This window comes from Leucoraja erinacea, chromosome 3 (assembly GCF_028641065.1).
Source record: "Leucoraja erinacea ecotype New England chromosome 3, Leri_hhj_1, whole genome shotgun sequence".
Lineage (NCBI taxonomy): Eukaryota > Metazoa > Chordata > Chondrichthyes > Rajiformes > Rajidae > Leucoraja > Leucoraja erinaceus.
In genome coordinates this window covers 24,407,945-24,480,033 of record NC_073379.1, presented here as the reverse complement: position 1 = coordinate 24,480,033, position 72,089 = coordinate 24,407,945, and the positions used below count along the sequence as shown (strand labels likewise).

General features: G+C 44.6%; 1 protein-coding gene across 1 annotated transcript; it reads right to left on the bottom strand.

Moving 5' to 3' along the window:
• Positions 1-11,757: 11,757 nt before the first annotated feature.
• LOC129695395 (15-hydroxyprostaglandin dehydrogenase [NAD(+)]-like) lies at positions 11,758-50,165 on the bottom strand. Its single transcript, XM_055632304.1, has 7 exons — positions 49,826-50,165; positions 48,841-48,964; positions 46,367-46,473; positions 43,434-43,530; positions 19,171-19,247; positions 16,106-16,269; positions 11,758-13,326 (listed from the first exon to the last, which is right to left on the bottom strand). The coding sequence occupies exons 1-7, from the start codon at positions 49,916-49,918 to the stop codon at positions 13,188-13,190; spliced, it is 801 nt and encodes a 266-aa protein (XP_055488279.1). The 5' UTR covers positions 49,919-50,165; the 3' UTR covers positions 11,758-13,187.
• Between the last annotated feature and the right edge of the window lie 21,924 nt (positions 50,166-72,089).

The window sequence follows — 72,089 nt, the reverse complement described above, 5'->3', positions numbered from 1 at the left end:
GGATAAACAATTCTTTTAAGACTTTAAAACTTTAGAATTTAGAGATACAGTGCGGAAAAAGGCCGTTCGACCCATCAAGATTGTGCCGACCAGTTACAACCCCGTACACTAACTATCCTACACACACTGGGGTCACTTTACAATTTTACTGAAGGAAATTAACCTACAAACATGTATGTCTTTGGAGTGTGGGAGGGAACCAGACCACCCAAAGAAAACCCATCCGGCCACAGTGAGAACATGCAAACTCCATACAGACAGCACATGTTATCAGTCTCGAACCAAGGTCTCTGATGCTGTTAGGCAGCTACTCTACCACTGCACCAATTTGCCGCCCAACTTTTGTTGAAATAAAAGGCGTACTTTTGTTGAAATAAAAGGCGTAGAACAGTGCAGCACACGAACAGGCCCTTCGGCTCAATCTGTCAATGCTGAACATGATGCCAAGTTAAACTAATCTCCTCTGTCTGCACGTGATCCATCTCCCTTCATTCACTGCATCTCTATGTGCCAGTCTAAAAGCCTCTTTAACGCCACTATTGTACAGTGCCCGCCATAATATTTGGGACAAAGACCCATCATTTATTTTTTTGCCTTTGTACTCCACAATTTGAGATTTGTAATAGAAATAATCACATGTGGTTATCACATGTTAAAATCACGTTAAAAGTGCACATTGTCAGATTTTAATAAAGGACATTTTTATACATTTTAATTTCACCCAATTGAGCATGCCTTTTACATGCTGAAGAGAAAACTGAAGGGGACTTGCACCCAATACAAGCATAAGCTAACGATGGCTGCAATACAGCCCTGGCAGAGCATCACCAGAGAAGACACCCAGCAATTGATGATGGCCATGAGTTGCAGACTTAAAGCAGTCATTGCATGCAAAGGATATACAACAAAATACTAAACATAACTACTTTCATTTACATAACATTGCTGTGCCCCAAACATTATGGTTCCCTGAAATGGGGGGACTATGTATAAACACTGTTGTAATTTCTACATGGCGAAAACAAAATGTATAAAAATAGCCTTTATTAAAATCTGACAATGTGCACTTTGACCACATGTGATTTTTTTTCTATTACAAATCTCAAATTGTGGAGTACAGGTATTTAATAAATAAATTATGGATCTTGGTCCCAAACAGCATGGAGACCACCCATAGCAGTGGGTTCCAGACAGCCACCACTCTTTGCGTAAATGAACTTTTTACAACAAAACCTTTTACAACAAAATGTTGCCCTCTAGTCTTTGAATTTGCTTGGAAACGTGTGGAATATCTGATCACAAATTTTTCTAAGGTGATATTTCAATTTTGTACGAGGGTCCCGATCCAAAACGTCACCTTTGTTCTCCAGAGACGCTGCCTGACCCGATGAATTACTCCAGCATTTTGTGTCTATCTTTGATATTTCAAAGGCATGGATTTCATCAGTTATATCAAGAGGAGACACTAAGGTGCTGTGTCTTAATATCCTTGAGTAATTTTGGTGAATAACTGTGTTAAATGCTGGCACTCTTGGACGAGGTAATAACCAAACAGGGGTAGAAATGGTTTCACTTGTCAGGCTTGGCTTGGGTTGATGTGAAAGCAGGGTTGGGTTGTGTTGACCCAATGAAAGGCTTGGATAGCATGGATGTGGAGCAGATGTTTCTACTCATGGGAGAGTCCAGAACTAGAGGTCATAGCCTCAGAATTAAAGGATGTTCTTTTAGGAAGGAAATTAGGAGAAATGTCTTTATTCATAGGGTGGTGAATCTGTCGAATTCTTTGCCAGGCTGTGGTGGCCAAGTCAGTGAATATTTTTAAGGCAGAGATAGATAGATTTTTGATTGGTACAGGTGTCAGAGAATATGGGGAGAAGGCAGGAGGATGGGGTTAGGAGAAAGAGATAGCTCAGCTATGATTGAATGGCGGAATAGAATTGATTTGCCAAATAGCCTAATTCCACTCTAATCACTTATGACCTTATGACCAATACACTAGGAGCAATTTACAGAGGCTAATATAAATTCAAAAATTATAAGAGCAGAATTAGGCCATTCAGCCCATCATGGCTACTCTGCCATTCAATAATGGTTAATCTATCTCTCCCTCTCAACCACATTCTCCTGCTTTCTCCCTACAACCCGTACGAATCAAGAATCTGTCAATCTCCGTCTTAAAAATAACCATTGACTTGGCCTCCATATCCATCTGTGGCAATGAATTCCACAGGTTCACCACCCTGTGGCTAAATAAATTCCTCATCTTCTTTCCAAAGGTACAACCCTTTATTATGAGTCTATGGCCTCTAGTCCTAGACGCTCCGACTAGTGGAAACATCCTCTTACATCCACTTTATTCAGCCCTGTCATTGTATTATCTGAATGGTGGCCGATTAGGAAAAGGGGAGATGCAACGAGACCTGGGTGTCATGGTACACCAGTCATTAAAAGTAGGCATGCAGGTGCAGCAGGCAGTGAAAAAAGCGAATGGTATGTTAGCATTCATAACAAAAGGATTTGAGTATAAGAGCAGGGAGGTTCTACTACAGTTGTACAGGGTCTTGGTGAGACCACACCTGGAGTATTGCGTACAGTTTTGGTCTCCTAATCTGAGGAAAGACATTCTTGCCATAGAGGGAGTACAGAGAAGGTTCACCAGACTGATTCCTGGGATGGCAGGACTTTCATATGAAGAAGGACTGGATAGACTTGGCTTGTACTCGCTAGAATTTAGAAGATTGAGGGGGGATCTTATAGAAACTTACAAAACTCTTAAGGGGCTGGACAGGCTAGATGCAGGAAGATTATTCCCGATATTGGGGAAATCCAGAACAAGGGGTCACAGTTTAAGGATAAGAGGGAAGTCTTTTAGGACCGTGATGAGAAAATCATTTTTTACACAGAGAGTGGTGAATCTGGAATTCTCTGCCAGTTCTGAGGCCAGTTCATTTATTTAAGAGGGAGTTAGATGTGGCCTTTGTGGCTAAAGGGATCAGGGGGTATGGAGAGAAGGCAGGTATGGGATACTGAGTTGGATGATCAGCCAACATCATATTGAATGGTGGTGCAGGCTCGAAGGGCCGAATGGCCTACTCCTGCACCTATTTTCTATGTTTCTATGTTTCAATAAGTTTCAATGAGGCCCCCCTCATACTTCTAAATTTCAGACTAGATTTAGTGGTACAGCGCGGAAACAGGCCCTTCGGCCCACCGAGTATGGGCTGACCAGAGATCATCCCATACACTAACACTATCATACACATTAGGGACAATTTACAATTTACAGAAGCCAATTAACCTAAAATCTGCAAGTCTTTGGAGTGTGGGAGGAAACTAGAGCATCTGGAGAAAACTCGCGCGATCACGGTGAGACCATACAAACTCCGCAAAGACAGCACCTGTAGTCAGGATCGAACCCGGGCAGCAAGGCAGCAACTCTACTGTTGAGCCACTGTGCCGCCGACAACTGAAATTGATGCACTGGAGGATGTGAAGTAATCTTATAGAGGTGCATACGATATTGAAGGAAAGATATTGGGTAAATGCACAAAGTGTTTTATCCAGAGTAAGGAAATCGAGAACCAGAGGACATAGGTCCAAGGTAATGGTGGAAAGGAACCTGAGGGGCAACTTTTTTACACAAAAGGTGGTGGGTATATGGAACAAAAAGCAGGAAGAGGTCGTTGAGACAGGGACTATCACAACATTTAAGAAACATTTGGATAGGTACATGGATAGGATAGGTTTAGAGGGATATGGTCGAAACGCAGGCTGATGATGGGGTACGTTGGTCGGTGTTGGACAGGGCTTGTTTCCAGGCTCTATGACTATGACTATGACTATGACTATGACAGTGACATTACCCTGGGATGTCATTTTGGTGCGCTGGCCCTGCATGATTCCCAATGACCGTTGCCTGCAGAATCGCTGCATTGTTGCTGCATTGTTGCTGCTTGGGATTCCATGAATGGAGCCTGACACTTAATATCCACTCTTTATGGAATGCACTGCAACACTCCCAACAACCACAAAGTAGTGAATGGAATTAAGATGTAGACGTGGGGTTTGCTGCTTGCTTGATAGTGATTGAAAATCTCACATTTGTGAATCCATATATTTTGTATCTATTTTATCAATTAAGAAATATAGATGAAGACACAAATGCTGGATTAACTCAGCGAGTCAGGCAGCATCTCTGGAGAACAAGGATAAGGCATTGAAGCAGAATAAGGCCATTCGACCCATTGAGTCTGCTTTGCCCTTTGATTATAGATGATCTATTTTTCCATCTCAACCTGTCTCAGACTGAAGAATGGTCCCAATCCATAGACATATTCACATGAAATTTCCAGAAATACTGTCTGACCTGCTGAGTTACTCCTGCACTCTGTGTCTTTTTCTTCCAAGCCAGCATCTACAGTTCCTTGTGTCATCCTCAATAAAGAGTTGATAGTTAGGTACTATGATGACACCATTCGGGGCAGCACAGTGGCACTGCGGTATATAGAGCTATGGGTCAATCTGGACTATCGGTGTTGTCTCTACCTAGTTTGCACATTCTCCCTATGAGCACATAGGTTTTCTCCCGCTGCCCCGGTTTCCTCTCACACTTCAAATACGTGCAGGTTTATAGGTTAATTGGCTTCGGTATGTTGTAAAAAAACATTGCCCCTGGAGTGTAAGATGGTGCTAGTGTGCAGGGCGTTCATTGGTCGGCATGGACTCAGTGGGCCGAAGGGCCTGTTTCTACGCTGTATTTCTAAACCATTCTCAACTAAACTAAGCTTGCATTAAGTAGTAAGTAGTGGAGAGAAGATGACATGGAGATCCTTCCACATTAGGAAAGGTGCACCACATAAACAATGAGTGATAGGCCAGAGATATCGGTATCTAAACTAAACTAAACTAAACTAAACTAAACCATTTCATTCAGAGAAATTGATACTTTAGCTGAAGTGTATTGTGTTTGGTCCAATTCTGGAAATTTACATTGAAGTCATTGCCAATGCCCTTTCACTTTAGACTGTTGTGGTTTAATTGCATGAGAAAAAACCCTCATGTGGTCACAGGTTCTCTTGCCAACTCCCTTATCTCTGTGTACTGAACCATGTGCCAGCAGAAAAAAAAGTTTATTCTTATTTGCTCTCTTGAAACAGCTTCCAATTTTTGAACACCAGTGTAAACACTTAGCCTGCCCTGCTTCCCATGCTCGACTACGACTGAAGACTTTAATTCCTGGTCATACTCACGTAGATCTTTCCTGCTCCCACCTAGAATACAATGCTGCAGCTGGGATCAAACAAGCTGACGGCTTCCGTATCTTTGTTTTTAGACTTTAGACATACAACACGGAAACAGGCTTTTCGGCCCACTGTGTCTACACACACCAGCGATCACCCCGCACACTAACACAATCCTAAACATACTATGGACAAAAAACTAGGTAGAGACAGCACCAATAGTCCAGATTAGTCTATAGTCCATAACTCTATATACAATTTTTTCCCAAAGCCAATTAACCTACAAACCTGCATGTCTTTGGAACGTGGGAGGAAGCCGGAGCACCCGGAGAAATCCCACGCGGTCACGGAGAGAACGTACAGACTCCGTACAGGCAGCACCCGTAGTCGGGATCGGAGCCGGGTCTCTGGTGCTGTAATGCAGCAACTCTACCGCTGCACCACTGGGCAGCCAATTGTATCACATCTAATGTATCCTTTGTATGACAGAGGAAAAAATCTATCTAGAAAAACAAAACGTTTGCAGTCTGTAAATTATTAAAAAGGAAGTGCTCAGGAGCACAATCATTCCCATTGTGAGCAGGAACCTGGATCCGTGAAAAACAACTCTATTAATAGTTAACATGTGAATCATTCTTAAATTCACTGCCTTATCTCATATTTCATGTTAAATGAAACAAGGCCACTGAATAAATAGACTGGAGACTGGATACAAGCTCAATCAATTGAGATCGGCAGAAGTACCGCCAAGGGATATTAGTCCGTAAAATATTATTTAGAGATATTCAGAGCAAAAAATAAAAGGCTGGAGGACCTCAACGGGACAGGCAGCATCTCTGGAGAAAAAGGGAATGGACAAAAGACATTTTGGATTGGATCTTTTCTCCAGACTGATGGAGCAGGGGGGAGAATGCTGGAAAAGAGAGATGAGGAAGGGGAAAAGCCTGGTTGTGCATATAGGTGAGATTGGCAGAGGGGTGGAGTAAGTGACAAAGGCTAGAGGTGAAAATGAGACAAAATGGGTTTCAGTTAAGCAGAGGAGGAGTGAAATGTAAAGCCAGAGGGAGGGATATGGGTGGAAGAGGAAAGAGGAGAAAATAAAAAAAGTAATACGGCACTTAGTAATGGACGATGAGTGTACAGAGGAGGAGCAGCAGTGTGACAAGGATGATGTGAGGTGCTGGGAGAAATGTGTGTACATCCCAGGGTGGGGGAGGGTGTGGGGTGCAGAGGAAAGAAAAGGGAGGGTGGTGTGCGCATTACTTGCAATTGGAGAATTTAATTGTTGATGAAATAGCCATTTTTACCTCTCTTTCCATTCCTATACCTTTCTGTCCTTGGCCTCCTCCATTGCCAGACTGAGGTCAGGCTCAAACTTCAAGAACAGCACCTCATATTCCACTCAGATAGCTCACAATCACACATTGTGTGCGCATTGAGAAAAACAAGGAACTGCAGATGTTGGTTTATACCAAAGATAGACACAAAGTGCTGGAGTACCTCAACAGATCAGGCAGCATCTCTTGAGAAAAAAGGATGGGTCATGTTTCAGGTCGGGTTCTATAGAAGGGTCCCGAACTGAAACGTCACCTATTCCTTTTTCCTAAGAGATTCTGCCTGACCTGCTGAGTTACTCCAGCACTTTGTGTCTATCTTTGGTATGAACATTGAGTTCTCCAATTTCAAGTAATATCACGCTACCTCCCCTCTCTTTCTCCTAACCCCACCTCACCCCAGTATGGTCGTATTTCTCCCACCACCCCCACCCTCCGAGTCACACTGCTCCATTCCTCTCCTCATGCTCTCATCTCCCATCCCTGAGTTCTATATTTTCTTTTTTATCTCCAGATTCCAGCATCTGCAAACAAATGTTTCAATTTTTGTGGTAATCACCCTGCATTTAGAACATTATTTTGTCATGCCTTCTTAACATGAGAATATAAATTGATGCAAACTGTTGTTTGCCAGCTATTTTTAGTCACAGTCACTCTACAAAGGCTACTGGGAAGACTTTAAACTAGAACGGTTAGGGGGAGGGACCCAAATAGAGAAAGCTAGTAGACAGTGTGTGAAGCAGGAGGCAGAGAAGGGAAGCACTCAGACCCAACATGTAGGGGAGAAATTTAAAAAAAAGATAATAAACAGATTTCTTAAATGTGTGAGCGTAGAGACCGAAGGGTGTAAAATGAGGGTAGAAGCAATAGGTAGCTAGGTGAAAAGTAAAAGTGGCAGGCAGACACATCCAGGGCAAAAATCAAAAAGGGCCACTTTTCAACATAATTGTATAAGGGGTAAGAGTGTTGTAAAAACAAGCCTGAAGGCTTTATGTCTTAATGCAAGGAGCATTCGTAATAAGGTGGATGAGCTGAATGTGCAGATAGTTATTAATGAATATGATATAGTTGGGATCATGGAGACATGGCTCCAGGGTGACCAAGGCTGGGAGCTGAACATCCAGGGATATTCAATATTCAGGAGGGATAGATAGAAATGAAAAGGAGGTGGGGTAGCGTTGCTGGTTAGAGAGGAGATTAACGCAATAGAAAGGAAGGACATTAGCTTGGAGGATGTGGAATCGATATGGGTAGAGCTGCAAAACACTAAGGGGCAGAAAATGCTAGTGGGAGTTGTGTACAGGCCACCTAACAGTAGTAGTGGAGTTGGGGATGGCATCAAACAGGAAATTAGAAAAGCGTGCAACAAAGGTAAAACAGTTATAATGGGTGACTTCAATCTACATATAGATTGGGTGAATCAAATTGGCAGGGGTGCTGAGGAAGAGGATTTCCTGGAATGTATGTGGGATAGTTTTTTAAACCAACATGTAGTGGAACCAACGAGAGAGCAGGCTATTCTAGAGTGGGTATTGAGTAATGAGGAAGGGTTAGTTAGCAGTCTTGTTGTGCATGGCCCCTTGGGCAAGAGTGACCATAATATGGTTGAGTTCTTCATTAAGATGGAGAGTGACATAATGCATTCATTAACAAGGGTTCGGAACTTAAAGAAAGGTAACTTTGAGGGTATGAGACGGGAATTGGCCAAGATAGACTGGCAATTGATTCTTAAATGGTTGACGATGGATAGGCAATGGAAGGCATTTAAAGACTGCATGGATGAACTACAACAATTGTTCATCCCAGTTTGGCAAAAGAATAAATCAGGGAAGATAGTGCATCTGTGGATAACAAGGCAAATCAGGGATAGTATCAAAACAAAAGATGAAGCATACAAATTAGTCAGAAAAGGCAGCCTACCAGAGGATTGGGAGAAATTCAGAGTCCAGCAGAGGAGGACAAACTATTTAATTAGGAAAGGGAAAATAGATTATGAAAGAAAACTGGCAGGGAACATAAAAACTGACTGCAAACATTTTTATAGATATGTGAAGAGAAAAAGATTAGATAAAACAAATGTAGGCCCCTTGCAGCCAGAAACAGGTGAATTGATCATGGGGAACAAGGACATGGCAGACCAATTGAATAACTATTTTGGTTCTGTCTTCACTAAGGAAGACATAAATAATCTGCCGGAAATAGCAGGGGACCGGGGACCGGGGGTCAAATGAGATGGAGGAACTGAGTGAAATCCAGGTTAGCCGGGAAGTGCTGTTAGGTCAATTGAATGGATTAAAGGCCAATAAATCCCCAGGGCCAGATAGGCTGCATCCCAGAGCACTTAAGGAAGTAGCCCCAGAAATAATGGATGCATTAGTGATAATTTTTCAAAACTCTTTAGATTCTGGAGTAGTTCCTGAGGATTGGAGGGTAGCTAGTGTAACCCCACTTTTTAAAAAGGGAGGGAGAGAGAAAACGGGGAATTACAGACCAGTTAGTCTAACATCAGTAGTGGGGAAACTGCTAGAGTCAGTTATTAAAGATGGGATAGCAGCACATTTGGAAAGTGGTGAAATCATTGGACAAAGTCAGCATGGATTTATGAAAGGTAAATCATGTCTGATGAATCTGATATAATTTTTCGAGGATGTAACTAGTAGAGTGGATAAGGGAGAACCAGTGGATGTTTTATATCTGGACTTCCAGAAGGCTTTCGACAAGGTCCCACATAAGAGAGTAGTATGCAAACTTAAAGCACACGGTATTGGGGGTTCAGTGTTGATGTGGATAGAGAACTGGCTGGCAGACAGGAAGCAAAGAGTAGGAGTAAACAGGTCCTTTTCACAATGGCAGGCAGTGACTAGTGGGGTACCGCAAGGCTCAGTGCTGGGACCCCAGCTATTTACAATATATATTCATGATTTGGACGAGGGAATTGAATGCAACATCTCCAAGTTTGCGGATGACACAAAGCTGGGGGGCAGTGTTAGCTGTGAGGAGGATGCTAGGAGACTACAAGGTGACTTGGATAGGTTGGGTGAGTGGGCAAATGCATGGCAGATGCAGTATAATGTGGATAAATGTGAGGTTATTCACTTTGGTGGCAAAAACAGGAAAGTAGACTATTATCTGAATGGTGGCCGATTAGGAAAAGGGGAGATGCAACGATACCTGGGTGTCATGGTACACCAGTCATTGAAAGTAAGCATACAGGTGCAGCAGGCAGTGAAGAAAGCGAATGTCAGCATTCATAGCAAAAGGATTTGAGTATAGGAGCAGGGAGGTTCTACTGCAGTTGTACAGGGTATTGGTGAGACCACACCTGGAGTATTGTGTACAGTTTCGGTCTCCTAATCTGAGGAAAGACATTCTTGCCATAGAGGGAGTACAGAGAAGGTTCACCAGACTGATTCCTGGGATATCAGGACTTTCATATGAAGAAAGATTGGATAGACTTGGCTTGTACTCGCTAGAATTTAGAAGATTGAGGGGGGATCGTATGGAAACTTACAAACTTCTTAAGGGGTTTGACAGGCTAGATGCAGGAAGATTGTTCCCAATGTTGGGGAAGTCCAGAACAAGGCGTCACAGTTTAAGGATAAGGGGGAAATCTTTTAGGACCGAGATGAGAAAAACATTTTTCACACAGAGTGGTGAATCTCTAGAATTTTCTGCCACAGAAGGTAGTTGAGGTCAGTTTATTGGCTATATTTAAGAAGGAGTTAGATGTGGCCCTTGTGGCTAAGGGGATCAGGGGGTATGGAGAGAAGGCAGGTACGGGATACTGAGTTGGATGATCAGCCATGATCATATTGAATGGCGGTGCAGCTTACTCCTGCACCTATTTTCTATGTTTCTACACTGTCATAGTCATATAGTGGAAACAGGCTCTTCGGCCCAACTTGCCCACGCCGACCAAGATGCCCCATCTACACTCGTCCCACCAGCCTGCATTGGACCCCTACCCTCTCTAAACCTTTCCAACCCATGTTCCTGTCCAATGTTGTTATAGTACCTACATCAGCAACCTCCTCGGGCATCTCGTTCAATATACCCACCACTCTTTGTGCGAAAAAGTTATTCCTCACGTTCTTATTAATGTTTCCCTTCTCACCTTATAGCAATGTCCTCTTGTTCTTGATTCCCCTACTCTGGAGAAAGGACTCTGTGCATTCACCCTATCTATTCCCCTCATGATCTTACACACATGTATAAGATCAACCCTCATCCTCCAGCACTCCAAGGAATAAAGCCCTAACCTACCCAATCTCTCCCTATCGCTCAGACTCTCAAGTCCTGGACACATCCACCTAAATCTTCCCTGCTCTTTGTATTTCAAGGTCTTGGTCTACATGACCACCACTCTAATGCCTGTTTAAATGTGGTGGGTGAAAACTGTAATATGGACAACAGGCATTTGGTACACATCAAGGTTCCAGAGCAAGCAACAAGATAAGTGTTCAATGGTTCTGTTGGTGGGAGGCAACTGAACCATCCTATCATCAACTCATCAACTAGACATCAGTCCTGACCTACCATCAACCTCTTTGGAGACCCTCAGACTATTTTTGATCAGACTTTACTGGACTTTATGGTAGTAAATGGTATTCCCTTTATCCTGTATCTGTAAACTGTGGATGGCTCGATTGTAATCATGTATAGTCTTTCCGCTGACTGCACAGCGCGCAACAACAAATCTTTTCATCGTACCTCGATACACGTGACAATAATCTAAACTAAAGAGATCGTATCATTAACTCTGACGTTTGGCACAAATGCCATCATAGTCATTATAACAAGAAGTTTTAATATAATTCAGTTGATTGAATTCAAATTTACATTGGTTAAGACAGATAAGCATGATTTTATTGAAAAGAAACACAGAGGGGATTCTATTTTCTTTGAACAATTTTGGCACATTATTGGTTTAATGGGGGATTATTCTGCAGCGATAGATTATGATGGACGGGATGGAGATCCTACTCTCACAGGTTAAACATTTGGTGCATCAGAACTGTGTGACTTCTTGAAATCCACTCACCGTAGTCCGAGCAAGTTGTGTAAACATCAATTTAACACACACAGAAACTCTTGCGTGACCAAGGGGGGGGTTTCATGAATGAACTCCGTATTGTGATTTTCCATGACGTGCACCCACCCTTGACAAAAATTAACAAAATCCATTGTTTCTTTTTCATTTCTGTTTATTTCGTTATTTTTTTCGTGATATAAATTCAGTAAGAGCAATTTGTTAATTCTGTATCGTAATATTTTTGGTGGTGTTTTGTTGATTCCGTAAGACTGAATTTCCTCTGCTAGAGCTCCCCTAATTTGGGGCTACGCTGTACTTTATGTCCGTCACTTGCGGGCAGATATCCGTCATGTACGCCGTCACTTGCGGGCGGAGCACCAAGGCAAATTCCTTGCATGTGAATATTTGGCCAATAAGCTTATTCATAAACTTTATATATGTTGTCCATTCCTGGAGTTTTGCTGTGCATTTGTGGCCTGACCACCAGACCAGGAGGCTTGCTATGCTTCCTCTGAGGGCAGTTGACAATCAATCATAATGTGGAATCACCAACAGATCTCCTCCCCTATATATTATATAGTAAATCAGATAGGTGTTTTACAAAAATAGAGTAACTCAAATGCTGGAGTAACTCAACGGGTCAGGCAGCATCTCTGGAGAAAATGGATAGGTGACGTTTTGGGTCGGGACCCTCTTCAGATTGATTATAGGGGGGAGATAGGGGAGAAACTGGAAGCAAGAACAGACCAGGATAAATTTATTATATTAGATTATTAATAAGTCTGTCTGTGTTTTGGTCACCATTACTGACAGCCACTTTTTATTGCAGGTTTATTTAATTATGTGAATTTAAACTTCCCATCTCCTGCAGAGAGATTGAAAATCCACAACTCACGTCTCTGGATACAAGATCAGTAACCTAACTGTAATGTCACTGCACTCAACCTGAATATAATGGCAGAGGTTATGGTAACGTGAGCCATCTCTCATGAATGTGATGAGATGGAGATGTGTACAGGTCCTTCACTACACTCACTCGAGGAAGATACTGAATGGGACATAAAACTCACTTCTCCTTAAATTCCACCACTTTCTCATTTTGCACAGCGACACCCCGGCGACCATGTGCAGACAGCCTAGTCGCCTGTTGTCGCCTGTAGTCGCCTAAGTGAGACATGGGCATTATACGCTCCTATCCTGACAAACTCTGATTTTGATGCAGGCGAAATTGGACGATAGTTCAGTAATTTAGCTTGAGGTTCGTGCGTTTCTGGAGGTCTCCACAACGTATAAAGCGCGGGTCACCTTTCCAATAGAAAGAGCGTCCAAAATTTAAAGCTGCTCTTCATTAGATTAGATCACAATCAGTTGAAGGGATCCACAATGATTCAGCAATCTGGGATTTTATACACGCAATTAAGTTATAAATAATTTAAAACAAAGCTATGACGAGAAAAAAGGTGTTCAGGGACGAAGTGTGTACTATCAGTGGCACAGTCTTTCACGTCATGGTCTCCTCTGCTGTGATCACAGGCAGAGACAGTGCACTCGTGGCAAGGCCTGGCACTTCTTGGCAACCGGTTATTTCAGCTGCGGCTGAATCAGCGTGGACTCGTAGCTCTCAAAGTGGATTCCCTTTGTCTTGGTTATCCTCATCACCGCCCCGTTCATCTCTTCCTCTTGAATTATCTGCAACAGTCCCTGCACAATCAACGAAGGCCTGCAAATTGCAAATAAAATCCACTCACAACACAAATACTTTAATTTCATAAGTTCAAGGAGCAGAATTAGGCCATTTGGCCCATCAAGCCTACCCCACCATTCAATCATGGCTGATCTATCTTTCCCTCTCAACCCCATTCTCCTGCCTTCATCCCATAACCTGACACCCGTATTAATCAAGAATCTGTCTATCTCAGCCTTAAAAATACCCACTGACTTGGCCTCCACAGCCGTCTGTGGCAATGAATTCCATAGATTCACCACCCTCTGACTAAAGAAATTCATTCTCATCTCCTTTCTAAAGGCACGTCCTTTTATTCTGAGGCTATGGCCTAGATTTTCTCAGTAGTGAAAACATCGTCTCCACATTCACTCTCTCCAGGCCTTTCATTATTCGGTATGTTTTAATGAGGGTCCCCCTCATCCTTTAAAATCCCAGAGAGTACAGTTCCAGTGCCTTCAAACACTCATCATATGATAACCCAATAATTCCTGAGATCATTTGCGTAGATCCACCTCCCCTGGACCCACTCCAACGACAGCACATTCTTCTCAGATATTGGGCCCAAGATTGCTCAAAATACTCAAAATGTGGTCTGACCAGTGCCTTATAAAGTCTCAGCTTTACATCCCTTTGCATCTACATAGGCCAAGTCATTGGGTATTGAATAAGCAGAGATTGATTTAAAATTTCCGGTAGCCCTTGCTGTCTCCTTCCCTTCTCAGCTCTCCCTCAGCCCTCGGACTCCTCCTCTTCATTTTTCCTTTCTCCCCCCCCCACCCTACATCAGTCTGAAGAAGGGTTTCAGCCCGAAACGTTTTAATAAGCCTATTTCCTTCGCTCCATAGATGCTGCTGCACCCGCTGAGTTTCTCCAGCGCTTTTGTCTACCTACGATTGATTTTTTATCTTGACTTTAGACTTTAGAGATACAGCACAGAAACAGACCCTTCGGCCCACTATCAGTGATCACCCCGTTCGCTAACATTATCCTACACACTTGGGACCATTTTACCAAAGCCAATTCACCTATAAAACTGCATGTCCTTGGAGTGTGGGAAGAAACCCCAGCACTCGGAAAAACTTCGTACAGACAGCACCCGTAGTCAGGATGGAACCCCGGACTGTGGCACTGCAAGGCAGCAATTCTAGCACTGTGCTAGTAAGGGTGTTAATGGTTCAGGGGAGAAGACAGGAGAATAGAGTTGAGAGGGAAAGATAGAGCAGCCATTATTAAATTGTGGAGTACACTCGATGGGTTGAATGGCCTAATTCTGCTCCTATGTCTTATGGTCTTTATGGACATTTAGCCCCTATGTAGCTATTTAGCCTCTGAAGTCTTCCCTGTTATTCAATATTTCAGCTGATATATCTGCTATCTTCCCATCTCCTACCCTTTCCGCAGAGACCGCCCCCTCCAGAACTCCCTGGTCAATTCGTCCCTTCCCACCCGTCCCTCCTCCCCTTCTCAACTCTACGGCCACTTTCCCTTGCAACCGCATGAAATGCTACACTTGTCGCTTTACCTCCCACCTTGACTCCACTCAAGGACCCGAGCAGTCTTTCCAGGTGTGGTAGAGGTTCACCTGCACCTCCTACCTCATCTATTGCATCCGCTGCTCTAGATGTCAGCTGCTCTACATCGGTGAGACCAAGCGTAGGTTTGGCGATCGCTTCGCCGAACACCACCGCTCGGTTCGCAATAACCAACCTGATCTCCCGGTGGCTCAGCACTTCAACTCCCCCTCCCATTCCGACTCCAACCTTTCTGTCCTGGGCCTCCTCCATGGCCAGTGAGGACCACCGTAAATTGGAGGAGCAGCACCTCATGTTTCGCTTGGGCAGTTTGCACCCCAGCGGTATGAACATTGGCTTCTCTAATTTCAGGTAGTCCCTACTTTCTCCTCCCCTTCTCAGCTCTCCCTCAGCCCACTGGCTCCACCTCTTCCTTTCTTCTTTCCCGCCACCCCCATCCTCACATCAGTCTGGAGAAGGGTTTCGACCCGAAACGTTGCCTATTTCCTTCGCTCCATAGATGCTGTTTCACCCGCTGAGTTTCTCCAGCATTTTTGTCTATCTGCTATCTCTATTGCCTTGAAATTGGATACTACCTTTATGTCAAATGTGTCTTTGCTTATCTTTAATCAAGGGTTATTTGAAAAACAATGTGAAAGTAGGATTCCTTCTTTATTTTATTTTCTTGAACTGGATAACACACAAGCAAAAGCTTTTCTTTGTACCTTGCTATATGTGACAATAGTAAATTAAACTGAATCAAAGCTTTATCTCAAGCCATTTCTGTTTCTGATGGAAGGGAGGTTGACCTGAAACATTAACTCTGTTTCTCTCTCCAGTGTTCCTGTTTGGCCTGTCATGATTTCCCAAACTTTCTATTTTATCTCCTCTCAGAGACGTTTTTCCTGCATGACCTTCTCACAAAATGAGAAGTTAAAGGCGGCGGTGCAGCGGTAGAGTTGCTGCTTTGCAGTGCTTACAGCGCCAGAGACTCGGGTTCGATCCTGACTACAGGTGCTGTCGGCATGGAATTTGTACGTTTTCCTTGTGACCGCGTGGGTTTTCTCTGAGATCTTCGGTATCCTCCCACACTCCAAGGACATACAGGTTTATAGGTTAATAATTGGCTTGATATAAATGTAAAATTATCCTTAGTGTGTATCCCTGGATCGCTGGTCAGTGTGGACTCAGTGGGCCGAAGGGCCTGTTTCTGCACTGTATCTCTAGCCTAAACTAAACTAAAGGAAAAAATATATACTTACTCTAATATTCCGTAGTGGTCGATCAGCTTTTGGACGGTGTCCTTGAATATGTAATAGTTTCCCATGATTTCCTTGCTGTTGACGGAGTTCAGCAGGGGCGTGTTCACGAAGGCGGGACAAATGGTGTTTACACGGACTCCGTAGCCGGCCATCTTTGATGCTGCCTAAAAGCAAAGTCAACGGAGGTTTACCATCCACCACGCAAAGGGGACAAGCAGAGCACATACTAGCGCTCAAGCTGTTGCTTGGGCAACTTACAACCCTGTGGTATGAATATCGATTTCTCCAACTTCAATGAATCCCTGCATCCCCTCTCTCTCCATCCTTCCCCTCCCCCAACGTCGTCGTTGTACCAGTTTTACTGTCGTCCTGTTGAGTTCATCAGTCTATATACTCGTTATCACCTACCCACACATCTCCTTGATTATCGTTGCTGTTTACGTATCTTCCATTCATTTCTCCTAAGTACCGTCTCTATCTCTCGTTTCCATCTCCCCTGACTCTCAGTCTGAAGACGACCCTGAAATGTCACCTGTTGCTTCTCTCCAGAGATATTGCCTGTCCCGCTGATGTTACTCCAACATTTTTGTGTCTATCTTGGGTTTAAACCAGCATCCGCAGTTCCTCCCTGCACAAACTATTTGAGGTAGGTAATTAATAATGTCTTGGAACCGCTTGAAGCTCTATCAGAATTCTGCCGGCAGTTGTGTACATCTTCAGAATTTTTGCGATGCACCATTCAACTGGGAAATGCAGTCCACATAATAACTATGCAAATAATAATAATCCGAGAGATTGAAAATGTATCCTGGGAACCCTCTCCAAAGCAAACCCATTGTTCCTGTGAAGAGAAAATATTCCAAATGTAGCCTAACAAAATTCTATAAAGGTCCTAAGGAATAGGAGTAGAATTAGGCCATTCGACCCATCCTTTCAATCATGGCTGATCTATTTCTCCCTCCAAACCCCATTCTCCTACCTTCTCCCAGTAACCACTGACACCTGTACCAATCAAGAATCAATAAAGCTGCAAATTATTTTGTTTGGGGAATTTGTCCTTTCCAAGATTGAAACCAAAAGTCTATGTTGTAGAGAGTGTGTTGGAATCTATATTCCTAAAAGTCTGATCTTGACCACTTCCTGTTGTTCTGTATATTGATTTTAGAAAAAACGCTGCCACTTACAGCTGTGATTTTTGGCCATCTTACTCAGTCCCCCTCCGCTGCGCAGGACAAGAGGATTTTTCCCATCGATTAAAAATAAAAGAGTTATTAGTGTTTAAAAAATGTTGAGATTCTCTATCCTTAAGGCCATGTCCCTTCCGGAGGGACTATAAATCCCGGAGGTGTTGAGTGCCTCAGTCAGTCTCTGCAAGATGGGGGAGTGAGAGGGTCACGTCTCTCAGTCTGAGCTGTGAATAAAACTGAACACATGTCTACTAGACTGTGAGTGCCTCTGCTTTGAAAGTGCCTCATTGGAAAGTGGTTGGTATTGCCTCTGCTTTGAAATTGCCTCATTGGAAAGTGGTTGGTGTTGCCTCCTATATAATTAAAAGTCTAATCTTGACCGCTTCCTGTTTGCGCTGTATATTGATTTTAGAAAAAATGCTACCTCGTATGGCTGTGAGATTATTGGCCAACTTACTCAGAGTCCCCCTCCGCTCACCAGGTGCTCATCAGGTGCTTGTTTGAAGTGCCTGTTTGAAGTGGCATGAAACTGCACTTGAATTTGGTGGCCTTGCACCCTGCTTGAAATGGAATTTCAAGGAATAGCCACGAGTCAACTGCCAGCCCACCAGCCCTGAGTGAGCTGCCAGCACAACAGGCTTGAGTGACTGAGCCGCCAGCCCAAGAATCCATTTGGCCACAATGTCCATACTAGCCCTCTGGAAACCAGTCCCTTCAGCCCACAATGCCCATACAGCGCTCCAGAAAGCCCCCCCCCCCCCCACTGGCCACCAATATTGGAATTGGTGGAGAGGTGGAATATTGCGTTGGGGGACCAGCGTTCCCGTGTGAACATGGGACCCAACGAGTCCTACTTAGTCTAGTAATTCTCTATAATTAAATCTAACTTGATTTCTCTTTCACCCAGTCGCGAGAGGTCTTGGACCTGAAACATTAACTCTGCTTCTCTTTCCATAGGTGAAGCCCGACATGCTGAGTGTTTCCACCATATTCTTTATTTCTTTATGTTGATTTAAATTTTATTACAAATTCTATGTGACTGCAATATGGTTAGTAAGGGACATGAGCAAAATTGGTGAACCCAATTTATCTAGTAATTTGCTTGGAAACAGGTCCTTCAGCCCATCAAGTCCATGCTGACCATTGATCACCCATTCACACTAGTTCTACATTATCTCACTTTCGCATCTGCTCCTTGGACACTATGGACAGTTTACAGAGGCCAATTAACCTACAAACCTGCACGTTTTGAGATGTGGGAGGAAACGGGGCACCCGGATGAAACCCACGGTGTCACAGGCAGAACGTGGAAACTCCACACAGACAGCCCCCGAGGTCAGGATCGTACCTGGGTCTCTAGTGCTGTTAGGCAGCAGTTCTACCTGCTGCGTCAATGTGCTGCCCTTTTAATATAATTTTGTTAATATTCTATGAATGACATAACTAATTCAACATGTAGATTTAACACAAATCAGCTGTTTTTCAGGGGCATTGGCAGCAGCTCTACCACTGCACCATTGTGCCAACCCCTGGTGCCTTGGTTGGAAGAGTTTTTGCCTCAATGCCCAGTGCAAGGAATCAATGAACATGCAGAACGGGACCCTGTATCATGAAGCAATGGGGACCAGCAGACACAGGGTCTACCCACTGTGCCAGCAGAAATAATATACCCTGCATCCGTATACTGGGCAAAGCCTAACACCGCCACCCCCACACCTCCTCTCCCTACGCCACACCAAACTCTCCACGCAGTTTACATGTCCTAAAAACATTGTAAACGAGCTGACTGAATCTGCTAGGTTAAATTTTAATGAGAGAATGCAGGCGTCAGGGACGGTTAATGTCTGTGGCTGGAAACAATGACTCAGATGTACTCACTGCTATGGCCCTGGTGAAACCAACTACTCCGTGCTTCGTTGCAGTGTACACAGGTCCATGCGGTGCTGGGTATATACCTAAAAGGATAAAACAAAACAGAGCAACAAGGATTTATAAGCGTCTGCTCCACAGTGAAGATTCCCGTGTTGTTTAACGGGAGCATAATCCAATGCAGGCATCTCTGGAGAAAAGGAATAGGTGATGTTTCCGGTCGGCACCAGGTTGCCAAGGTTCCTGGTTTTGACCCGAAACGCCACCTATTCCTTCTCTCCAGAGATGCTGCCAGACCTGCTGAGTTAATCGAGCCATTTTGTGTCTATCTTTGGTATAAACCAGCATCTGCAGTTTCATCCTGCACATAATCAAATACAATCTGGCGTCAAGCCGGAAAAATGGTGTTGAGGTGGAACGGAGAAGGATTTAGGGAGCTTAGCAAAAGGGGGATGCAGAGGCAGAGAGATTGAAAGAGGCAGCTGAATGCACACCAAAGAAAATCCAGGACGGGCAGAATATCAGGACTGCAGGAGACAAGAGGCCTTGGTAGAGATCATGTGGAGGGGTGAGGGGGAAGAGATTTTTTAACGAGCAAAATATGAACACTCAATACTGCTTGTACGACTTTTAAAGCATGCACTTAAATACCGTTATAATTTACAAATTAATCTCACATCTGCTTCCACTTATAAACTGGAGCAGTTTCATGTCTAAACTATTAAATATTATGAGAGGATTATTGAGGATCTGGAACATAAGATGTAAAAAAAGGCTGAGAGTGGGGGAAACCAATGTATCCAGAAAGATGCAATGTATTTCTGAATAGCTGGAGAAGAGAATAAAGAGATAACTTGACTGTGTGCATTGTATCAGGAGACTGGTCCTTTGCAAATTAAACGAAAGCTCAAGTCAAGTCGTCAAGAGATTTTATTGTCCTGTGTCCCAGATAGGACAATGAAATTCTTGCATTGCTGCAGCACAACAGGATATTGTAGTCATAAATACAGAATGAACGCATAAATACAGCTACTTTAGCTGATACTAATTTGCAACACGTCAGACACGTGATTCCGATGCCAACTGACTGTACAACTCATTCTTTCAGCACATGTTACATCAGCGTTTTCCTCAGGCTGGAGTTACTTTCACACGGAGGTTCTAAAACCAAAGGACATAAGAGATCAGGCGGGGGATTACTGTATACAACCAAGCCATAACCAAGGCTAACACTTGTGTAGTCTTGAATGAGTTCTGCACTTCTAGTGGTCCCATCCAGCACGGTTGCCCAGCGGTAGAGTTGCTGCCTCACGGCGCCAGAGACCCAGGTTCGATCCTGATTACAGGTGCTGTTTGTACGGATTTTGTACGTTCTCCCTGTGCCCACGTGGGTTTATTTTCCAGGAGCTCCGGTTTCCTCCCACATTCCAAAGGCATACAGGTTAATTGGCTTCTATAAATTGTTCCTAGTCTGTAGGATAGAGCTTGTGTATTAGTGATCGCCAGTGGCCATGGGCTGAACCCTTCTTCATACAGGCCCTTCAGATCAACTCGTCCAGGCCGATCAGGTGCCCCATATAAGCATGTCCCATTGGCCCGCGTTTGGCCTATATAATTACTTAAGCGACAGGAACGGCATTCGGCCCATCGAGCCTATACTCAATTTTGGCTGATCTATCTTTCCCTCTCAACCCCATTCTCGTGCCTTCTCCCCATAACCATTGAAACCTCTTAACATTTCCTACCCAAGGGCGGTCACGGTGGCGCAGGGCGGTAGAGTTGCTGCCTATCAGCGAAGGCAGCGCCGGAGACCTGGGTTCGATCGCGACTACGGGTGCTGTCGGTATGGAGTTTGTGCGATCTCCCCGCGACCTGCGTGGGTTTTCTCTGAGATCTTCAGTTTCCTCCCACACTCCAAAGACATACAGGTTTGTAGGTTAATTGGCTTGGTAAATGAAAACAAAAATGTTCCCTAGTGGGTGTAGGATAGCGTTAATGTGCGGTCGGCACGGACCTGGTGGGCCAAAGGGCTCGTTTCCACTCTGTATCTTTAAACTACGTCCATAGTTGGCTGAAAGACCTGTTTCCTTGCTGCTTGACTCTGTTTCACTGATCAGTATAATTTAAAGATGCAGTGGATCATCGTCATTAGGTGTTGCTAACACTGATTGCCTGCATTGCTTGGTCACTAAGCATCTCACCATGAGCTGCCTTGTCCCCATTAGTCGCATTGCCATTCACCAGTTGGGCAAGTGTCCAAAGACAATGCTACCCCAACCAGACTCAGCCTGACTGCAAGATCTGCATCCACTTCCTCAAGATCGCCAATGCTTTAATGATTTCCATTCAGAACAATTTCCAAATGTTTGCAGAAGGGTCCTGACCCAAAACATCACCCATCCTTTTTCTCCAGAGATGCTGCCTGAGCTGCTGAGTTACTCAATCACTTTGTGTCTATCTTTGGTGAAAACCAGCATCTGCAGTTCTTTTCTATGCATTCCCAGTATAGTGTTGCTCATTTGATTGCAAAAACGTCATGGAGTTTCCCAAAGACTTGCCAACCTGAGCTAAAGAATTTTCCAAGAGGAAATCACCGTCGGCCAAATAGAATTGGTGATGTGCGGCTCTTTCACGCCAACCCAGCACTTCAGCCACTAATGTGGCCCTTGGCATGATGATATGCAAGATGATATGAAGCCAAGGGGAAGTGAGGTTAGGAAACAGACCATGGAATTGAATGGAATTGTGCAAAAGAGCACAAATGCATAGGAACGGGAAATTATACAAAAGCTGTTCTGGGAAAAGAAGAACTACAACATTCTAAGAATCACAGAATATCTCAAGCCTGGAAGAAAGCCACTTGGTCTGTTGTACCTGTACTGCCTCAGCTGTCCCATCTGTTGCCTTTCCACAGCCCTGTAAATCCTTCTCGTCCACCTACTTCCAAAGTTCCTGGTTGGAGCGCACACATGAATCTCTACCACCCTGGGGAGACTGCAACAACTTATCATGAAATACTCTCCTCTCCACCGACAATCTCCCTTTTTCTACGTAAATGACTCCAGTGTGCGTGAAAACGCCTACCTCCAGATTCAGGGATTATTTCTTCCCAGCTGTTATCAGGAAACGCTACCACCCTTTAACCAACTAGAGAGCAGTCCTGCCCTACAACTTACCTCATTGGAGACCCTCAGACTAATCGGACATCACTGGACTTTGAAGATAGACACAAAATGCTGGAATAACTCAGAAGGACAGGCAGAAAAGGAACAGGAGCAATTTCGGATCGAGACCCTACTTCAGACTGTCATGGAACTGTCATGAAACTAAGAATCTGAATCTGAATCTGACATAACACTGTCCATAAAAGTTACCTTTTCCTTTTCTCCAGAGATGCTGCCTGACTCATTAAGTTACTCAAGCATTTTGTGTCTATGTTCGGTGTAAACCAGCACCTACAGTTCTTTTCTCCACACTTTCCTGGACTTTATCTTGCACTAAATATTATTCCCTTTATCATCTATCTATACAATGCGGATGGCCTGACTGTAATTATGAATAGTCTTTCCGCTGACTGGATAGCACACAACAAAAAATTGTTTCACTGTACATCGGTTCACGTGACAATAAAATAAACTAAACTAAACTAAACTTTAAACCTTGTTGCCAATAAGAACGCATTTTCCCTACCTGGTCCATTCATGATTTAAATACATCCATCTGATCTCCGCTAAACTCCCATTCCACCGGGACCAATCCTAGCTCCTCCAGTCTACCCACAAAATCAAATTTACTTGTTTTATTAAAGTGGAATCATCTTGGTAAATCTATTCTGCACCCTCTCCAAAACCTTCAGACCGCTCTGAAAGTACAATACCCAGAGCTGGACATAATATTCTGAATTAGCATTTTATAAGAAGTAGTTACAAGGAATTGCAGACGCTTTAATACACACAAGGACACAAAGTTCTGGAGTAACTCGACAGGTCAGGCAGCATCTCAGGAGATCATGGATACATGAACTCTCGAGTTCCTCTGTTTAGTTTAGAGATACAGCGTAGAAGCAGGCCCTTTGGCCCACCGAGTCCACATCGACCAGCAATCACCCATACAGTAGTTCTATCTGACACACTAGGGACAAATTTCAGAAGACTTTGGAATGTGGGACAAAACCGGATTACCCGGAGAAAATCCACAGTCACAGAACGTGCAAACTCTGTACAGACAGCACCCGTAGTCAGGATCGAACCTAGCGTCTCTGGCACTCTAAAGGGTCTGTCCCACTGTACGAGGTAATTCAAGTCGGAGCTCGTGGATGTCCCGTAGCGGCTTGTAATGCTAAAGGCAGGTACTCGGGAAACGCGGTAACTCGTGAAGTTTTTTCAGCACTGTGAACGAGGACACAAGCCAGAAAAAGTGGGCCCCTTCAATGGACACGAGAGCCCCGAGTACCTACGAACGGCTATACACAATTCTTTGAGTTCGAATCAGTGGAAACTCGGGAGAACTGTTGAATTACCCCGTACAGTGGGACAGGCGCCTAAGGCAGCAACTCTACTGCTGCTCCACCTAGTGTATGAGGAGAAATGGCTTCACTGAAAGGATGCCACAATTTGGGAATTTATCATTTCGGAAGACCACTGAGCGATAATCACTGATTGCATTCAAAACACAGATCAATAGACTTTGGGCTTTAGCGATACAGTGCCAGAACAAGCTGTATCCCTTAGGCCCACCGAGTCCACGCCGACCAACAAGCATCCCAAACACTAGCACTATCCTAAACTATCCAATCACCCCATACACTCGCACTAACCTAAACACTCGGAGAAATTTACAATATTGGCTTTGGAGTGTGGGAGAAAACTGGAGCACCCTGAGAAAACCCATGTGGTCATAGGGAGAACATACAAACACCATACAGACAGCTCCCATGGTCAGGATCGAACCCGGGTCTCTGGCACTGTAAAGCAGCAACTCTACCGCTACACCACCGTGCCTTCCCCTCATGTTAAAGGAATCTGAAAGCAGGACAGGAAAATAGTGATGAGTGGGAAGATTGGTCACAATCTTGGTGGAACAGCAGAGAAGGTTCGCTGGGCTGAATGACCTACTCCTGATACGATTTTTAAAAAATGTGCTTATGGGCAGACGTGGAGTTGATTTTCTTACTGAACATGTCAGAAACTTACCAACAAACTATTACTAAATCTAATAAGGAATATTGGAAGAAACTACGCAGTGACATGATTGGAAATGCGGAAGTTGCCACCGCACAGAGCTGTTGAGGAAAATGACGAACTTAAGCAGAAAGGACACAAGCCAGAAGCAGAAGTGGGCCCCTTCAAGTTGTTCTGTCATTCACTATATTAGCTAATCATATATTTGTCAAGTTTCCCCACATGTATCTTTTATCTTGTTACTTCTTAGCATCCAAACGTCTATCAATCTCAACCTTGAAGATACTCAATGATCCAGGTCTCCAAGTAAGAGAATGACGAAGATGCATAAGGTGTATAAAATCATGAGAGGAATAGATCGGGTAGATGCACAGAATCTCTTGCCGAGAGTAGGAGAATCTAGGACCAGAGGACATAGGTTCAAGGTGAAGGGGAAATATTTATTAGGAATCTGAGGGGTATCTTTTCACACAAAGGGCAGTGGGTATATGGACAAGCTGCCAGAGGAGGTAGTTGAGGCTGGGACTATCCCAACGTTTCAGAAACAGTTAGACAGGTACATGGATAGGACAGGTTTGTGGGGATTTGGACCAAACACACGCGGGTGGGGCTAGCGCAGCTGGGACATATTGGCCAGTGGTGGGCAGGTTGGGCCGAAGGGCCTGTTTCCACACTGTATAAACTCTATGACTCTATGCACAATCCTCTAAGAAAACAGATTGACTCATCTCCGTCACCCCATTACATCACGGATGTGGAGACTTTGGAGAGGGTGCAGAAGTGGTTTACCAGAACACTGCCTGGACAAGAGGGCATTAGTTATAAGGAGAGTCCGGCCAGACTTGGATTGTTTTCTTTGGAACACCGGTTGGGAGTAAGTGGCGTGAATAGGGTAGACAGTCAGAACCTTTTTTCGCGGGTGAAAATGTCAAGGATTAGAGGGCATTATTTTAAGGTGAAAGTGACAAACATTAAAGGAGACCACTAGGGCAGGTTTTTACACAGAGGCGCCATAGCAAAGGTGTTAGACCACTGGTCTTGTAAACCAGGGATTGTGAGTTCAAATCTCACTGGGGCCTATTGGGAATTTTCTTTAAGATGAGAGAGGAGAAGTTTAAAAGAGATGTGTGGAGCAGGTATTTTTACCCAGAGGAAGGTGAGTGCCAGGAACGTGCTGTCAAAGTGGTGGTTGCGGCAGATACGATAGTGGCATTTAAGAAGATTTTTGACACTCATGTGAATAGGAATCGAGGGAAATGGATTTTGTGCAGGCAGATAAGAGTTTAGTCTTGGCATCATGAAGGGCATAGACATTGTGGGCTGAAGGGCCGGTTCTGGTGCAGTATTGCTCTGTGTTCTATGTTCCTGTACTGCACTTTACTATGTTCAATGTTCTATCTCATTCCCAAATTGACAATCTACCTTCAGGCACGACTCTCCAAGGGAAGCATCCTTTCAGCATATATTTTTCCAATCTCTCTCGAAATGTTTCACACCATCATCTCTCATCCGTTTAAACTCTAGAAGATCAGAAGACTATGGTAATTTGGTGATATAACTTGGGTTATATCACCAAATTATTTTTCTGTATTGACTTCTCCAACCTCCCTTCCATTGACTCCGTCAACACTTCACGCTGCCTCGGCAAGACCACCAACATCAAGGACCTGTCTCACCCTGGTCACTCCCTCTTTTCCCCTCTCCCATAGACAAGAGGTACAGAAGTTATAAAATACCACTAGATTCAGGGATAGTTTCTTCCCAGCTGTTATCAGGTAACAGAATCGTCCTATCACCAATTAGAGAGCAGTCCTGAGCTACAATTTACCTAATTGGAGACCCTCAGACTTCACTGGACTGTATCTTGTCCTAAACCTTACTCCCTTTATCCTGAGTCTATACACAGTGGATGGCTTGATTATAAGCATGTATAGTCTTTGTTGGTTAGCACCCAACAAAAAAGTTTTTCATTGTACCTTAAGTAAATGGGACATTAAACTAACTTAAACTAAACTAAACTAAACAGAGCTAAACAGCTATCTCCTCCGGCAGCTCGTTCCATATACCTACCACCGTTGTGTAAAAAAGTTGGCCCTCAGATTCTTATTCAATCTTTCCCCCTTCACCTTAAACCTATGCCCTCTAGTTCTCGATTCCCCTACTCCGGGTAAAAGACCCTGTGCATTTACTCTATCTATTCCTCTCGTGAACTTGTACATCTCTCAGGACTCCTGGACTGACCTGACCCACGGTAAGGTTTCCTTGTTGTTCCATGATCACCATTAACTATCACGTTCTTGCCAACCAGAAACAAAAAATGTTGTATAAATAAACTTTTAGGTAATGCAATTATTTACAGCAGTCTTTTCGAGACTTGCCAAGAGAAGTTTTGTCATTTTCACTGAAACAAAAATAAAAAAATCCCAGAAATAAAATAGGTGTTGCCTGCATCACTTGTTAGAAGTCATAAAAGGTTTAATGGTATTTGCATTGGCCTCACTTTCATTTGCTAAGGTGTGCTTGACTGCATGACCCTTTGGACCTGTTGGAAAATCCCTCTTAAGTGAGTAGAGTTGCCAGAATCAAATTTCTGGGAGTGAAAAGGGATCCACCATGGTTGGATCTGGAAGTTGACAGCAGAAAGACCTTCCCATTCATCACAAACTTACCAATGTTCAGTGCTCTGAATTGAAACATACAGTCTTTTACCCAGGCTAGAGGAATCATGAACCAGAGGGCATAGGTTTAAGGTGAGAGGGGAAAGATTTAATAGGAATCTGAGAGGCAACTTTTTCACGCAAAGGGTAGTAGGTACATGGAACAAGCTGCCAGAGGTCATTGATGCACGTACGATAACAGCATTTAAAATACATTTGGACAGGTATATGGACAGGAAATGTTTAGAGGTATATGGACCAAGCATGGGACTAGTGTAGATGGGGCAGCTTGGTCAGCATGGGCAAGATTGGCTGAAGGGCCTGTTTCTGTGCTGTGTGGCTCTTTGACTATCTAAAAGGATGGAACAGTGACGTAGCTGGTAGAGCTGCTGCCACACAGCGCCAGAGCCCCGGGTACGTAGTTAACCTCAAGTGCTGTCTGTGCTGAGTTTGCACATTTGCCCTGTGACTGCGTCGGTTCATTTCTGGGTTCTCCAGCTTCCTTCCTCATCCCAAAAACATGCGGGCTAGTAGGTGAATTGGCTTCTGGTAGGTTAACATCTCCTAGTATGTGGGGAGTGGATGAGAAATTTGGATAACATAGAACTAGTGTGAACTGGTGATCGATGGTCAGCGTGGACTCAGTTGGCAAAATGGCTCGTTCCCATGCTGTATCTTTAAACTATGACCGCGTGGGTGGTCCAGCTTCCCCCCACCTCACAAAGACATGTGGGTTTTTAGTTTATTGCATTCTGTAAATTGCCCCTCGTGTGAAGTGAGTGGGTGCAAAAGAGTGAGAACAGGGAACTAGTGCACGAGGGCCGAAGGGCCTGTTTCCATGCTGTATCTTTCAATCGATCAAAACCTGCTGGGGTGATATCATTTCAGAGAACACTCAAGCGCCAAATGCCAGGTGTAGAGTTAAAAGTAAAATGCATTGTGAGCGGCCTAAAGAGGTGTTGTTATAGTTCAGGCTTTTCCAGTTGTTCTTGAACTGAGTGCACTCTGCTGAGGAAGTTCCCCCAAGGCTCTGTGGAGCCAACTTTCTATGCTTGAGATCCGGTGTACAAATCTGAGACGAGTCCATAAATACCACAGCTAGAGACTCTCTGAATGCAATTTGACATTGCAATATGTCAAAGTGATATATTCTTGGAAAGGTGCCGACATAATGCTTGTTACCAGGTGACCTAACTCTTTGCTGAGATTACGTGTAGTTGAAAAGTGCAGCTCGACTATGGAAACAGGAGTGAACTGCAAGCAATGATACACAAGACTGTTGGATGAACTCTGAATCAATCAGCAGCATATCCAGGTTGTGAAGCAAAGCCCTGACCACAGCTATTGTAAGAGGAGTTTGCTTGTTAACCTCCACTCTCTGTCCCCCAACAACAGTTGGGTGGCACAGTGGCGCAGCTGGGAGAGCTGCTGCCTCACGGCACCAGAGACCCCGGTTCGATCCTGACCTCAGGTATTGTCTGTGTGCAGTTTGCACGTTCTCTCTGTGGCTGCGTGGGTTTCCTCAGGTGCTCCGTTTCCTCCCATACCCCAAAGACGTGCAAGTTTGTAGGTTAATTGTAGGTTAATTGGCCTCGGTAAATTTCCCTACTTTGTGGGGAATGGGGTAACATTGAATTAATGTGAACACGTGATCGATGGTTGGCATGGACCTGATGGGCCAAAGGGCCTGCTTCCATGCTGTACCCCTAAACTGACGCAAAACTGCATTTCGTTGTGCTCATACTTGTATTTGTGCGATGACATTAAAGTTGAATTGAATTGAAAAAACTAAAAATCACCAATTTACTCATAAAAGGTTCCATCAATGCAGAGATCAGCCTGATATTTTGCAGTATGTTTACATCAATGAATCCACTGGAAGTGGGTGTAGTTTTGGTGTGTGTTAGCGGGTGTTAGCGGAGCCGTGGGTGGTGGTCAGGAAGACATGGTTATTGAATTCAATCAAATCGGTCCATAGCCGAGTTCAACAAACAGCTAGGCAGAGGGGGGAAAAAGATTGTTTAGGCAATGTTTCCTAAAAACAGAACTCAATAAATTTAGAAGAACACCAAGTGCTGGAGTAACTCAGCGGGTCAGACCCATCCGTGGAGAACATTGATAGGTGATGTTTCATGTTGGGACCCTTCATCAGACTAACCAGCATCTGCAGTTCCTTGCATCACAATAAGTTTAGAACTTCTTCCACAGTGCCAGGACTGCACGGTGGCAGCAGCGGTAGAGTTGCTGCCTTACAGTGAATGCAGCGCCGGAGACCCGGGTTTGATTCCGACTACGGGTACTGTCTGTATGGAGTTTGTACGTTCTCCCCGTGACCTGCGTGGGTTTTCTCCGAATGCTTCGGTTTCCTCCCACACCCCAAAGACTTACAGGTATATAGAGTAATTGGCCTTGTAAAAACTGTCCCCAGTGGGTATAGGATAGTATTAATATGCGGGGATTGCTGGTCGGCACGGACCCGGTGGGCCGAAAGGGCTTGTTTCCGCACTGTATCTCTAAACTAAACTAAACTAAGTAGGTCCTTTAGCCCAACTTGCCCAGGCCCACCTAGATGCCCCATCTACACTAGTCCCACCTGCCTGCTTTGGGCCCATATCCCTCTAAACCTGAATCTGTCTGAAGAAGGGTTTTGGCCCGAAACGTTGCCTATTTCCTTCGCTCCATAGATGCTGCTGCACCCGCTGAGTTTCTCCAGTTTTTTTGTGTAACCTCCCTCTAAACCTTTCCTATCCTATCCACCTTTACCGACATTAATAGTCATAACAAAGCACGACCAGCTAGAGTATTCTTGAAGGTCATTATTGAACCAGACTGGTTTACATGTACAGTAACTAGCCTTAAAATTCTAGATTTGGACTCATACTGCATGCTAAACATGCCTTTAGGTCCACTATGTACATGCTAGCCATTAAGTACCTATCTCTACTAAACTTATTTCCCAGCACTTGGCCTGTAATCTTCCATAGTATGGGGTTTCTAGTGCTCATCTATACGCCTCCTAAATGTGTGAGAATGCCTTCTTCGTCCTCTGTGATAATGCTTTCCAGATTCCACCAACATCTGAGTTAAGTGTTTCCTCCTCAAATCCTTCTAAACCAAAATTGGATTTTGGTTCTTCAGCTGCCCACTGTGGGATTTGAACTCGTGTCTCTGAGACCATGGTGGTCCAGAATTCTGGCTGAATGTTACCATATCACAGTGCTGCTGTATCCTGCATGGGCAGCTTCCAAATATCTATGGATGAAGGGTCAATATTTTTAAAATTAGTCATAAGGGTAATACCAGACAGGAAACAAAAGAGAGTCACCCAAATTTAAAGCTCAGCCAAAGAATTGGTCAGACTAGAACATAGAACATGGAACATTAAACAGTACAGCACGGGAACAGGCCCTTCGTACCGCAATGTCTTTGTCCAATGTTACCAACTGTTATCTGCCTGCAGAAAATCCATATCCTCCCTGCATATCCACATGCCTATCTGAAAGTCTCTTAAATGCCACCATCGACTCTGCCTCCATCACCATCACCAGCAGCACATTCCAGGCACTCGCCACCCTCTGTGTAAAAAACTTGCCCTGTACATCTCCTTTAAACTTTGCCCCTCTCAGTTTAAGGCTATGCCCTCTAGTATTTGATTTTTCCATCCTGGGAAAAAGGACCGGACTGTCTACCGTATTTATGCCTCTCGTAATTTTACATAGTTTTATCAGGTCTCCCCGCCACTATTCTAGAGAAAACAATCCAAGTCCATCCAACCTCTCCTTATAATACCCCATAATCATTCTGGTGAACCCCCTCTGTAACTTTTCCAATGCCTCCATATCCTTGAAGTCATGGGGCGACACTCATACTTACTTTATTAGCTAAGTATGTTTTGCAACATACGAGGTATTTGATTTGCCATACACTCATACTAATAAAAAGCAACAGAACACACAAAATACATTTTAACATAAACATCCACCACAGTGACTCCACCACATTCCCCACTGTGATGAAAGGCGTAAAAAAGTTCAATCTCTTCCCTTCTTTGTCGGGGGCCTCGAGCCTTCCGTTGATGGGACAATTTTGATTCCCGTAGCCGGCGGCGTTCAGGATCTCCCCGTCGGGGCGATCAAGCTCCTGCATCAGGGGGATCTCAGCAACCCCACGCTGAGCGATCGTAACCCAGGTCGGGGCTGGTCGAACCTTCTGCGTCGTTGGAGCTCCCGACATCTACGGTCAACCCAAGACCCTTGATGTTAAAATCCGCAGACCGCGGTTGGAGCGTTGATCCCAGGCAAGAAATCGGCTCCGATGGTAAGTCCACGCCCCCGTGGTGGGGCTCAAAGTCAGTCCTGAGCAAGGCCGCCAGCTCCATGATGTTAGGCCGTAGAGCAACCGGAGATACGATCGGAAAAACAACCGGATCACCGGCAAGGTAAAAGATTGAAAAAAAGTTTCCCCCTGACCCCTCCCGCCTACCCCTCACATAAAACAAACCAGAGAAATTTAACACAAACTTTTAAAACACACTAAAAATAACAAAAAAAAAGGTGAAAAGCCAGACAGACTATTGGCGAAGCTGCCATCGTCAATGTTCTAAATGTGGCCTAACCACAGTCCTATAAAGCTGCGTCATGACTTCCTGACATACTCGAATGTCCCGACAAACGAAAACCAATGATAGTCACATGGATATGCAGGGAATGGAGAGATACGGTTCATGAGCTGGCATAGGAGGTTTGTTTAACTTGGTAGTGTGTTTGGCTGGGACATTGTGGGCCAAAGGGCCACACTGTGCTGTACTGTTATATGTACTATATTTGGGATTACAGTAAATCACACCTACCCCACCCTCATGCTCTGATCTAATAATTCCACTCCCTTTCGATCAACTTCACATGATTTTCAATCCATGTGCAATAGCACAAGCAGTTGACAAATGTACTCCATAAAAATAACTTTAAACCACATAACCACTACAGTTACTTAATCAGCAACTTGATCACTCTACATATATTGAAGCAGCAATGGGCTAATCCAGGGGTGGGGAACCGCATGCAGCTTCTAGGCCATTAATTGCTGCCTTTTGAATTAATCCAAATTTTGTAGGACAAATCCTTTTATTTTTATTAATATGTTTTTGTTCGTCTTTTATTATTTTTATTTTAATCTTAAAATAAATGTATTTAAAATACCAAAGAGTAGAAGAAGATACAACGCAATAATCCTCCCCGTACTAAAATGACTGAATCTGGTCCCTCTGTTTCCAGTTTGTGTTCAAGATATTTCTGTCAGTCCATTCATCGCCAACCCACCCGCCAGTGGGTATCTTCTTCCTTATTTACTCTCCGTCTTTGAGTAATAGTCTGCAACTCAGCTGATGCTTCTCCTATCTCAGAGCAGGAAGTGAGTATAGTGAGTTCAAACCCAGCCCACAGACATAGGCACGATAATTTAGGTCGAACTCCAGTGGAGTTCAATGATATTTTATTGGCACATGTATGAGGTACAGTGAAATGCTTTGTTTTGCATACAACTTGGTAAAGTTATATATCGGACCTCACTTAGACAGTACACAAGTGTCACCATGTTTCTGACTCCGACAAAGACACAAAAGCTAATCAAACAGTCCTATCTCCTGCCTGCTGCCACACGTGACAGCAAACCCCCCCCCCCCCCCCCCCCCCCCCCCCACCCCCACCCCCACCCCCCCCCCCCCTACGCTCTCAACGCCCCACCTCCGTTGCGTGTTAGGCGTCAGATCCGTGAGGATATCCATCAGAAGCAAATCCCATGGAGTCCAGCGGGGGAGTCTGAATCCAAGATGGGATTGTCAGTGTTAATCTGGGAACTCAAGAGTTTGCTTTGAGAACTGCTCTGCTCAAGCCCCCAAGAAGCTGCAGAAAGTTGATATTGAAGTTGCAGAAAGTTGATGTTTCAACTTTCCTGAAAATATCATACTTATGCCCTATGACAATCTCCGACAGATCTTCTCGCATATTGAAGATAGACACATAATGCTGGAGTAACTCAGCGGGCCAGGCAGCATCTCTGGAGAAAAGGTGACGTTTCGGGGTCAGAACCCTCCTTCAGCCAGGGTTTTGACCCGTAATACCATCTACTGAACAAATGAATGAAAGACCATTTGTTTTTTTATATCTTTTCATACTTTTAGTTTCCCTCTCCCCTGGCTCTCACTCTGAAGAAGGGTCTCGACCCGAAATGTCACTTATTCCTTTTCTCCAGAGATGCTGCCTGTCCCGCTGTTACTCCAGACTTTTGTACCTATCTTCGATGTAAACCAGCATCTGGAAGTTCCTTCCTCCACACTTCCTTCTCATAAACTGCTATACCCTGCAAGGCATAAACTTCCCAATGCATTAAGGGTTGCATTTATATTAAAACATGACCTACTATTGCATTTTTATTTCCATTGGTAGAGACAGCAACTTTCCCAACAATATTAGCCATGAGTTCCGTACTTGTGCATTTGACAATAAATGTGGCTTGATTTCGTTTAGTTTATCATCGTCATGTGTACTGAGGTACAGTGAAAATCATTTTGTTGTGAGCTATCCAGTCAGCAAAAAGACTATTCAGGATTACAAACGAGCCATCCACAGTGTACAGTTACAGCATAAAGGGAATAGAGTACAGTGCAAGATCAAGTCCAATTAAAGATAGTCTGAGGGTCTCCAATGAAGTAGATGGTAGCTCAGGACCACTCTCTAGTTGTTGATAGGATGGTACTTAGCTGCACAGCTGTGGGTGTATAAGGAGTAATGAAGGCAGCTTCCCCTATCTGCAAAACATTTTTCACTAGCTGTCTTGCCTTGTGAAGATCGGCTTATGAGATGCAATATCTACAAGTTACTGACGAGGCAGCTCCAAGTGCTAGGACAGCACATCCCCAGACACCAGGGCGCTGTGAACTTCTGCCACTGTGACTTTTCAGCAGAATTTCCTTCCATTTGTTATTTCAAGGGTGGAAAATGCTTGGCTTGTGAAGCTCGTTATCTGCGGCCAGTCATTTGCTGATTGAGGATATCATTCTGTGCCAATGCACCAAAAAATGCTAGTTTAGTTTGGCTTAGTTTATTGTCACGCGTACCGAAGTAGAGTGAACAACTTTTGTTGCGTGCTAACAAGTCAGCGGAAATTCTACACATGATTACAATCGAGCCATCCACATGATAAAGGGAATGACGTTTAGTGCAAGATAAAGTCCAGTAGAGGAAGTGACACTGATGTATAAATGCAATGAAGGGCAAACAGGGGAGGTTTGGCAAGATATTACCAGGGCTGGTGAGTTTTGCTTTTATGAAGAGATTGTTGACGCTGGGACTTATTTTCTTTGGAAAAAGAAAGTGGAGATTTAATGAAGTTGAATAATATTGTAAGAGACTGAAGTCAAGTCAAGTTTATTCGTCACATACACATACGAGATGTGCAGTGAAATGAAAAGGGGTATACAAGAATAACTGCCTCCCTTGGCTGAGGGAAATAATTGGGAAGCACAGATAGAATTGGTAGACTGATTAGAAAGGACATAAAGAAAAAATGTTGCAGTGATCTCATTCACATCACATTTATCCAGTGATGGATGGGTGCTGAAGCGTCAAGAAATGAGTCACTATAGACCAAGCATGGGAAGTAAAAGGTGCATAAGTAAATCCATTTAGGGTCATATGATCTCCTTCATAGACATGGATATGTGCAGATGATAAAGACAAAATGCTGAGTAACTCAGCGGGTCAGGCAGCATCTCTGTAGAATAGGAGTAGGTGACGTTTTTGGTCGAAGCCCTTCTTCAGACTGAGAGTCAAGGAGGGAAACTAGAGGTATGAAAAGGTTCAGAACAAATCAGAGCCAGCACTGACGACCAAGGAAATGTGGAGCCCACAATGGTCCATTGTTGGATGTGGAAGAGGTGGTGTCGAAGGGATAGACATGTACAGCACAGGAACAGACCCTTTGGGTCACAATGTGCCGAATATGTTGCCACTTTAAACTGCACATCTGATCTATATCCCTTCATTTCCTGCCTGTCTGTGTGTCTGTCTAAATGCTTCTTAACTGCCACTGTCGTATCTGCTTCCACGATCTCCCCTGGCAGTACGTTTCAGGCAATCCCTTCTCTGCACAAACAAACTTGCCTCACAAATATCATTTAAACTTTGCCCCTCTCACCTTAAACTAGGGCAGGACAATGGCACAGCGGTGGAGATGCTGCCTCACAGTGCCACAGATCTGGGTTCGATCCTGACTACGGGTGCTGTCCATACGGAGTTTGTACATTCTCCCCTGTGACCACATGGGTTTTCTCCGGGTGTTCCGGTTTCTTCCCACACTCCAAACAGGTACATATTTGTAGGTTAATTGGCTTCTGTAAATTTGTAAATTGTTGTTAGTAGGATATGCTAGGATATGTAGGATATGCTAGTGTAAGGGGCGATCGCTGGTCGACGTGGACTCTGTGGTCTGAAGGGCTTGTTTCCACACTGTGCCTCTGATGTCTAAAGTCTATGCCCTCTGGTGTTTTGCGTTTCCATCTGTGGAAAAGGTTCTATTAATCTTATTTATGCTTCTCATAATTCCATAAACTTCTATTAGGTCACACTTCAACCTTTTGTGTTCCAGATAAAACAATTTTATCCAAGTTTGTCCAACCTTGCCTGATAGTTAATACCCTCTAATTCAAGTTTCATTCTGGTGAACCTCATCTTCTGTCTCTTCAAAGTCCCTACACCAGTCGGCACGGTGGCGCAGCTGTAGAGTTGCTGCCTTAAACTATTGCAGCGCCGGAGACCCGGGTTCAATCCCGACTACGAGTGTTGTCTGTACGGTCTTTGTACATTCTCCCCATGACCACGTGGATTTTCTCCGAAATCTTTGGTTTCCTCCCACACTCCAAAGACGTACAGGTTTGTAGGTTAATTGGCTTGGTGTAGGTGTAAATCGTCCCCAGTGTGTGTAGGATAGTGTTAATGTGCGGGGATCGCTGGTCAGTGTGGACTCGGTGGGCCGAAGGACCTGTTTCCGCACCGTATCTCTAAACAAAACTAGATAAGTCCTGGACACCCAGAACTGCATGCAGCCTAACCAAAGATTTATCCTGCAACATAACTTTCCGACTTTTACCCCCACCCCCAGACCGATGAATCCAAATATGCCAAAAGTCTTCTTTACCACCTTTCCAGGGTGCATTTCAGTTGTAGGTTTTACTAGGATGATCACTTAAAATCCAATGATAATATTTCATTTAAATATCCATAGATCTTTACCAAATATTGATTTAATGCAATCTAAACCAAGGGGAAAAACACAGTCTTTGGCTTGACCTACAGTAAATTTTAATGATGCAAAGAAGAAAGAAAATCTTAAAAATACTTCCTCTTTTGACAGTCCCTTGGAGTCTGAAGAAGGGTCTCGACCCGAAACATCACCTGTCCATTCCCTCCTCACTCACTGGGTTCCTCTAGCACTTTGTGTTTTGCTCAAGATTCCAGCATCTGCAGTTCCTTGTCGTCCTTGAGATCAAGGCCGACCTATTTCTCTGGATTCTGATGTCACTCATGTAGGAACTGCAGGCACTTGCACACGAGGTGCTCCACAGGCTAGATGGTTGGATGGTTTATAAAATGGTCTTCTTCCTCCGCTGTTCGTAGAGGGCTTTCAGAGGTGCCGCGGCCATGGTGCTCGTCCGGAAGAAGGCTCATCGGGCGGCCTAACTGGGAGGGAGCTGGAGGGTGAACTGGGTTAATGTCTCCAGCGCCTGCAAGGTCGACTGCAGGAGTCACCCCTGGGACACAAAGATGGCTGGGCGAGGAGAGGAGAGGGACGTCGGTACAAAGGAACTCCTCCGGTACATCAAGCGCGCGGGCCGACCGCACTTTGGACTTTGAATAATGGTGCCAAAAATGGCGGCGCCCGTATGTGTAATATATGCAAAGAAAAATTCACTGTGCAGTTGAGCACATGACAAATAAAACGCCATTGACTTTTGGATTATTGCGTCTTCCTGGGCCTGCACTTCATCCCACAGCACCTGGACCGCCAGGGGACCTATACAAGGATCCTGTTTGTTGATTTTAGCTTTGCATTCAACACCATTGTGCCAGAGCTACTACACTCCAAACTTTCCGAGTTGACTGTGCCTGAACCCCTCTGTCAGTGGATCACCAACTTCCTGACAGACAAGAAGCAGCATGTGAGGCTGGGAAAGCACATCTTGGACCCGCAATCGCTCAGCATAGGAGCACCGCAACGCTGCGTACTCTCTCCTCTCCTCTACTCTCCTCTACTCTTTCTACACCAATGACTGCACCTCCACAGACACCTCTGTCAAGCTTCTCAAGTTTGCGGACGACACAACCCTGATTGGACTGATGTAGGATGGGGAGGAATCTGCCTACAGACAGGAAGTGTCACAGCTGGCATCCTGGTGCCGGAGTCTTTTAAGTTCCCGGGAACCATCATCTACAAGGACCTTAAGTGGGGGGCTACCATCGACTCCACAGTCAAAAAGGCACACGAGAGGATGTACTTCCTATGGCAGCTGAGGAAGCACAATTTGCCACAGGCAATGATGGTCCAATTCTACACGGCCATCATAGTGTCTGTTCTCACCTTCTCCATCATGGTCTTTGGCTCAACCACCAAGCACGACACCTGGAGGCTGCAGCGAATCATCAGATTAGCAGAGAAGGTTATTGGCTCCATTGATGAACTGTACACTGCAAGGGCCAGGAAGCGAGCGGGCAAGATCATCTCTGTCCCCTCTCACCCTGGCCACAAACTCTTTGAATCACTTCCCTCTGGAAGGCGATTCCGGACTGTCGAAGTTGCCACAGCCAGACTTAAAAAGTTTTTATCCACGAGTAGTTGCTCTACTCAACAGCCAAACATTTGTAACCTCCCTTTGATCTGGTATTTTGTTGGTTCACATGCTTGATCAATGGTGTTTTATCATTAATGTCTTATTATTATTATTAATGTTTAGTCTTTTCTGAGTCATTCGTAATGCCCCTGTCCCACTTAGGAAACCTGAACAGAAACCTCTGGAGACTTTGCGCCCCACCCAAGGTTTCCATGCGGTTCCCGGAGATTGCAGGTAGTGGAAGCAGGTAGGGAGACTGATAAAAACCTCCGGGAACCGCACAGAAACCTTGGGTGGGGCGCAAAGTCTCCAGAGGTTTCCGTTCAGGTTTCCTAAGTGGGACAGGGGCATAACTGTCACTGTATGTCATGTTGTTACTTGTGGGTGGAGCACTAAGGCAAATTCCTCGTATGTGAATACTTGGCCAATAAACCTACTTACTTACTTACTTACTTACTTCCCACTGTAAGAGCTTGAGATACTCAATACCTTTGCGAATGGTCCTTCTCTGCTTTGAATGCCCATAGACCATCAACATCTTGTGTTCTATATGGGCACATTCTAGCCTTCTGAGCTCCATGTTGAATTCTATAACACAGGTGACTTGATGTCTTGGGTCTGCATAAGATGTCCATGAGATATTAGCTCAGGTAGTTTTGTTCATCCTTCTTTTCTTGGGACTGAAGATGAACAAAGTCTAACCACTGTGGGGCATGTCTTCCTGCTCAGTATTTCAAAACTCCTACATTATTTTCTTGATGATCTCTCTCTTCTTCTCTCTCTCTCTCTCTCTCTCTCTAACTGGTCCCATTCACTCATTGAGACAGAAAACCTCACTTGCATCTCATCCCTGTGGTCTGCCCAGTTTTACCATATCAGAAAGAAATATCAGAGAGATAACACAGTGGAGGTGTATGATATTATACAGTTATAGAGCCATAGAGTCATACAGTGTTGAAACAGGCCCTTCGGTCCAACTTGCCCACACTGACCAAACAACTTGCCCCATCTATGCTAATCCCACCTCCCGCATTTAGCCCATATCCTTCTAAACCTACCCTATCCATGTACCTGTCTAAATGGTTCTTAAACGTTGTATGAAATCATGTGGGGAATGGGTAGGGTGAATGCACAGTCTTTTTCCCTGAGTAGGACAATCAACAACTAGACGGCCTATGTTTAAGGTGAGAGGGGAAAGATATAATAGCAACTTGAGGAGCAACTTTTGCACTCAGAAGGTGGTGGGTGTATGGAATGAGCTGCCAGAGGAGGTATTTGAGGCAAGTAAAATAACAAGATTTTGAAAGACATTTAGGGAGGTAGAATAGAAAATGCTTAGAGGAATATTGGCCAAACGTGGAACATGAGCAGGTTAGAGGGAGCATTTTGGTCGGCATGGATGATTGGGTTGAAGGGCCTGTTTCCATGCTGCATGACTCTATGACTCTGTCCTCCCCCCCCCCTCCCCCCCCCCCCCCCCCCCCCACCGTCCCTGCACCTTTCTGAGTTTCTTCTGTCCTGAGACATTGAGTCTGTTTCCCTTGTCACAAGTATTTTCTGTTTTTCATTTCAATTTTCAAATATTTCTAGCATCAATTCCCCGAAGACAGTGGGAACATTGCATTTCCTCACAAAAGTTTTTCATACATCCTTAAACCTTAACCTCTGTTAACCTCCGTTCACTGGTGATCTATTCCCACAACTCAGCTCAGAAATAACTGTCTATTTTGGGAGTCTGATATCAGGAGTGCAAACAAAGGATGTGGCCTGTCCTGTAGAGTAATCAGTGCTTCAGAATTGAGGAGGTTTCTTTTGCGAAAGACTCTGATATTAGTCACAACACTGCCTTAATTCTTTGAAGCGTAGGAGGTTGGGTGGTAACCTTACTGAGGTATACAAGATCACAAGGGGCATGAATAATGTGAACACTCACAATCTTTCATCAAGGGTAGAACATTCTAAAAGATGAGAGGATATAAGCTTAAGGTGAAAGGGGAGAGATTTAAGATGGGGCACAGCAGGCAAATTCTTTTCACTCAGAAGGTAGACCGTAACTGGAACGAGCGACAAGAGGAAGTTATATCTTCTAGATCTTATAGAAACGTACAAAATTCTTAAGGGGGTGGACAGGCTAGATGCAGGAAGATTGTTCCCGATGTTGGGGAAGTCCAGGACAAGGGGTCACAATTTAAGGATAAAGGGGAAATCCTTTAGGACCGAGATGAGATAAACATTTTTCACACAGAGAGTGGTGAATCTCTGGAACTCTCTGCCACAGAAGGTAGTTGAGGCCAGTTCATTGGCTATATTTAAGAAGGAGTTAGATGTGGTCCTTGTGGCTAAAGGGATCAGGGGGTATGGAGAGAAGGCAGGTACAGGATACTGAGTTGGATGATCGGCCATGATCATATTGAATGTCGGTGCAGGCTCGAAGGGCCGAATGGCCTACTCCTGCACCTATTTTCTATGTTTCTACAGAAGCAGATACAATTATGGATACGAATAGTGAAAAGCCTGGAACGAGTGGATGTGGAGAGGATGTTTCCACGAGTTGGAGAGTCTAGGACTAGCGGCCTCTAGAATAAAAGGACGTACCTTTTGTAAGCAGATGAGGTGGAGTTTATTTAATCAGATGGTGGTGAATCTGTAGAATTTATTGCCATAGACGGCTGTGGAGGCCAAGTCAATGGATAATTTTAAGGTGGAGATTGACAGTTGTGATTCCTAAGGGTGTGAGGGGTAATGGGGAGAAGGCAGGAGATTGAGATTGAGAGGGAAAGATAGATCAACCATAATTGAATGATGAAGGAGACTTGATGGGCTGAATGCCCTAATTCTACTCCCATCACTTATGAACTTAAGAACTTATGAAATACGGCTTTGAAAAGACTTTTGGTGAGCTTTATGGATAGAAATGCATTAGGTGGATATGGGCCAAATACAGGCAAATAGGACTGACTATGAATGCCAACTTTCTCGACATGGACAAGATAGGCCAAAGGGCCTGTTTCGGTGCTGCGATTATGACTCATTCACTCGTCCTTCCAGCGATTTAAAGGAATTTGTAGAGACAGTGTTGGTATTTTCCTCATGCCTTGTGGCACCTGTTGAAGTGCAGGATTAGAAGTATATACGAGGGGTGGGATCACTGCTGCCCAGTTGACCATGGGTTTGGCGTCATGTCTGATATCTGCATCTTCAAGCACATTTTCCCCCCCCCCCCCCAGTCAACCAGTGTCCGTGTTAGTGCATTGAAGGTGAAAATAAACAACACCTTCAGGCAGGTACTTCTTCTAAACAATCAGATTTCAGTCACATCTTAAATGAGCTTTGATTACTTTACACCAAAGGAGATCGGGATCAAATTCCTTGGAGATTTCAGTACCAGAGTTGGGCATGAATCCAATCTCTAGATTGGTGCTCCTGAAAGAGGGGAAGTAAAGGTACCCACATCGCCATACCATTCTAGATGTAGCCCAATCCATCACACACAGACCAGACCCCTCGCCATTGACTGCCGTGCACTGCCTCTATATCACACTACCTTGGGAAAGCAGCCAGCATAATCAAACATCTTTCCCACTCTAGCCTTCCCTTTTTCTCCCCTCTCCTGTTGGAACAGACAGAACAGAGCCTCCAAACCCTGTATCTCTCTCATGAAGGGCAACAGTGCACCGGAATATGGCTTACCCTCAGCTCCAGCAGAAAATACAAAAGCTTGAAAGGGCGCACCACCAGACTCAGGAATAGCTTCTTCTCCTCTGTTATCAGGCTTCTGAACAGTCCTTCCATAAGCTAGGGTATAGACCGATTCTCCTTTACTCCATTGCGGACATTGGATTCTGTCTCTGGAACTGTTGCGCTACAATGCTGAGAAACATATTCTGCACTCTGTCTCTACCCCTTCGTTCATCTATCATACTTGAGTTTGGCTTGATTGTATTTATATATAGTATCTGATTAGATTGGATACCATGCAGAACAAAGCTATTTACTGTACCTCAGTACATGTGACAATAATAAACCTCAACCTAAAGCTCTTCCAAAATGTATTTAAGAGAGTTAGATGTAGCTCTTAGGGCTAACGGAATCAAGGAATATGGGGAGAAAGCAGGAATAGGCTATTGATTTTGGATGTTTAGCCATGATCATATTGAATGGTGGTGCTGGCTCAAAGGGCCGAATGGCCTATTCCTGCTCCTATTTTCTATGTTTTTATGTTTCTATGTGAAAGAACAAGAGCACGGTCTGGTTATCAGAAACACCATCTTCAGGGCAGCATAAAGCTGCTGCAGAGAAACAAGACCACAGGGTTGGACCACACACATCAGAGTTACAAAGTCAGAAGTACAGAAGATGCAGAAACAGCTTCAAATGTGATATACAGAGAAGATGCCTGAGCTCTTGAAAAATACCAACACGTAATCTTTCTTAAAGATATGTTGGCCATTAAAAATCATCCAGGCATTTCCTTGCTCTCTCTGCAGCAAGAAATATCTTCTCTCATTTCCTCTTAAACTGGGTCTCGACCTGAAACATCACCCATTCCTTTTCTCCGGAGATGCTGCCTGTCCCGCTGAGTTACTCCAGTCTCAATCAGCATATCCAGTTCCTGTTTTGTACATCTTTTTTAATCTGAATAAAGTTTATTTTGATTTTTTTTTAAATTCTTACAAAGGAAAGTTTGCTGGAACCTTGATGCAGTTCTGGCCTCAATGTCACAGGAAGAGCACATCATCCAGTTATCACAAACATCCTCTTTAGGGCAGCACAGTGGTGCAGCTGTTAAAGCTGCTGCTTCTTAAACTCAGAGATGCGAGTTGAATCCAGACCTTGGTTACTGTCCGTGCGGACTTTTGCAGGTTCTCCCTGTGGCCCTATGGTTTTGCAATAGCGTTTATATGATCTCCCATATCCCAAAGATGTGTGGGTTTGTAGTTTAACTGACCACAGTTAGACCACTTCTAGAGTGTAAGTTGAGGGGTAGAATCTGTGCTGAGTTGATAGATAGTCGTAGACTCGTACATTCATTGAGTCATACAGCATGAAAACAGGCCCTTTGGCCCAACATACCTACGCTGACTAACATGCCCCATCTCCACTAGTCTCACCTGCCTGCATTTGGCCCATATCCCTCCCAACTTTCCTATCCATGTACCTGTCCAAATCTTACTGTCCAATGTCTGATCCACTGAATTATTTGTGTCTTTCCTTGGTGAACCAGCATCTGCAGTTCCTTGTTTCTCCAGTCCAGGTAACCAATTCAGCCCGTGCGATACAAATAGTGTTTACTAATTCATCAGTTGCATTATTTCCAGTTAGTGTCCTGGGAACATGTGTTTTACCAAAACTACTGCAAGCCATATGTGGGCTCACCAAGGACTTAAATAATTCCAGTAAGACTTCTTTATTTGTGTACTCAATTCTTCTTGAAATGAAAGGCAATATAGTATTGGCCTTTCCAATTGCCTGGTGTATTCTGTAAGGCAATTTCCACTCTATCAATTTTGCTACAGCAGCTTTTGGTTAAACTAAAATCATCAGAAATCTTACCTGCTAAAGAGGCCACGTTCACAATAATTCCTCCTTTCCCACCACTCAGTTTGTTCATATGCTCCAAAGCCAAATATGTTCCTCGTATCACAGCGGTCTGGCATTTGAAAAATAGAGACATCTTTAAATAAGCAATTTTTGTTTTCAAAAGTTCTGTTACTCCTCAATAAACTGGGTCATCCAAAAAATATATGGGGAGTGTATGTAACTTTATTGACCAGCATAGAGTGTTCGGCACAATGGCGCAGTGGTAGAGTTGCAGCCTTACAGTGGCAGAGACCCGGGTTCAATCCTGACTACGGGTGCTGTCTGTATGTTCTCCCCATGACCGTGTGGGTTTTCTCCGAGATCTTCAGTTTCCTCCCACAAATATAACGATGTACAGGTCTTTAGGTTGATTAGTTTGGTATAAATGTATGCGTTAAATTGTCCCTAGTGCGTGTAGGGTGGTGTTAGTGTGCGGGGATCGCTGTTCGGTGTGTGGACTTGGTGGGCCGAAGGGCCTGTTTCCGCGCTGTATCTCCAAACTAAACTAAACTATAAACTAAACATAAAATGCTGGAGTAACTCAACGGGACAGGCAGCACATCTGGAGAGAAGGAATGGGTGACGTTTTGGGTCATAGAAACATAGAAAATAGGTGCAGGAAGAAGCCATTTGGCCCTTCGAGCCAGCACCGCCATTCATTGTGATCATGGCTGATTATCCTCAATCAGTAACCCGTGCCTGCCTTCTCCCCATATCCCTTGATTCCACAAGCCCCTAGTTAGTTATCTAAAGGGCCTGTCCCATGAGCATGCGACTGCATGCGGCAAGCGCGACCTAACGTGGTTGCTTGAGCCGTACGGCCTCGTGGGGCCGGTCCCACTTCGATCGCCGGAGCCGTATGGAGTTGTGCAGAGTTGGTCCCGACATCGCGCGGGGCTCCGAAAAACTGACACTGTTCAAAAATTCCACGCGGCAACGGCCTGCCGGCCCGCCCGCAGCCACATTGAGGCCGAAAGCACCGCCTCGACGGTCATACGCAGCGTCTCGATGCCATATGCAACGTCTCGACGCCGTACGCAGCGAACTTCCCCCGGACTTCGCTCGAACTTCACGTCAACTTGTACGGGATCACGCGACCTCCGCGCGGCCCCCGCTTCCGGTTTGATAGCGCTCGCCGCATGCAGTCGCATGCTCGTGGGACAGACCCTCTCTTTTAAATTCATCCAGTGAATTTTACCTTTACTGCCTTCTGTGGCAGAGAATTCCACAAATTCACAACTCTCTGGGTGAAAAAGTTTGTTCTCATCTCAGTTTTAAATGGCCCCTTTATTCGTAGATTGTGGCCCCTGGTTCTGGACTCCTTCAACATTAAGAACATTTTTCCTGCATCTAGCTTATCCAGTCCTTTTATAATTTTATATGTTTCTGTAAGATCTCCTCGCATCCTAAATTCCAGTGACTACAAGCCCAGTCTTTCCAATCTTTACTCATATGACAGTCTTCCATCCTGGGGATTAACCTCATGAAACTACGCTGTACTGCCTCAATAGCAAGGATGCCCTTCCTCAAATTAGGAGACCAAATCAGCACACATTACTCCAGGTGTGGTCTCACCAGGGCCCTGTACAACTGCAGGACCTCTTTGCTCCTATACTCAACTCCTCTCGATATGAAGGCCAACATGCCATTAGCTTTCTTCACTACCTGCATGTTTACCTTCAGTGACTGGTGTACAAGATGTGATGACTGTAGATCCTTGCTGCATGCAGATTTAATAAATATGTGTGGTATCTTAACGTATGTTTGACTTGGCTCATTACACTTCCCTTTTTCCTAATCTGACATAATTGAGATAATAATCTGCCTCCTTGTTCTTGCTGCCAAAGTGGATAACATCACATTTATCCACATCATTCTGCACCTGCATCTGCCCACTCACTCAACCTGTCCAAGTCTCCCTGCAACCTCCTAGCTTCCTCTTCTTCATCCAAGAAGGATCTCGACCCGAGACGTCACCTATTCCTTCTCTCCAAAGATGCTGCCTATCCTGCTGAGTTACTCCAGCATTTTGTCTAGCTTCGATTTAAACCAGCATCTGCATGTTCTTTCTTACACATATAAACTAAACATGGTTTAGTTGCCAAAAGCATATTGGAATAATGATGCATGTGGAATACTAATGAATTGATTCTTAGTTAAGAGGTAAAACCAAGAGGCATTTCTTTCCATGGCTCTGCAACAAAGACAGACTTTTCTAATTAGGAGAAAAGCAAATGGATTTAGTGCTTATTTGCCTCCGTTCCAGTTGGTCTGGTGTTGATCATGTACTCTCCGATGTAACGTTAAACTCTCCATGAAACTCAGAGTCTCAATTCAAAGAAGGTAGAGCAGTAAAACAAGGAACAGGCCCTTTGGCCTGGGATGTCTGTGCCGAACATAATGCCAATTAAACTAATCCCTACTGCCTACATATGATCCATATCCCTCCTCCATTCCCAATTATTCATGTGCCTATCTAAATACTTAAGTGTCACTATTATATCTGCTTTCACCATTACCCTTGGCAGTGCCTTCCAGGCAACTACCTTTATCTGTCTGAAAATAAACTTGCCTTGAATATCTTGTCCCGTCTCATAGAGACATAAAGCATGGAAACAGGCCCTACAGCTCAACTTGCCCACACCGACCAACATGTCCCATCTGTACTAGTCCCACCTGCCTGCATTTGGCCCATATCCCTCTAAACCTGTCCTATCCCTGTATCTGTCTAAATGTTTCTTAAACATTGCGATACAACCTGCCTCATCTACCTCCTCCGGAAGCTCGTTCCATGCACCCTACCGTTACTGTGGTAGAGTGCACTAACTGCTGCGCCATCGTACCATATAAACATCTTGATAAAGCCCGCTTGAGCTATTTGTCACGTCATGCGTTCATGTTCTTACCAAATTAATGTTGACCGTTTTTTCCCAGTTGTTTTCATTGTTTATTCCGGCGTTGTTACACAGTATATCCAAGCCTCCATAGTGTTCAATTGCTTTCTTAAAAGCACCTAAAAAATTAATACAGTATAGAATCACAGAGCAGCAGTGTTGCAGAGTCATAGTCACACAGCACGGAAACAAGGTATTTGGCTCAACTCATCCATGCCGACCAAGGGTCCAAGGGTCCAAGGGTCCACCTAAGCTAGTCCTGTTTGCCGCATTCAGATCCATGTACCTATCCATGTGTCTTATATAGTATCTGCCTCAACTACCTCCTCTGGTAGCTTGTTCCATGGGCCCACCACTCTGTCGAAGAACACTCATCAATGTTGTGCTGGGTCGTTTGAAGACATGGCCAGTCAGTCTCTCACCCACTTTCCTGCTTGTTACCCCTCTGATACCTTCTGTCCTCCAGTCCTTCAACCAGTTAACTTGGATCTGTCAGGAGACACAAATGCTGGAGTAACTCAGTGGGGCGGGCTGCATCTTTGGAGAGAAGGAATGAGTGGCGTTTCAGGACGTGTTTAATACCTGTAAATTAATGGCCATTAAATCAGCTTGCGAGTGGATTTTTCTGGAACGCGATCAATTGGAATGTTGCGGTTGCAGTGGATTTAAACCCGTATCGGCAGCAAAAACACTGCCGCTTCGTTTGGGGAAAAAAATCACTGTTTCCAACTTAAAATGTGAATTAAATGCATCTTAAGAAACACTTTTATACATAAAAATAAACGACTTTCTTTTACCTGTCCCCTACGTAAAATCTGGCCCCGTTGTCGGCGTTGATGGCTTCAGAAGCTGATTCTAAAATCACTCCAGCGGTTAACTTGTCGGTCAAATTTTAAAAAAAACCACACAGAACGGCCGTCGGAACAATTCTTCAGCAAAATCTTGCACTCCAACAAAATATAATCCAGGACCAGGTCGGAGAAAATCGCGTTTTAACCCCCCCCCCCCCCCCCCAAACGCGCCAAAATCCCGCACACGGCCAGTGGCAGAATTGCAGATATATATATATATCCACAAACTTTACCTCTGCTACATTGACAACTGCATCGGTGCCACCTTCTGCACCCATACAGAACTCACTGACTTCATTAACTTCACCACCAATTTCCATCCTGCACTGAAATTCACTTGGAACATCTCCGACATCTCCCTACCATTTCTAGATCTCACCGTCTCCATCACAGGGAACGGACTATTGACCGACATCTACAACAAACCTACTAACCTGGATAGCTATCTAGTCTACACTTCTTCCTACCCTGCTTCCTGTAAAGACTCTATCCCCTACTCCCAATTCCTCCGTCTAGGGCACATCTGCGCCCAGGATGAGGTTTTCTATACCAGGGCATCGGAACGGGGGTTCCCCTCTTCTATTATAGATGAGGCTCTCACTAGAGTTGCCTCGATACCCCGCAGCTCCGTTCTTGCTCCCCATCCCCCCATTTGTAACAAGGACTGAGTCCCTCTTGTCCTCACCTTCCACCCCATCAGCCGTCGCATACAGCATATAATCCTACAACATTTTCACCACCTCCAACGGGATCCCACTACTGGCCACATCTTCCCATCTCCACCCCTTTCTGCTTTCTGCAGAGACCATTCCCTCCGAAATTCCTTGGTCAACTCGTCCCTTCCAACCCAAACTGCCTCGTCCCCAGGTACTTTCCCCTGCTACCGCAGGAGATGCAACACCTGTCCCTTTACCTCACCCCTCAACTCCATTCAAGGACCCAAACAGTCTTTCCAGGTGAGGCAGAGGTTCACTTGCACTTCCTCCAACCTCATCTACTGTATCCATTGTTCCAGGTGTCAACATCTCTACATCAGCGAGACTAATAGCAGGCATGGCGATCGTTTCGCTGAACACCTCCACTCAGTCCGTATTAACCAACCTGATCTCTCGCTTGCTCAACACTTTAATAAAACAAGTAAATTTGGTTTTGTGGATAGACTGGAGGAGCTAGGATTTGTCCCGGTGGAATGGGAGTTTAGCGGAGATCAGATGGATGTATTTAAATCATGAATGGACCAGGTAGGGAGAAAGTGTTCTTATTGAAAACAAGGTCTAAAGGGGAGACGTAGAGTCATACAGCATGGAAACAGGCCCAAGTTGTAGCAAAATTATTAAGATCACAATAGTCTTATGGTACAAGTTAAAGCATTCATCAAATAATACATCAATATAATTTGGACAAATATTAATACAAGAGGCGGGTGATATGTATGTGTGTGTGGGTGTTGTCTGTATGGGTGGACATATACTGAAATAACACACACACACACTGCACTGTTGCAACTATTAATCTGCAAAACATTGCAATCAGTTACATTGTGCTATTGATCAAATTAAGATTCAACAGTCAATGGCTATAATGTTGATTATATTTAATGTCAAAGAGGCTCAAACCTCATCTTACGCCACTTACATTTCAACTGTTCCTCCGAGCCCACATCGCAGGCAATGAATAAACTGTTGGCACAATCAAACTCTCTGTCCAGTTCCTCCTTAAAGGCCTCACCGACACTACGGTTCAGGTCGAGGAGAACAACCTGGGAGTAAACACAGGAGGAAGAAGGAAGAGAATGAATGCAGAGGGGTGGAGGGAACGTGAGTACCGGAGAGATAACAGGGTGGAGGAGAAGATTTGGGATAGGGAGCGGGTGGAGAGAGAGGGGTGGAGGGATGGGATGGAGAGGGAATGGGCAGCGGGGATGGAGGGAACATGGATGGAAGAGAGCAGAGAAAAAGGGGGTGTCAAGGAGGGTTGGAGAAAGAATGCATGGGGAGGGAGGGAGGGAGGGAGGGAGAGAGAGCAGAGGGAAGGGATGGAGAGAGAGCAGAGGGGAGGGGAGGAGGGGAGGGACAGCGAGGGAATGGAGAGAGGGGAGTAGAGAACGGATGGAGAGAGAATGAAGCGGAGGGATGGAGAGAACGATAGAGAGAATGGACGGATGGGGAGAAGGAATGGGGAGAGATTAGCGGGGCGTGATGGAGGGAAAGGAATGGAGGGAGAACTGAAAGTGAAATAGAGAGAAGGGAACGAGAGATCGTTGGGAGGGATGGAGAGAATGTAGGGAGAGAGAACAGAGCGGAGGGATGGAAGGACAGAATGGAGAGAGAACCGAAAGAGGGATAGAGGGATGGGATGGAGAGAATATAGCGAGGGAGGGAGGGATGAGATTGAGAGAGAATGGAGGGAGGGAGGGGTGGTGGAGGGAAGGGACGGTGAGGCTACGGAGAAGCGGGGAAACGCAGCGCCGGTGAATCTCGGAGGAGCAGAGGAGGGAGGTAGAGATGGCTATAGAGGACGCGGAGATAAGTTCCGGAGATCTGGGGCGGTGGGGGGTGAAGAAGAAAAAGCAATAAGAAGTGGTGGCTGAAGCTGCCCGCAGCCCGTGGGGTGGATGTACCTTGCATCCCTGCTGGAGGAGCGCCTCGATGAACGCCCTGCCGATGCCCTGCGCCGCTCCGGTCACCAGCGCCACTTTGCCACAGAGAGCCATCGGGGGAGCTGGGCGGCCGGGCAAGGCGAGAGAGCAAGCGGCGACCTCTGTAAACCCTGCAGGGAACGCCGGCTCCCGGAGCCAAAGTGAGCTGTCAGCCTGCGTGCGGACTTTAGCAAAGTTCTTGTTCCCTCCCCGCCTCCCTGTCCCCGCTCTCCTGCAATGTTTGCATCACGTGTTGGCTGTTTGCAAGCTTTCTGTGACGGGACAAACGCAGCCTCCGGGGCATCGCAAACATCACCCGCAAGCCGCAGTCCCATTTCACTCCGGCCCACCCACACTCTCCTTCCCTTCCCTGCACAGCAGAGCCGCTTTCCATGCACCCTCTCGGCCACGCACTAGATAGCACGAAGTACTGGCGAGGGGGTGGGGGGGAGAGGACACAAACGTGCTGGTGTTTCATCTCAGCAGGTCAAGCAACATGTGTAGGAAGGAACTGCAGATGCTGGTTTACACCGAAGATAGACACAAAATGCTGGAGTAACTCAGCGGGTCAGGCAGCATCTCTGGAAAAATGAAATAGGTGCTCGTTCCAAATACCCACCAAACTTTGTAATAGCTTCCTATTAAATCTCTCCCCCATCACCTTAAACCTATGTTCTTCTCATTCTCAATTCCCTTACTCTGATCCATTTCTCTCATGATGTTGTACACTTCTGTAAGATCATCCCTCATCCTTCTGCGCTCCAAAGAATAGAGCCCTCGCCTGCTCAACCGCTCCCTGCAGCTCAGACCCTCAATTCCACACAACATCCTCGTAAATCTTCTCTCCACCCTTTCCAGCTTGACAACACCAAAACTGAACACAATACTCTAAATGTGGCCTCACAAGATCCTGCTGCAATTTTTGCCAACCACTATCTAAAATACCATCCACTTTAGCATCATCTGCACACTTGCTAATCAAGCCGTGTATGTTCTCATCCAAATCATTGATATAGATGACAAACAGTAACGGGCCCAAGCAGCACCACACTTCTGAGGCTCACCACTTGTCACAGGCCTCCACTACGAGAAGCAACCTCCCACCATCACCCTCTGCTTCCTTCCACAAAGTCAATTTTTTATCCATTCAGCTTTCTCTCCTTGGATCCCGTGCGATCTAATAGTCATTGGTTGCCGGTGGAGAAGAGAGTATTTCATAATGTTATAGTCTCCCCAGATTATAGAGATTCACGTGTGCGCTCAACCAGGAGCTTTGGAAGTAGGTGAAAGGGAAGGATTTACAGGGCTGTGGAAAGGCAAGAGATGGGACAGCTGAGACAGTACGGGCACAACAGACCAAGTGGCTTTGTTCCAGGCTTGAGACATTCTGTGATTCTTAGAATGTAGTTCTTCTTTTCCCAGAACAGCTTTTGGATCAATTTCCCTTCCTATGCATTTGTGCTCTTCTGCGCAATTCCACACAATTCTAAGGTCTGTTTCCTAGCCTCACACCCCCTTGGCTTTTGATCTTGCAGATCATCATACCAAGGGCCACGTTTGTGGCAGAAGCGCTGGCCTGGCGTGAAAGAGCCAGACATCACCAATTCCATTTGGCCGACAGTGATTTCTACATAAATTGTAAATTGTCCTTAGTGTGTGGGATAATGTTGGTGTGTGTGGGTCACTGATCAGCGTTGACTTGGTGGGCCGAAGGGCCTGTTTCTGTGCTGTATCTCTAAACTAAACTAAAAAAATTGACTCAGTGGGCTGTTCTGTACATCCTGTATCCACCAAGGGATTGTGTTCATGTATGGTGATAGACTTGCTGAGCTATATGCTAAACACAGTATTTCACTTTTGGTTACCTTGATACACTTGATAATAAAGAAACCATGGACATCAGTATGGATAGGATAGGTTTAGAAGGATATGGGCTATGCAGGCATGTGGGACTAGTATAAAATGGGTATGTCGGTTTGTATTGGCCAGTTGGGCTGAAGGGCTTGTTTCCTGCTGTATCACTCCATGACTCAATGATTGCGTGTTAGCTAAGACTTCAGGATAGGGAACACCCCTTGTTTCTACGCAGATGGTTTTGGTGGAAACACACTCCTCCACACATTTCCTCATGATGTTAGGAGCAAGCAGACATACTCGTTCAGGTCCGTTGCTGAGTCTTTGAGCATCACCCAGTTCCAAACAGTCACGGAGTAGTTTGTTCCTCTGCCAGCCCTCACCACTGGAGCAGTGTTCTTCAGTCGATTCCTATGTGCCTGACGAAGGGAACACAGCTAGATTGCCCGTTCTTCCAAAGTGAGGACGAGGGATGGAGCGATGGGCATCTTTAATGCTGGAGTAGTAATGGTCTAGGGTGTTTGATCCTCTGGTGCTGCAAGACACATGGTGGCTAGGAAATGTCCTCTTCTAACCAGCCTTGTTGAAGTCTCCAGCTATGGTTGGGAGGGCATCGATATGTGCTCTTGTGTTGTCTGAGTCTGTGCATCTGTGATGCTCCAGTAAGCAAGACTGTCATTGTCGTACACCTTACCCCACTCGTGCATATGGCAATAAACTGGACTTGATCTTGATCACTATCTGCCACCGCCTTAACAAAGACATTGCACCCAACCTCTTTCCCCATTGGCCTGTTAGAGCTTTGAATAACATGGAATGTTGCAATCCCAGTTCAGTCACCCTTCAGCCATGTCTCTGTAATAGCTATGCCGTCAGGCCCAGATTTTGTGTCTATCTTCGATTTTCTCCAGAGATGCTGCCTGAGCATTTTGTGTCTGTCAGGCCCAGATACAAATGTCTGTATTGCCTCTCACCAATCTTGTTATAAATGCTGTGTAGATTCAGAGAAAGAACAATGAGTTTTGAAATTTACAACTTCTACCAACTCTTCTGCTTTTATTTTCTGCCTCATCTTGATTTTTCTTTTTGTCTTCTCCCTCACTATCTTGCGCCATTAATCTCTCATTTCCTTTTTTGTCTTCTCTCCCTCTTTGTGCCATTAATCTCTCATTTCTTTTTTGTTCATTGAATTTCCTGCCACTAGAATCCTTCCTGTTCATAACCATGGGCATGTAATTCTCCAGGCCAACAGTCCCAGTATGGATCAAATGCAATCCATCCTAAAACAATCCTCTCTGCTGTTCCCACCCTTGTCCACACAGGCAGCTTTGTACATGTTAGACAGGGGTAGGAGGGGTGGTATTTCCTCAAGACCTACCCTCTGCACCTACAGTCACTCTCTCTCGTTAAACCCAGCATCTTTAATTATCAACTCTTGACCAACTCATGGCAAGAAGGTGCATGATCAGAGCCACTTCCAACATTGTCTTCTTTGCATCACTATCCTTATCTTGGATTGTTTTCGCCAGAGTTGGATTGTATTCTCTGGGATGCAGGATATTGCGGGAGTCCTGGGCGGCACGGTATACAATACAATACAATATTTATTGTCATTTGAGCCTCAGTAAGGCTCAAACGAAATTCCGTTTCCACAGCTATACAAACAAAAACAATTTCCTACAGACATACACACAATTTAATTCACACAAACATCCATCACAGTTAACCCACTGTGATGGAAGGCAAAGATCTTTTCTCTCCCCTGTTCTCCATGTCTCTCCCGATGTCCAAGCCCCAGGCGGGCGATGATAAGTCCCACGGCCATTTTAGGCCGTGCCGGGCGATTTACGGCCCCGCTCCCGGTCTACAAGTCACAGTGTTGGAGCCCCCGGCGGGCGCTGTAATGTCCCACGGGCATGAAGCCGCGCGGGGCGATGTACGGCCCCGCTCTGGGTCATTCCAACCCCGCGACACGGGCTGAAGAAGTCGCGTTGCGGGAGCTCCGGGATGCGGTCTCCTCAACCGGACCCGCGAGCTCCCGATGTCCCAGTCCACCGGACCTGCGGCTGCATTTCTGGAGCCTCCAAGCCCCAGGAGTCGAGTCGCAGCAGCGAGTCACCACCGCTCCCCACGCTCCGAGGCTGGCCAGCCCCACGATGGTGAGTAGTCCGCTGCTCCGCAGTCTCCCGAGCCCCGGGGTCGTTCAGGTTGGAGGCCGCTCCACGGTGCTAGGCCCCAACGACAACGGAGACCCGACAGGGAAAAGGTCGGGTCTCCCGGACAGGGAAGTAACATCCCGGACGGTGACGTAGCATTAGAGTTGCTGCATTACAGCGCTTGCAGTAAGTTCGATCCCGACTACGGGTGCTTGTCTGTATGGAGTTTGTACATTCTCCCCGTGACCTGTGTGGGTTTTCTCTGAGATCTTTGGTTTCCTCCCACACACCAAAGACGTACAGGGTTGTAGGTTAATTGGCTTGGTATAAAGCCCCTGTCCCACTGTACGAGGTAATTCACAAGTTCTCCCAAGTTTTCCCGATTCGAACTCGGAGAATGTCCGTAGGACTTCGTGGATGTCTTGTAGCAGCTCGTAATGCTAACGTACTCGGTAGGTACTCGGGACATTCGGTAACTCGGGACGTTTTTTCATCCCTGTAAAAAATATCAACGAGTAAAAAAATATTACTCGTAGTTACTTTGTGGGCAGACCACAGTGGACTCGTAGATAATCGTGGGTACTCGTAGCTCGGCAGCTGGACACAGAAGAAAAGGTGAGTGAAAAAAAAAGGTAAACTCAACATCAGCACGTGACCTCTTCCCTAATTAGTTGCATGATAACAGCCGGTCTGATTGGCATTATCTGTCCCAGGTGTTCACTGTTATTTCTCTTCCTCACTGTTTCAGATCAGCACCTCGCTCCTTCATTGCTCCTTAAAATTACCAACTGAGGAATTAAAACAGATTTTACATTAAAAGGAAACTTTCCCTGCCAAAGCTTATCTTCCTTCCTTCTCATCAGAAAGTTAGTTTTTCTTATCTTCTCTTCCTCGCCCCTTCCCCCCTTTCCTTTTTGTTATGGTAGCAGAATAATAATTTTAAAAAGAAGTTAGACAGGAGAATAAAAGATGGAGCCCTGTCTAGTGGATTGAATTTGCTCTTAAAACTGGCGTCACTGCAAAGGTTTGCAGATCTATCTGTCAATACAGTGAACGAGTGGAGTCCAGGAAAAAAGGGAGGGGGTGGGCTTTGTGAGAAAGATATACTTTGATATTTTACAATGGTGAATGTGAAAAATAGGAGGTTGGGGATCTAATTATCCAACTCTAATTGGGGGCTTGGGAATAAAGTTGCAGTCCTCTCAACTCACCGCAGATCAATTATGTTAAGAGAACATCTGTAAGTAGAACTTAATGAGGCCCATTAGAGCAACATGTACAACCTCCTAGAACAGCACTTCTCAGCTTCTTGGATGAGCTGAAGGAAGCTGTTAACTAGGGACCTTGTGAGGTTCTTGGTTTCTTGGTCCTCCAAAATATTCCAAATGGAATTTAAACTGGAGGTGGTGAATGGAGGACTTAAATACTGGAGGAAAGGAAACAGACCCACTTAGGATCACTGTTCAGCTAGTTCAGAAAGAGAGATAGGGAAAGAGAGAGATCGAAAGAGAGGGAAAGAGAGAGAACGAGAGGGAGAGCGAGAGAGCGAGAGAGAGAGAGCAAGAGAGCGAGAGAGAGAGAGAGAGAGAGAGAGAGAGAGAGCGAGAGAGAGAGCGGGAGAGCGGGAGAGAGAGAGAGAGAGAGAGAGAGGGGGGGGAGGGGGGGGGAGAGAGAGAGCGCTCTTTTCTCCTGGCTGTTACGGTTCAGAAGAAAAAGTATCTGGTCCTCCTGTCATTCCCATGAAAAAACATTCTCTCTCCTTTGTCTTCCTTGGAAACTAACTAGTAATTTTTAAACAAAAAAGCAAAGGGGGAGAATCCTGTCTTAATTTGTTTTGCCTTGTCCTAGTTAGTATTTGTGAGCACCGGAAATCCCCGATTACTTTATTTTGTTGGCAGACAAAGGGAAAGATATTTTGGCGAGTGGGAGAATGGAGTGAAAACTTGAGGCGGGTTTGCCTTGTTAACCCTTTCTCGGCAGAGACTTGAGCAGAAGGTGAGTTCAATGATTGTCATGTGAGGCAAATTTGCGTTTAATGGGTCGCTCAATGCATGGGAGACTGTACATGAGCCAGTCCGCTCAAAGCAGAAAAGATTCCTCTTTCATCATATCTTTTCAATGAATGGGCGGCATGGAGCTGAATTTTAACTATTGATTTCTCCTCTTTCAAATGTACTTATGGCATATTAGTCATTTAAATCTTCTCCCAGGTTTTTGAAAGAACAACGTGTAATAGCGGTTTGGGCAGTTAGTCAGATGCTTGTTGAAGGGCTCCTCCAGCTCACTGGCGTTAGGAATCTATCTATAGAGTACTAATTACTGGGAAATGATGTCACTGTATGTGGAAGAATAATCTTATCATTTAATCAGTTGAATGATTTAAACAAAGGTTTGCCTTGATACACTAATCATTTCCCATAAATTAGACAGCAGCCAGGGCAAGTGGGGGAAAACAAATCATACGGCTTTTATATGGAAAAAAAAATCTCTTTGCCTTGAACATAATTAATTTAATTGTCCTCATTATCTGTTCCATTTGTTTAGTTTTTTTTAATTTCCTTTCGCTGTTCCTTCTATGAGTGCATTGATTGACAAAGACAGCGATATTTCACAGCGGTGTTGTGTGGGGTGAGAAAGCTTTTTTAATCCCCTCCCCCACACACATGCACAAACGAAGGGGCTGCTGCATACAGCACTGGTACTAATTTCCATGCCCTTCTGATCACCAGTTGCCTTCCTGCACTCATGCTTCCTAATGATTTAAAAAAAACCTGCAAAGCTTTTTATAGTGAAAAAGCATCATTTTTATCATGTGATCAATTTTACACTCGTGGCTCCTCGTAGTTGGTTCAAGAGTACCTCGGGAGAGGAATGTAGGAGACCGTAGAATGAGAAGTCAACGGAATACGTAGACATACTCGTAGGAGCTCCTGGGAGTTCGTGAACATACTTGTGGAAGGTCGTAGGAGTTCGTAGAATACCGCGAGTTTGATTTTTTTTAAAACTCGAGAGAGCTCTTGGGTAAACTCGCATTGTGGGACAGGGGCTTAAATGTACATTGTCCCTAGAGTGTAGGATAGTGTTAATGTGCGGGGATCGCTGGTCGGCGCGGACTCGGTGGACCAAAGGGCCTGTTTCCGCGCTGTATCTCTAAACTAAAAAAAGCATATACAACTATGGGAAGCATAGTACACAGGCAGAACCATTTTCCCATGATGTAAAACAAAATCAAGTTATACAGGGCGGATGTTCCCGGATAGCCATGCATGGCAGAACCTCTTGGAGGGCCGCGGGCCACTGCAAATCCCTGATAGGCAGCGGGCCTGGATTGCCCGTCGCACAACAAGGAAACTTCCTAGGCTGGGATCCTCGTCCGAGGCTCATTTCCTGCTCTCCCCCAGAGACCGGGAACAGGCGAGGAGGGTGGACGGAGTCGGCACTGAACAAAGGTCCTGGTAAGAAGGTCCTCAAGGTCGGCTCCAGCAGGTGCCGCCTCCCCCCCCTGGGAGTGGACGCTGAAGGTGGACAGACGAGAAGAGGGATGACGGTTCGCTGGACGATCTGGATCATGGCGACGGGCCTTTTTGCCAGCTGCCACTGGAACTTTGAAAGTGGTGCCAAAACCAAATAACTCTTGCACATGGACTAAGTGGGCAGTTTCAATGCATTATGCACTTAACCAGGGACTGTACTCGTGCAAGGTATTAATCCCTACTGACGCAGATGCAAAAAAGGATTTACTCTGTACCTTGGCACACCTGATAATAAAAAAAACATAAACTATAAAGATATGAGGTGAGAGGGGCAAAGTTTAAAGAAGATGTTGAATGTTCACAGAGGGTGGTGTGTGTATGGAACGAGCTGCCAGAGGAGGTAGTTCAGGCAGCGACTATCACAACATTTAAGAAACAACTCGACAGGTACATGGATAGAAGAGGTTTAGAGGGATCTGGGCAGGCAGGTAGGACTAGTGTGGATGGGACATGTTGGTCGGTGTGGGAAAGTTTGGGCCGACGGGCCTGTTTCCACGCTGTATGACTCAATGAGATGTGCAGTGCAAATTTATTACACAGAGGGTGATGAGTGCCTGGAACATGCTGCGGGATGGTGGTTGATATGAAAGTGGCATTTAAGAGACTTTTGGATTGGCAGATGGATATGCAGGCTATATGAGGTTATGTGCAGATTGATAAGAGTTGGTCGGCATCATGTTTGCCATAGACATTGTGGACCAAAGGGTCCATTGCTGTGCTGTACTGTTCTATGTTCCATCATGTAACCTACCCTTTTCTGCCTTTGATGAAACTCTGAAGGCTTAACCCTCTGTTAAATTAAAACCTTGGTTTCCATGGTATTATTACTTGAAGCAGTCGTGTTATTTCCAATTCCTACATTCCAGCGGAAGCCTTCTTCTATCCCTCATCACCAAACAGATCAGACTTAGTTGGTAGAGTACAAAATACACTTCTGATGGAGGCTCTGCATTACATTACATGGCAGTCGACTGTGCACACCCTTTGTGTGGAATAAAAAAGGGCACAAAGTATATGAGTAACTCGGCCGGTCAGGCAGTGTCTCTGGAGAACATGGATAGGTGATGTTTCGAGTCTGGACCCTTCTTCAGGCTGATCAGAAGGGTCCCAACCACAAAACATCACTTATCCATGTTTTTCAGAGATGCTGCCTGACATGTTGATTTACTCCAGCACTTTGTATTGTTTTTAGAAACTAGCATCCGCAGTTCTTTGTTGAGTTGAGTTGAGCCTCGTGCCTCCAATGTTCAGGTGTGCTAAAGTAAAGCAAGAATTTCATTGTCCTATCAGGAACACATGACAATAAAACTCTCTTGAACTCTCTTGAGTTTGAGTGTAGTTTATTGTCACGTGTACCAAGGTACAGTGAAAAGCTTTTGTTATGTGCTAACCAGTCAAGTGAATGATTACAATCGAGCCATCCACAGATACATGATAAAGGAAATAACATGAATAATGTTTAGTGCAAGATAAGGTCTTGTAAAGTCTGATCAAAGATAGGCCAATGAGGTAGATGGTAGCACAGAACTGCTCTCTCGTTGTTGGTAGGATCATTGTATATCTTTATTGTCATTTCTTGAGTATTCACATACCCAGAGGAAACAAAAAAAACGTTGCTGAACCAGTGTCCATTCAGTGTGCATTAAAAATAAATAGAAATAAAAAATACATATATCATGAACAAATTTAACACTCTACTAAACATTCAACAGGCGTTCCGATCGGCAGCGGCACAACAGTGGCTCTGCTGCAGTGTGTCCAGGTAGGGGGGTTTGTGCGCGATACTTGGCAGGGGGCAAAGTCCATTTAGCAGTCTTATAGCCTGTGGGAAGAAGCTGAGGAGCATCCTGCTGGTTTTGCAGCTAATGCTCCTGTACCTCTTCCCAGATGGCAGGATGGAGAAAATGTCATGCGATGGGTGGTAGGGGTCTTTGATGATGGAGATGGCTCTGCTGATACATCTCTTCCTGTATATGTCCAGCAGGAAGGGGAGTGGAGCACCAATAATCCTGCTGGCGGTCTTCACAATCCTGTCTAGTTGGTGCCGTTCGTACGCCTTGCAGCTCCCGAACCAGGAAGTGATGCCGTAGGTTAATGTGCTAATGTGGGTTAATGTGGGATGATGGCTCAGTTGCCTGTTTCAGTTTTTACACCTTGTTAATGATTCAATAACTTCACATGGTATCAGCCATAATATTAGTGAATTAAAGAACAGACTTGAAGGGGATGCTTCTGTTTCGTGCCTACTCTTGTAGGATCAGACAGGAGGCTAGGTAACTTACTGCTTGTAACTTACACCCTGACCCACCAATGCACTTTCACTGGCAGCTGTGCAGGAATGTGATGCAAAGTTCTCCATTTGCCTATCGTTTGATATTTCATATTCATGAAACTCTATATCATTCACAACAGCCAGTGCCTACATACACGTTTGTTCCTTTAAATCACTAATGCACTTTTGCTGTGCCAACTACAAGTGACTACTGTTACTAAACAAGGCTTTTGCAGTAGGACTTCCCAATTCATTTTGAAGTCAAGCACTATCACCAGTCCATTGAAATACATCACACTGACCAAGAAGGTAAGGATGTAGAACTTATTTGGGTGTATTTAAAAGAAGTAGAAACAAGGGACTGCAGAGGCTGTTTTGCCAAAAATAATTGCTGGAGTAACTCAGTAGGTCAGACAGCATCTCTGGAGAACATGGGTAGGTGACATTTCAGGTCTGGTTGCAGTGGGGGAAAGAAAGATGGATGATAGGAGGGGCCGGACAAAGCAGGGCAAGTAATAGGTGGATCCAGGTGGGGGATGGGGTTCTGATAAGCAAATGGTTGGACAAAGGCCAGAGATTAAATGATAGAAAGTGTGAGAGATCCTGCCTGCCCTGCCGAGTTACACCAGCAATTTGTGCCCACTAGTCTTTGACGTTTCCACCCTGGGTTACCTTCTTGTGTTTACCGATTTCTTTAGGTTTGCATAAATGTTGTTTATGAAATCTATGAGTTTTATAATCCCAGATAAAGTTCGTAATCACAGAGTCGAGTTATTTTTTAAAAAGTTTTTAGGGAGGTAAATCGGTATTGATTGAAATAAGTACAGGAGTTGTGGAAGGAAAACTCCTTCCACAACTCCTTCTTTATGGCATTTACTCTACCTACAAGTGAAATCGGAAGTGTTTTCCAAAATTGAATAAGACCATTTAATTTGGTGATTAATGGTGAAAATTTGCTTGAAATAAAGAGGGATATTTTCTAGTCATGTAGACTTCAAGGTATTTAATTTTTTCAGTAGCAATTCTAAAGGGAAATTTTAGGAGATGTGAAGGGTCTTGAGGTTTTATCGGCATCATTTCACTTTTCTATACCCTGAGAAGGAGCTGAATTGTTCTTTGACGTTTAGTATATTTATGATACTGACTTCGGAGTTGGTAAAATCTACCATTAACTCCCACTTAACTGCATATTACGGCATTCAATCTTCCTCCATCAGACATATAACCTTTGTTCCACCCACTCCTCTCCCCGTCTCCTCTGGTACCTAAATCCATTTGATTCTCTTTTTCTCAGGAAATATTACCTGTTCTCTTGCCATGGTTGATGCCTCACCTGCTGACTTTTACCAACATTTTCTGTTTTTATATCTGGCCTCCAGTTTTGTTTAGTTTAGAGATACAGCACTGAAACAGGCCCTTCAGCCAACCATTGATCACCCCGTACATTAAAACTATCCTACACACACAAGGGACAATTTACAATCTTTACTGAAGATAATTAACCTACAAACCTGTACATCCAGATTCAGATTCCAGATTACAGGAGGACGTGCTGAGGGCCGCACTGAGCTCCAAAGCTCTGTGGGGGAGGACCACAGTCTTGGGTCCTTCCACTGCTGGACATTGAGGGGCAGAGTCAGTGGAGACACCCTTCAAACAGTCATCGACGGTCACTCAAAACGAGTATGACGGTCCTCTCCTCTCCATAGGGTCGTCTACTTGTGGGTCTGCAGATGTCTGTAGAGGCTGATCCATGATCCACACACCTTGGTGCAACGTGGGCTGTGGAGACTGGTGGTGGTTGGTAGCTGTCGAGCCCTTACGGTGCTGTCACTTTGTCCTTGCGATATGGCATAGTTCCATTTTGAGACGTGCAGCTCCTTCCTGAACAGATTTCCTCCAGGAGCACCAGTCCAGTGCAATTTGCTCCCAGTTGCTCGATGTGATATGGAATTCCTTCAGACTGTTCTTGATGTTGTCCTTGAAGCATTTCTTTGGCCCACAGGGGGCTCGCTGACCTTCCTTCAATTGAGTGTACAGGATTTGTTTCGGGAGACGTATGTTGGACATGCGGATGACATGGCCAGTCCATCGAAGTTGGTGCTGTATTATTGTTGTAGTGATGCTGGTCATGTTGGCCTCCTCCAAAATGCTGATGTTGGTGCTTTGTCAATGGATGGGATATCACCCCAGAGTGATACCCCATGAGTGTCAATGGTGCTAAGTGTAAAGAAAAATAGAGGTGTTAACACCTCTGGATATAACACCAGCAATATTGATTGTATAGCCGCTAAGAGTTTTGCACAGTTCTTTCACATCTCTGTTTTATTGCAAATAAAGTATAGTTTAAAACAAATAATCTCAGGAAGTCGCAATCTGTTCACAGCCTTTTTGGCCAATTTTTATGTGAAGTTACCATTGACTTGCTGGGAAACTGCAGGAATGTTGCTCAAAACAAATCTGCACAAACAGAAATGTGATAACACCTAGATTATTTGTTTTGGCAATGATGCTTAAGAGATAAATAATGGCCTGGACAGAGGAATAACCTGCTCTTTCCATTTAATTGTTCATGTCCTTTGATAAGGCAACTTCAAAGCAGCGGTGTGGAATCACAGATAGACACAGTTATTGAAGTAAACATAGTAAAGATAAGGAGACATCAGTTTATGAATTTGACCCATATTATTGAGGGTGGGAGCGGAGGGCACGTAATCCCGCATCGTAACTCGTCATAAAATACAGATCAAACTTCAAACTGGTAAGTTCTCGTTTAATCTTACTATTTTACTTCGGAGTCACGCGAGTGATTCCGTGAAGATTTCAAAGCTCTGTGATCTCAAACCGTGTAACAGTTATTACTACATCACTGCCGAAGTCTTTGAGGGAGGAAGTGTGTTATCGTAATCAACCAATGAATCTGTTTGTAGAAAAACACAATGGTGTTATTTAACAATAACAACAAAGAAATTAAATTGTTCCCCTGGGCTTAAATTAAATATTTGCAGTCTGTAAAATCTTTCCTGCAAATAAAACAGGTTTTGCCAACGGCTTATTATAAAATTTCTGAACGGTATTACCCCCCACCACCCTGCTGTAGCCAGGATGTGGTTTATAGGCACGTCCATTCTTTTAGCCGTCGACGTGGATGCTGCCCTGCTGGAATGAACTTTGTACATGTTAGTTTTTATCCCAGCAGCTTTTAGCACCTGCTTGTCAAAATGGCTCGTCACCTGACCATAAGGTTTTTTATGACTGACCCACAAGGCTTTTCATCTCCCTCGAATATTTTGGTTGTGTCTATGTAGGATAATAGGGTCATGGCACATAACCGTGTTTCTGGCGGGTAAGCCCGGAATTCCACGACTGGATTAGGTGTTCCTGGTCTGCTCTGTTTGATCATTCCCAGGATAACGACAGAGATCTGGTCTGGAGCTGTGAGCATGCTGTCCAGTCGCAGTAGGTGTGTGTAGTGACTGGACCCTCTGTGCAGCTACAAGTGCCATCAACATGAGTGTTTTGAGCATAGATGGTTTCAGGTTGAGGGATCTGGCTGGTGGGCATCCCCTGTGGTATGTCAGGACCACAGACATCCCATATATGGGTGCACCTTGGTCTAGGGGTTAGAGTTGTAAATACCCTTCATTAGTTTGACCACCAACTGGTGGGACCCCATGGCCTGTTGTCCTGGAGCTGGTTTTAAATAGACAGGCAGGGCAATTCGAGCTGTGTTGATGGCTCTGTAGCTGAAGTCCTTCATCGTGGTGTAGGTTCGCCAGGAATTCCAGTACGTTGGTCACTGTAGCGGTTGAGTAGGTGGTCCCTGTATCCAAGCAGTACTTCTCCCATTTTTTGATGCTGGACAAGTGCTGTTTTTTAGTGGATGTTCAGAGGGATGCTGACATGGTGTCGATGGTTTGTTATGATAATCCCAGTCCCAGAAGTGGTTTGTGCAGCATCTGCAACCCAGGAGTTTGATTTTCTCATGGCACGGGTGGCTTGTGCCCAACACTGGGTGTTAATAACTCTGGGTCACTGAGGAATACCATCGGATTTCCAACAACCATGTCATGGGGTATTGGGAACCATGGCTGTGTAGGCCAGTTGGGTACTATCAAAATACCTGAAGCAGAGTCCATTTGTACTGTGCGTAGCTCCCGACTGATGAGGCAGAAGGGAGGAAATGAATAGAAGAAACATTTCCCCAATCCAGCGCAAACGCATCTACCGCTGCTGCCTCAGGGTCTGGTTCCCAAGCGACATACATAGGTACCTGGTGATTTAGTCTAGATGCAAATAAATCGATATCTACCGTGCCATATTGCTTGATAACTTTTGTGAAAAAAATATATTTTTGGGGTTTTAACATCCATTAAATTTATGTGATCTGGTGTCTGCCACTGTATTTAGCTTACCTGGTAGGTAAGTTACTGATAGCCAAATATGTCTTTGGACACACCATTGCAAAATTGTATTGACGAACATGTCGCATGATACCGATTTTATGCCGCCCATATGGTTAATGTAGGCCACCACCGTAGTATTATCTATTCATAACCGTACATGCAAGTGATGCATATTTATGTATATGTTTTTAAAACATAAAAAGTCACCCAAACATCTGTAGATAATTAATGCCCAGTGTAAGTGGTAATGATGATTCTGGGTTAGTCCATCTACTACTAGTGCTGGATATAGAGTTAGGTGCTCCCCAGTCTTGAGCACTGGCATCTGTTTGGATAACTGATGTAGAGTTAGTGATGATAATAGGCTGAACCTATGTCAAACGTTTTTTGCCCACCACTGTAGTTCTGATATTACTTCAGTGGGTAACTTCATGAAACGACCATAATGACCTGTATGTCGTTTTTGGTACAAAGGTCCGAATTATGTAGCTGGAAATGCTGCTACCATTATCCCAATTACTCTGTTACTTGTCGAGTAGTTGGTAGTTTGTTAGTTTGTTGACCATTAAATTGTTGTACGATTGTGCCAATTCAACTATGTGTCTCTTGGCAATGTTACAGTCACGTAGACTGAATTAATTGTGAAGCCCAAGTAGTTCATGATAGAGGATGGCTTCAACTTAGATTTATCTGGATGTAAGACAACCCCAGGGTTTCGAATAACTGTTTGATAGCTGAACAGCTAACATAGTCAAATTCATGGTCTTGCCTATCATTTAGGATATCATCAAGATATGCCATGACAATATGTTTTTGTCTTCTGAATATTGCCAGAGCTGGTTTTAGTGTCTGGGGACACTCTTGGGCTGATGTGAGCCCATTAGGTAACGCTTGAAACTGCTATAGCTGCCCCATCCAGTTAAATTTCAGGTATCTGCAATGATCCTTGTGAATGGTATTAAATGGTAAACATCTTTAAGATGAATGCTTGCCATGAAGTATCCTTTGGAATTTAGTTGTTTGGCAGTAACAACCGGTTCCATTTTGAAATGTATATACTTAACAAACATATTTAGTGAAGTTAAGCCAATGATGATGGGACATCCGCCATCTTTTTAGGGTTTAGTGAATATATTTAATGCGAATTGCAAGGGTTCAGGTTTCCCCATGACACCCTTTGTAATTAGTCTCACCAGTTCAGCTTGACCCTCTCGTTTCTTTAACGGAGAGAGAAAAAATACCCTCTGTGGTGAATGTTGACCTGGTGGCAATTTTTCTAGTATGAATTGTATTCACTAATGCCATTGAATATATACTGATCACTCGTGATAGACTCCCATGTGTTAGTATGCTCTATATACTGGTAGGAACCAGACCCACCTACCTCCATGGTTATGGGTATTCTTCTGTTCCCTGCCGGTCCAATAAGTGTTGCACGTCGTCTGACGTGGCGGTGATGTTGGGGTGGCACATTTTCCATGGGGTCCGCTCTGGGCCCTGGTCTAAAGAAGACTTTCGGTGATAGATGCGGACCCCGAGCTTTCATCAGTCCGATATGGTAGACGTTGACTGATGGATGCGATGGGGTGCTGCTGCGTAGGAATTACTGTTTTTGGTTACTCGTCCCGGCCCTGCCCTCATGAGCCGAAAGTTTTGTAAAACCTCTTGCATGTCCTTCATATGCTTTGTGAGGTTTTTGCCACAGCGCAGTGGGTCTGGCTCAGTGGCTGGGGTCTTATGACTTGTTTACGAAGGTTGTGGTCATCTCCATATTTGTCCATGGAACGAGGAAAAAACGATATGATGGCTGTCGTCAGGCTTTTAATGCCTCCTGCACATGGGGTTTCCACGTAGCTGTCCACCACACACCACACCAAGCAGCTCTTCCTGTTCCTGCACCCCTTGCATACTCCTGAGATCGTCAGCCATTGTCCCTGTTCTTGACCAGCCCAGTCCTGGTCACCAAAGCTATCCTCTGGAAAGGAGGAAGCAATGGATAGTGCACAAGGCACTGTGGAGGGAGAGCCTGACCCCCTTCTGCGAGAGCGTCCCTCCTGGGGTGCACCTCGCTGGAGCTCCTGTTCCAAGAACCGCTCCATGCGGTTCAGGCGGCTGTCTCTCCCCCACCTGGGTGGAGACACGTCCCCGTCCGATAAGTCGGAGCCACCGGCCGGAAAGCCTCTTCCTTGGCTCTTAGATCCAGCCCGCTGCTCAGGCGCTAGCAGGGCTGGGCTCGGTCGCGGTGTCGGGCTAGCGGACCGCCCGGTAAGCGGTCCTACCGCCTTGTTGCTGCCCCCGTGAGATGAAACGCTCCTCCGTGGAGTCGAGCAGGGGCAGGTATGTGCAGGCGGCTGTCTTTCCTCCAGGGCGGGTGGAAAGACGTCCCGTCCGATAAGTCGGAGCCACCGGCCGGACGCCTCCGTGGCGTTACTTCCAGCCCGCTGCTGAGGCGCTAGCGGGGCTGGGCTCCGTGTCGGGATAGCGGAGCGCCGGGTAAGCGGTCCTACCGCCTTGTTGCTGCCCCCCTCCAGATGGAATGCTCCTCCGTTGAGTTGAGCGGGGGACAGGTCTGTTCCGTTGCTGCCCCCGCGATGGAAATGCTCTTCCGTGGAGTCGAGCGGGGACAGGCCTGTTCTGTTGCTGCCCCCCCCCCAGATGGACGCTCCTCCGTGGAGTCAAGCGGGGGACAGGTTTGTTGCAGAGCCTTTCATCTCTGCCGGACAGCAGAAGGCTCCCTGTGAAGGAAACCGACGTCAGCTTACCTGAGGGTCCGTTCTTTCACCTCCATAGCGGGAGAGCCCGACTCCCGCCTGCCGCTGTTGCTCTGCTGGACGTAATGCCGCACATGCGTGCTGAACGGGTTCTTCACGGAATCACTCACGTGACTCCGAAGTAAAATTATCATTTAGAATTGCTTCTGAAAAATTTAAATATCTTGGAGTCTACATGACTAGAAAATATCCCTCTTTATTTCAAGCAAATTTTCCACCATTAATCACCAAATTAAATGCTCTTATTCAATTTTGGAAAACACTTCTGATTTCCCTTATAGGTAGAGTAAAAACCATAAAGATGATTTTCCTTCCACAACTCCTGTACCTATTTCAATCAATACCGATTTACCTCACTAATAACTTTTTTTAAATCTCGACTCTGTGATTACAAACTTTATCTGGGATTATAAAACTCATAGAATTCATAAACAACATTTATGCAAACCTAAAGAAATCAGTGGGCTCGCTCTCCCTAATTTTCTTCTCTATTACTCGGCAACTAATATCAAAAATTTAATCTACTGGATGGACGATACATGCCAACAAGCAAACTGGTTAAAAATAGAGAGGGAAGATTGTTCGCCTTTCAATATAGGCGCGATTCTTCTCTCTCCAATACATTTGAAGAAATCAATGTATGAGAAAATTCCGATAATCCATAGCACCTTACGAATTTGGAAACAGTTGAAATCAACCCTTAAATTGAGAAATTTCTTACCAATCTCTTCTTACCAATTGGCAATAATCCCTCGTTTAAATCGTCTACTTTAGACAAGGCGTGTGCACAATGGGAAAGCCTAGGAATTAAAAAGCTGGGAGATCTTTATGAGAAGGGGACCTTCCTCTCGTTTCAAGAATTACAGGTGAAATATCATCTGAAAGGTAGTCTTTTTTCAGATATCTTCAAATACAAGACTATGTGAAAATACACATGCAAGATTGGTACTCTATGGGCCCAGATATATTAGACGAATGCATGAACAGAAAGGCGGATACAGATAAGTTAACATCCTATTTTTACAATACGCTCTTAAATGTACATATCCCATCTTGAGAAATAATTAGACGAGCATGGGAAGACGAATTGGGTTTAACAATTTCAAAGGATAGTTGGGAGGAAAGTCTTTCACATGTACATTACTGTTCTCTTAATGTTAGGCACTCCCTAATACAATTTAAATACTGCATAGACTTTATTATTCAAAGTCTAGATTGAACAAGATCTTCCCAAATGTCTCTCCTATCTGTGATAAAAGTCTCCTCCAAGAAGCGACTATAACCCATTCCTTTGTTTCCTGTACAAAATTACAAAACCTCTGGAGGGGAATTTTTGATATATTTTCCAAAATACTTAAAACTAAATTGGATCCCAAAATAAAACTGATCATACTAGGTATGTCAGAGGCCTGTTCTGAGCTAACAATATTTCAAAGAAATTTCCTTAACTATGGCCTAATAACAGCGAAAAAATTAATACTCAGATTTTGGAAACAGCTGACAGTCCCTACAGTGAAGATATGGATTACAGATATGTCCGAGACACTACATTTGGAAAATATCAGGCTTGTCTTGACGGAAAAACCAGATCAATTGCTTAAGACATGGACACCCTTTAACAAATTCTTACAAACATAGTATGGTGCAACACAAATTTAAATTTAAATCCGATGCTGGGTTGGGTGAGGTGGGCTGGGGCACGAGGGGCAAGGTATATCTCCACTTTTCTTTTTATTTTTTTTATTTCTATATCTTTCTGCTACACTGCTTTGGTAATTTTGGGGATTTTCTTTTGTTCTTCTTCAATCTATTTTTTCACTTTCTACTTTTTTCCTTTCTTGTTCTCTCTTTCTTTTCTTTTTTCATTTTCATAATTTAGGCTATAAGGTTAAAAATGAAGCTGTACAATAATTGTATAATTCTAGATGCCGAATGTTTTATCTCTGTACAATTGCTTCTAATAAAAATTAAAAATAAATTAAAATAAAAAAAAACCTTGCATTCACAGGGAGAACGTGAAAACTCCACACACACAGCACCCGAGGTCTCTGTCGCAGTGAGGCCACTGTGCTGCCTTCTTACAAAATACTTACCATTTCCTAATCTTGTTGAGCATTCATGATCCAGACAAGGGTCATTCATGCCTGTATCTTAAGCATAAATATACGATAATAAATGAAAGGTAAATGTTTAAACTCGCCATCACTCTTGAAAGGAAATGATACATTGCCTTGTTGCACATGAATATGATTATGAGACAATTGTTGACATTCTGGGTGTTAAAGAAACCAAGTGTCAATAATTAAGCCTCTCCTACATTACGAAGCATTTTTCTTCTTTTCACAGGATGACAGAAGATGAAACATAGAACAGTACAGCACAAGAACAGGCCCTTTGGCCCGCAATGTCTGTGCCGAACAGGATTCCGAGTCCTACTCTTATTTGCCTGTATATAATCCATATCCCTCCACTCCCTGCATATCCATATGCCCACCCAAAACTCTCTTAAACACCACTATCATATTTGCCTCAACCACCAGCCCCCAGCAGTGGGTTCCAGGCACCCACCACCCTCTGTGTAAAGTAATTTGCACCCCACATCTCTTTTAAATTATACCTCTAAAGCTAAGTCCTCTAGCATTTGAATTTTTCCATCCTGGAAAAGGGTTCTGATTGTCAATCCTATCTATGCCTCTCATCATTTTACATAGAGTACTTCTATCAGATCTCACTGCAACCGGCGTTCCAGGGAAAACAATCCAAGTCAGAGTACAATCCAAGTCCGAAGATTATTTTTATTTTCAGGAACTGGGCGACACAGTGGCGCAGTGGTAACGTTTGCTGCCCTACAGATGCCTTAAAGCTCCGGAGACCCGGTTTGATCTTGACTACGGGCGCTATCTGTACGGAGTTTGTACGTTCTCCCTGTGACCGCGTGGGTTTTCTCCAGGTGCTCCGGCTTCCTCCCACACTCCCACACTCCCACAAAGATGTACAGGTTTGTAGGTTAATTGGCTTCTGTAAATTATAAACTGAACCTTAGTGTAGGATAGTGCTAGTGTACAGGGTGATCGCTGATCGTCGTGCACTCAGTGGGCTGATGGGCCTGCTTCCATGCTTGTTTCTTTCCTACACTGCAACCACAGTCTAAGTCAATTGAGTTGGTGAACAGAGTTGTGGAAGAAAAAGAGGGACAGGTGACCTAAAATTGGAGAATTCAATGTTCAGACGTTGGGTTGTCAGCTACCCAAGTGGAATATGAGGTGCTGTTCCTCCAGTTTGCATGTGGCCTCACTCTATCCAACGTGACCATGTTGCCAACCTCACCAGAATACACTCAATTAGTAAAAAAAAGAAAACGCTAGTTGGGAAATATATTGACCAGGAATGAAATTGTGTCAAAGGTTTTAGGAAAAACATTCTCTTGGAAAATAATTTGTCTTGAATTAAACTTTGACAATGGTCCCATAATTGGCTGTATTATTGTACGATACTGTTCAAATAGTAAAGAATCAAGTGAGTCTTAAGACAAGCGTTAAGAGTGTTTTATTGTCACATGTCAGGAAATGGAACTACAAAATTCTTACTTGCAGCAGCACAACAGATATGTAAACAGTACTCTGTAAAAATCCATAACAGACAACAACAAAAAAGTTCAGTATCTATCAAGAAACAGACAAATAAATAGACAATAACAGAGCAAAATTAAAACTGTTCCCAACTGAACAAAATCATGGGAGGAATATGTCAGGTAAATGCAGAGTAGGGGAATCGAGAACTAGAGGACATTGGTGTGAGGGGAGTGGAGCAAGATTTAATAGGAACCTTAGGGATTTTTTTTTTACACAAAGGGTGATGCAAATGGAACAAGCTGCCGGAGGACGTATTTGAGGCAGGTACTATGGCAACATTTAAGAAACATTTAAACAGGTACATGGATAGGATAGCTTTAGAGAGATATGAGCCACAGAAAAGCTGGTTTGACTAGTGTAGATGGGACATGATTGGTGTAGGCAAGTTGGGTTGATGGGCCTTTTTCCACACTGTATGACTATGACTCCCTAAGTCTATATATTTCTGAACATATTTGGAGGTTGCAGTGTTTAATAACCTGATAATAGTTTGTTACAATGAGCGTGTTCAATGCAAGCATAGGTTATTTTACCCAAGCTAATTTAGTCCATTTATAATGGACATTTCAACATCTGCAGCTGGGTTTGTGCGTCACCAACGCATGTTATGCTTATGAAAGTGGTTCACGAACCTGCTGTTTGAAGCACTAGGAAGGAACTCCCATATTATTGCTAGGGTTGGGCCTTTCTGGCTTGTAAATCAGTAATTGGGAAAGAAAAGCAATGAACATCCCATCTGGAATGATGGGTGACGTGTGCAGGAACTGGGGGGGTGGTGATGTTCCCGTGTCCAAGGTTGCTAGATATTTTGGGTTTGGAAGGTGTTTTTCAGATACATTGTAGTCAATTCAATTGCACCAAACCACAATTGAGGAAAGAGGCAGCACCTGCATCCTATTCCAAACTCATCTGCACTGTATCACAGATTTCCTGCCATTGTATGACTAACCTTTCTAAATAAATAACAATAGCCTATCAATCGCACGTTGCTGCAATTGTTGACATTTTCTGGATGAACATTGTGGACTTCCCATCCACAACACAGTTTAGTTCAGTTTAGTTTAGATTAGAGATACAGCGCAGAAACAGGACCTTCGGCCCACCGAGTCCGCAGCATTCAGCGATCCCAGCACATTAACATTATCTTACACACACTAGGGACAATTTACACTTTTACAAAGCCAATTAACCTACAAACCTGTACGTCTTTGGAGCGTGGGAGGAAACCGAAGATCTCGGAGAAAACCCACACGGTCACAGGGAGAACGTGTAAACTCCGTCCAGACAGCGCCCGTACTCGGAATTGAACCCGGGTCTCCGGCTCTGCAAGCGCTGTAAGGCAGCAACTCTAACACTGCGCCACCGTGCTACCGTGTATGGGAAGGAACAGCAGATGCTGGTTTAAACCAAAGATAGACAGAAAATAATAGAACTCAGCATGTTGCTCCAATTGTTGACATTTTCTGGATGAACATTGTGGACTTCCCATCCACAACACAGTTTAGTTTATTTCATTTTAGTTTAGTTTAGGTTAGTTTGTTATTATCACATGTACAGTGAAAATCTTTAATCGGGTCGGAAGGAGCTGCAGATGCTGGTTTAACCAAAGATAGACACACAAA

Excerpts from the sequence above, each read along its gene's own strand:
- LOC129695395 (XM_055632304.1), bottom strand. The coding sequence starts at position 49,918 with ATGGCTCTCTGTGGCAAAGTGGCGCTGGTGACCGGAGCGGCGCAGGGC. Across the intron at positions 48,965-49,825 it reads TCCTCCAGCAGGGATGCAAG|GTTGTTCTCCTCGACCTGAA; the intron begins GTACATCCACCC and ends GTTTACTCCCAG. Across the intron at positions 13,327-16,105 it reads GACCACTACGGAATATTAGA|GCCTTCGTTGATTGTGCAGG; the intron begins GTAAGTATATAT and ends TGCAATTTGCAG.